General features: G+C 47.8%; 11 protein-coding genes across 11 annotated transcripts; 6 read left to right on the top strand and 5 right to left on the bottom strand.

Annotated features, from left to right (window-relative positions):
• Positions 1-929: 929 nt before the first annotated feature.
• On the bottom strand, positions 930-1,411 carry N7446_005030 (uncharacterized protein; the record flags this gene model as incomplete). Its single annotated transcript, XM_058513778.1, has 2 exons — positions 930-1,191; positions 1,251-1,411. 2 exons carry the CDS (start codon positions 1,409-1,411, stop codon positions 930-932), a joined length of 423 nt encoding a protein of 140 aa, XP_058375107.1.
• Positions 1,412-2,563: 1,152 nt separating this feature from the next.
• On the top strand, positions 2,564-4,064 carry N7446_005029 (putative protein kinase; the record flags this gene model as incomplete). The annotated part of the gene is made up of 4 exons (XM_058513777.1): positions 2,564-2,748; positions 2,809-3,146; positions 3,206-3,525; positions 3,576-4,064. The coding sequence occupies 4 exons, from the start codon at positions 2,564-2,566 to the stop codon at positions 4,062-4,064; spliced, it is 1,332 nt and encodes a 443-aa protein (XP_058375106.1).
• Positions 4,065-4,790: 726 nt separating this feature from the next.
• N7446_005028 (uncharacterized protein) lies at positions 4,791-5,704 on the top strand (the record flags this gene model as incomplete). Its single annotated transcript, XM_058513776.1, has 3 exons — positions 4,791-5,162; positions 5,223-5,386; positions 5,446-5,704. The coding sequence occupies 3 exons, from the start codon at positions 4,791-4,793 to the stop codon at positions 5,702-5,704; spliced, it is 795 nt and encodes a 264-aa protein (XP_058375105.1).
• An 11,366-nt stretch (positions 5,705-17,070) lies between these two features.
• On the bottom strand, positions 17,071-18,306 carry N7446_005027 (uncharacterized protein; the record flags this gene model as incomplete). The annotated part of the gene is made up of 2 exons (XM_058513775.1): positions 17,759-18,306; positions 17,071-17,652 (listed from the first exon to the last, which is right to left on the bottom strand). The coding sequence occupies exons 1-2, from the start codon at positions 18,158-18,160 to the stop codon at positions 17,071-17,073; spliced, it is 984 nt and encodes a 327-aa protein (XP_058375104.1). The 5' UTR covers positions 18,161-18,306.
• Positions 18,307-25,861: 7,555 nt separating this feature from the next.
• N7446_005026 (uncharacterized protein) lies at positions 25,862-29,196 on the bottom strand (the record flags this gene model as incomplete). Its single annotated transcript, XM_058513774.1, has 5 exons — positions 25,862-26,081; positions 26,191-27,863; positions 27,932-28,457; positions 28,539-28,999; positions 29,074-29,196. 5 exons carry the CDS (start codon positions 29,194-29,196, stop codon positions 25,862-25,864), a joined length of 3,003 nt encoding a protein of 1,000 aa, XP_058375103.1.
• Positions 29,197-30,018: 822 nt separating this feature from the next.
• Positions 30,019-30,860, top strand: N7446_005025 (ankyrin repeat domain-containing protein; the record flags this gene model as incomplete). The annotated part of the gene is made up of 3 exons (XM_058513773.1): positions 30,019-30,326; positions 30,378-30,393; positions 30,444-30,860. The coding sequence occupies 3 exons, from the start codon at positions 30,019-30,021 to the stop codon at positions 30,858-30,860; spliced, it is 741 nt and encodes a 246-aa protein (XP_058375102.1).
• Positions 30,861-31,882: 1,022 nt separating this feature from the next.
• Positions 31,883-32,863, top strand: N7446_005024 (uncharacterized protein; the record flags this gene model as incomplete). Its single annotated transcript, XM_058513772.1, has 3 exons — positions 31,883-31,946; positions 32,011-32,109; positions 32,214-32,863. 3 exons carry the CDS (start codon positions 31,883-31,885, stop codon positions 32,861-32,863), a joined length of 813 nt encoding a protein of 270 aa, XP_058375101.1.
• A 10,024-nt stretch (positions 32,864-42,887) lies between these two features.
• Positions 42,888-44,605, bottom strand: N7446_005023 (uncharacterized protein; the record flags this gene model as incomplete). Its single annotated transcript, XM_058513771.1, has 3 exons — positions 42,888-43,078; positions 43,151-44,446; positions 44,506-44,605. The coding sequence occupies 3 exons, from the start codon at positions 44,603-44,605 to the stop codon at positions 42,888-42,890; spliced, it is 1,587 nt and encodes a 528-aa protein (XP_058375100.1).
• Positions 44,606-47,284: 2,679 nt separating this feature from the next.
• N7446_005022 (ribonuclease III domain-containing protein) lies at positions 47,285-47,804 on the bottom strand (the record flags this gene model as incomplete). Its single annotated transcript, XM_058513770.1, has 2 exons — positions 47,285-47,523; positions 47,594-47,804. 2 exons carry the CDS (start codon positions 47,802-47,804, stop codon positions 47,285-47,287), a joined length of 450 nt encoding a protein of 149 aa, XP_058375099.1.
• Positions 47,805-48,269: 465 nt separating this feature from the next.
• On the top strand, positions 48,270-49,487 carry N7446_005021 (uncharacterized protein; the record flags this gene model as incomplete). Its single annotated transcript, XM_058513769.1, has 2 exons — positions 48,270-48,678; positions 48,736-49,487. The coding sequence occupies 2 exons, from the start codon at positions 48,270-48,272 to the stop codon at positions 49,485-49,487; spliced, it is 1,161 nt and encodes a 386-aa protein (XP_058375098.1).
• A 20,742-nt stretch (positions 49,488-70,229) lies between these two features.
• On the top strand, positions 70,230-70,774 carry N7446_005020 (uncharacterized protein; the record flags this gene model as incomplete). Its single annotated transcript, XM_058513768.1, has 2 exons — positions 70,230-70,401; positions 70,455-70,774. 2 exons carry the CDS (start codon positions 70,230-70,232, stop codon positions 70,772-70,774), a joined length of 492 nt encoding a protein of 163 aa, XP_058375097.1.
• Between the last annotated feature and the right edge of the window lie 169 nt (positions 70,775-70,943).

Raw genomic sequence — 70,943 nt, 5'->3', positions numbered from 1 at the left:
GCTACGTGAGAAAGCCCTCCGCAATCATTGCAACGCAAGACCACACGACCACACAATCGTTTGCATAATTTTCATCTTCGGTCAAGCAGAATAAACAGTGCATGTTGTTGTCCTCTTCACTTAAGTGAGACTCTGGAGCGTCAAGTCTTGGACACCAGCCTAGGTATTAGTTGCTGATGACAGAATGGCCGGCCGAGCCGGCGGAACATGCCATGGGACACTGCTTTTCCGCAACATTGCGGCTGGGATATATTGATTGGCTACACTGGCTGCATTGGCTTAGGACTGGTTGACAGGAGCACCCGGCGAGACTTGTCTGATCCTACGATGAGATGGTGACCGGTGAGTGTTATCTGATCTCTCATGGCGTCGCCGGGAGGCTGACGACATCTGACACTGGCTTGATCGTATACAACTGATGGAGAGCCAATTCTATAGTCGAAAGACTGTTAAGGTCGACACTATTTCTAGCAAGTGCTATAATGACGACAACATCTAACTTCTCTATCTAGTTTATACCGCAGTTTGTGCAGTGGTACGAGTACTGCAAGTTCCCTTGTAAAAAGATTTTCAAGTCTATCCGGCTAGCGAGCTGGACAAAGAGCTGGGCGATCTTGAGGCTGGGAAGTTAAGGCGGAAAAGACTCTTACCTGGGTTGCGGGGCCCGCTAACGATTGATACAGGTCAACCAAGCCCGTTCTGACGTGGGATGATTGTACTTATGGTTAGGATGATCTTACATATCTTTCGTCGCCATGGTGAGTATATGGATCGATCTAATATACGCATATTTCATAAACGATTCCAAACAAAACTTACATAAACTAAAAAATAGAGAAGCCTACCAAACATGTACTAATGACAACAGAAATCAACCATATATCTGCCTACAGATCACAAATTCAGCGCAACGACCCAATGCTGATCTATCATTTCCTGCCCTTCTCTGAGGTCGACTGATTAGATAGAGACGTCGGATCAGACTTCTTAGTCGCGACTCCCTCTGGCGGGACGACCGGTGCCCCAGGCATTGGGGGAAGCTTCACAGGCTTAAATGTCGCCTCCTTAGAAAACTTGACATATCCGTTGAGATAGGCATGCGCGGATGTAACCCGTTTACCGTCCTTATCCAGAAGAACCACGGATCCATGATACGGGTCGTCGCGGTTGGGCGTGGGGTGAGGGTTTCCGCTATTTACGTTAGCTGAAGTCGTCGTACTTCTATCCAAAGGGAAATTCAAGTGTCTTACATCACCTGTGCGCTGACAACCCGACCCTTCAGCCCGGGAACTTCATCGATGGAGCGTTCGATTTGCTGGATCAACCAGCCGACGTCGATGCTTGTTCCATGGAGGGTCCAGTTAAGCTGCTTGAACTGTTTGGCGGTGCTTGAGAATGCTCGCGAGGCCATGATCGTTGATTTTCGTATCTGTAGATGTAGATAACGCAGAAAGTAACTCGATTGTGAGGATTGTTCTGGAGCATGAAAGTGGTCTGATGAGTCTGTGTTGATACTGATGAGCTTTGGTATACGCCTCTCTTTTATACCTTCATCAAGCGGGATATCAATTAGTGCACAGTTCGCCACGGCTGTCTTTCGTCGTGATTGCACAGAGCACTTCCGAATCTATTGCCAGAGGGGCTGCGAATGGCACAAAGCTATCGTGCTCTCGCAACATCTTTGGGGCTAAATATAAATGCACCCACTTACGGCTGTTCTTACGTATTTACTAAGAACCACTTGACCTACCACATCGGCTGCATTGCCGCCTTCCCCACCCATCCATCTCCAAGATTTTCAGGTCTCGGCTGTCTGGTAAAACTCGGAAAGGATAGGGTATAATCCACGCTCTGCATGGTTATGACCGAGGCTCAGCTAAACTGAAACAGTCCGCATTGCAAGCAGGCGCTTACTCCTTCTTGCTAGATCATTTTCCACGGCGCCAAAATCAGGGCGCTACCTCATTTATCAGCGGCATCCACCGGCAGCAATGCACCAAAAAAAAAAAAAAAAAAAAAAAAAGGGGGAATGAAAAGATTATTTGGTCACCTACGCGCCGTTGGACTGTACAGAAGCAAGGGGGACTTTCGTGGGGGTGGCCAATATGTTCTCTCGGCCAACTGAAGTGTGAAGTGTGACCTGAGCCAGGTAGCCCGAGTACTATAATTGTTCCGCATCAAAGTCGTACTGTACGGGGATGAAACTGGTACTCCGACTGGCTTACTGTGACATCTGTCAGCTTAACTCATCTCTCCCAAAGGCATTGCTCTTCCCTGTGTCCGCAGGATAGTCGTGGCCTTTGGCAAGGTATGGTTGTCTACTTCACTGTCCTTGATCGGAAGCATCCGACAATCTCATTGGCTGACAGCTTGTTTCGTCACCTCCGAGTATCGTGCCACGTGATCAAGTTCACCAGCCGTGCCCGGGCTCCTTGATCATTCTTCTTCAACAGCCACTGATATTACATTCTGCCGTCGGCTTACGGTGAATAAGCCTGTAATGAACACTATAAGGCCATTCATTCCTCGTTTTTCTGCCTCGCTTCGCAAGAAACCGTTTCCCATGCCTCCTTCCGGGCCACCTTTACCGCCCGGCATACTGGTTGATGAAGAGATCTCGCCAGTATACGATTCCAAGGACTTTTACCCAGCGCAGCCTGGAGAGGTACTCGCCGATCGCTACCAAACCCTGGTCAAGGTTGGCTGGGGCGTGTCTTCAACAGTATGGCTCGCGCGTGATTTGCAAGGGTAGCCTTCAATAATTTCTGTCCAGTCCGAAGATTCCGTATGTCTCTAACAATTATACAGGCCTGTTGAAGAGCCAGAGAGCGTTGTGGCATTGAAAATCGCCAATAACAATGCGAGTTCCGCTGGTCATGAGCGCGAAATTGAAAAACATATTTCCACGGCAGACCCATCACATCGCGGTCGCTCACTTATCCGAACACTACTAGACTCTTTTGAAGTTAAAGGCCCGAAAGGTCCTCATTCGTGTCTTGTTTATCCGCCTATGAGGGAGCCATTGTCGATGTATCAGCGGCGCTTTGAGGACAGAAAGATGCCACTGCCCCTCATCAAAACATACATTGGTGCTCTTCTTACGGGGCTTGATTATCTGCACAAAGAATGCAGGATAGTTCATACAGGTAGGTTCATCTTCGGCTTTGCTTTCCGTCGGCAATACTGAGCCGAAGTGGTTGTCTAGATCTAAAGCTTGAGAACATCATGGTCTCATTCGAGGATCCAACCGTGCTTGCTGATTTTATGGATTCTCAGCTCGAAAAGCCGATGGCTTTCAAGGTTGATCCGGCGGGACGACCAGTGTATCAGTCCCGTAACGACGTCGGGCCACTCAAAAGCCTGAGAAGTATACCACAGCTTGTCGACTTTGGCTTGGCAACCAGACTCGAGGAAGACGACGACTGGGGCGTTTGGCCTATCCAGCCAGACCACTATCGGGCGCCAGAGGTGATACTGGGTAATGGATGGCAAATGCCTGCGGATATTTGGAACCTTGGTGTTCTGGTGCGTCCCGTTCTTCTCCCGAGTTGTTGCATCAACTAATGCCAGACCAGTTGTGGGATATGATCGAAGGCAGGGAGCTATTTCGGCATATTCATGATCAAGAAGGTCGCTATGATACTAGACTGCACATTGCCGAAATGATAGCCTTACTCGGTCCACCCCCTCCCGAGGTCATACAAAGGTATCAATATATGCGAGAGTACTCGTGGCCGAAACCTGTCAGACGAGAAGACGGCAGAGTATGCGAGACCGCGGAGGAGTACTTCTGTGGACCATTCTTTGACAAAAATGGTATTACTAGGCTTCCTATCTCGAATTTATTATTCTCAGACTCACGAAACATCTTAGGTCGCTTTCTCTACGAAGAGCTGATCCCCGACCGCAAAATAGGCGACACAGCTTCATTCCTTAGGGGAGAGGAGAAGGAAGCGTTTTTGGATCTCGCCAAGGGAATGCTTGTCTGGCATCCAGATGCGAGAAAAACGGCAGGCGAACTGGCGAGGCATCCTTTTCTTCAACCAAAGCAAAGAAGCATCTGATTTCTGCGAGCGTTTGCTAGCGAAATGACTCGACCTCGTGGTTGATCCCAGCTCGGCGGTGCCATCAAACGACCGGTTGGAGCGTCAACTGAGTTGTCTTTTTGAATATAATAATAGAAACTTTGGTGGCCATTGATAATTGCTTCCATTCTTGTTCCTGGTTTCATAATGTTCAACTGTAGAACGCGTAGATTCCTTTCTAGCATCGGCTGTGATTAGAGGTCGCGGCTTGGAACACGGACTCGAAGAGAGTCCCTTCTAGTGTCGGGACCTTACTTGAATTGCTCAGTGGTCTCGAAGATCGATGTTTTGACTATAGTATATGTGAGTTTCATTAGTTTCCCGGGTCGCCTCCCCTCCTTGCTTCTCTCCCATTCCTCCCACCATCTATCCCACCTGCTTCACTCCAATTTTCTCGGGTCTCGCTTTCTTGATACGATCAAGTCCAGAATAGTATCAGACGTCGAATTTCCCATGGAGAACTACCAGAAAATAGAGAAAGTCGGCGAAGGTACGGGCATTTGACGCGGTTTTTGGTCTTGTTGATACGCTCTTGTCGGAACTCAGCTCACGCGTCTTTTTGTCTGTAGGCACGTACGGTGTCGTCTACAAGGCCCGCGAGCTGAACCATCCTTGCCGTATTGTCGCTCTGAAAAAATCAGACTGGAGACAGAAGATGAGGGTGTTCCTAGCACAGCCATCCGCGAGATCTCACTACTCAAGGAAATGCAGGACCCCAACATTGTCCAATTGCTCAACATCGTCAATGCTGACGGCCACAGTCTCTACCTCGTCTTTGAGTTCCTCGATCTCGATCTGAAGAAATACATGGAAGCTCTACCGGTTAGCGAGGGTGGTCGTGGTAAGCCTCTTCCCCATGAGTCTACGTCGATGGCAACCCTAGGACTAGGCGATGCTATGGTTAAGAAGTTTATGGCCCAGCTGGTTGAGGGTATCCGCTACTGCCATATTCGCCGCATCCTGCACCGTGATCTGAAGCCCCAGAACTTGCTCATTGACCGTGATGGTAACCTGAAGCTGGCCGATTTTGGTCTGGCAAGAGCCTTCGGTGTCCCGCTACGGACTTACACCCATGAGGTAAGCACCGGTATTCTTGAAACGGACTGCATCTCAGCTCACCGGCACATTCTATCTCAGGTCGTTACGCTGTGGTATCGCTGCCCCGAAATTCTGCTTGGGGGCCGCCAGTATTCTACTGGTGTCGATATGTGGTCCGTCGGCGCTATTTTCGCCGAGATGTACACCCGCAAGCCATTATTCCCTGGTGACTCGGAGATCGACGAAATCTTCAAAATCTTCCGGTAGACACTTCTTTCACTTGGTGATTGACCAATCACTAAACGTGTTTTTCGTTCTACAGTGTCCTCGGCACCCCCGACGAAGAGCTCTGGCCCGGTGTCACTTCATTCCCCGATTACAAGGGCACTTTCCCCAAGTGGAAACGCCCCGATGCGTCGATTGTCCCCGGCATGGAGCCTGCTGGTCTCGAGCTGCTGGAGGCCCTACTCCAGTACGACCCCGCCCACCGGCTTTCGGCGAAGCAGGCCTGCATGCACCCCTACTTCCGAAACGGAAGCTCACACTACTCCGGCCGTCTCAAGCGCAAAGGTTATCAATAAAACCAGCGCGTAACTTTTCCGGTTAAATTTCATTCAAATCATGTCACAGGATTGCACACAATGTCAGTATCCTGAGGGCATGCTCTTTTGTTCCTTTTTCGTTTTCACGCAGGCGTTTGGGGATGTGGGGGTGATTATGAGAGGTCGGGATTGGTACAAGTTGTGCTTAAAACTAATCCAAGTAGTCCTAGGACCAACCAATATGGATCATTATCTGAGGTGTCAATTCAACGCCTTCAATTATACCTCGCATAATCAGTTGGAAAAGAAATGATGCGTACATAGTGTGGGACTCACATATGCGTAATTTTTAGCATGGAGTGCCATGAGGAGGTAACCGCGATGTCTTGAATATGTGTATCCAATTTCAATAACTCACTGGTGGAGAAATATATATTGAAATCCTACCCATCTTCCGCATTCGAAGAAGGCCTCTGAACTCTAACAGACGAAAGGGGTAAAAGTTAGAATAACAAAAAAAGAAAAGAAAGAAAATCTAACCAGAATACCTAAATGATGTTTACAAATTCAAATATTGAGTCGATGTAGGGCCAAGCTTCAACGAGGTTCGCGGATCGGTGCAAGCGACCGCGACCCACACCTCAACACAACCAACACTAAAGCGAGTCATCAGTCCTAGGGATGAGATTGTAGGCACTCTTGGGTGATTCAATGTTGCCCGCTTATAGATGAGGTGGTCAAAACACGAAACATGAGCCTGTCATTGCTGATTGAATATCTCCAATGCACTACAAAAGCTCAATTTAAGAGGGACGTGAACGATTCGACAGTCAGCCAACGTTTCTTGATCGACTCAGCATCCCTTTTTCTCAACCCGACTCTTGCTCGACTCTCTCGCTGAGCATCTCAGGGCATCAAAACATCTCAGGGCATCAAATGTCGATCCGAATAGTTGCGTTAAAAAGAAGACATGGGTTTCAACAGGCCTCAATTAGGATAGGTGCCCTTCAACGCTTGCTAGCTAGCAGAGCACGTATGCGACAGGATGAGCCGAGAAATCTATAAATACCTGCTCTACAATTCGATCACTTGACTGCGCAAAGCCGAGCAGGCCTTGCGTTTGAGGCACCTGATAAGTTCTTCCCTTTGACCTACTGGAATTTCACTGTATTGACATCTATAGTTACATCGTGGACCGACAAGCTAGAAAGTGCTTGTGAGACGCGACGACCACCAGGTCCACTATGTCACTCATGCCAGCCGATCAAAGAAGCAGATTTGGGTTAGCTAGTCAAAGTACCTATGCGAACATCTGTCCACCATAGCAGCGGACCACTGTTCCGCCCCTGAATATCGATGCAAAAGAGCGATTTCCATACAGGTATGTAGATTTCAGCGCGACCCTTTCCGAAACTGGACTGACTTCAAAGACAATGCGAAACAAAGATCCATCCGTCCAATGCACGCGCAAAGCCACGGAACCCTTTCCGGTGTCTTCTTTCAGAACATGTAAGTCACTTATTGTCTCGCCGACCGAAAAGCTAATCATGGACAGGAAACCGTTGACAGCGCGCCAAAGTGAGCCCGAACCAGCATTCCGTCAGTGCTCCACGCAGTCATGGCTTACACACCATTTCTGGCCCTGTCACTTCAAATCATGCAGCATGTCCTGAAATTCCGCAAACCAGGGCTGTGGGTCAACGACAGGACGCATAAGCCCCAGACGTCCGTTGTGCACGATGAGGTGAGTGGCATATCGCGCATCCTGCTGCGCTGGTTTTGATTTTGCGCCAAGTCTGTGCCCCAGACACGAACCCCACTGACATCTTCATGCTGTTGTAGGAGCAGCCCATCACCAACCTCGAAAACTGCTGTGGCGAGTAACCTATTCCCGCCGAGTCAGATAAGACCAAGGGGCCGACGCGCTCCATCGCGTCTTACGCCCTCCACCTCACCGCCTTCACATCCTCAACAACAGAGTGCCTCTACACGGAGCAGTCTCCCAATACTGTACAATTTCTTGTCACAAGTGGGCTCGTCACGCGCCTTTGCCGTACTGTGAACTTGCCCGGTGCATCCAGCGCAACTTCTCGAAGTGACAGCCGGAGAGCGCGACGAACCTGGATACAACATGGCATATTGGTGACTGCATCGCAGAACAGAATTGGCCGTGATCTAGTTGGTAAGCTGGTATGATCTCAACAGTACACTCGGGGGATTCTTCATGAACAACGTAAAGCACGACGCCTCGTCCAACTGGATCAACACTTGCTGACTCGGGTCTCACCACAGGAAGACACCCTCATATTCTCACACTCGAATGCGAAGCGATCAACTGTCTTGTCTGCTCAACCTCTCCTGCACCAACACCATCGCATGCTCTGTTTCTTCCTCATGACTACCGGTGGCATCGACGAGTCTCCCCCTCGACGTTCTAGTCGATTTGGTTCATCAGATCACGCGTTGGTATGCTTACCTGTTGCAAGACCCCACAGAGCGCATAGCAGTGTCTGTCTCTCGACATTTGAACACCTACATGGGATAGCCTACTTGCGGCTTGAATCCCTGGCGTCTTTCGAGCCTGAAAATCCGAAGACACCGGGAGAAGCCGATGTTTCGTCTTGCTAAAGCGTATTTTCGTACACAGGTCGAGTCTGCTTGCAAAGAGAATGTAAGGCGAGTCCCGTCATCTCTAGCCGAATCAACTAACAATAACCATCTCAGCTTCAAATCAAGTGGACAAGACCGAGGACAGCCGAACCAAAGATAGGGCCCATGACCCAAGAACTACATCTGATACAGTCCCTTGATCCCTCTTCCTCTCAGTGTTGCTGAGCTCGTCGACATGTGTGAGCGAGCGGGAACAAGTCATTCGCACATACACAGAGCTGCACGCTATCAGGAGTGTTTGTCTCCTTCCTGTTGGACCAAAGGCTGGCTGATTTGATTCCTAAGCCTGAGTTTTTCGATCCAAGCCCGAGCACAAATGCAAGGCCAATCCACGTTGGAGGTCACAGCCGCTGGAGGTCAGTCAAGCTATGCAATATCCTTTGTCCATTGAGACCGTCTTCCAACATCTCGCAATTAGCGGCGCAAGCAGGTCTTGCCAGGAATCACCACTTCTCTACCTCCCGGGCTCACTGCCCTTTGAGCATCGATGCTATTTCCTCACTCATCGCGCCGGAAGATATCTGGCGTATCACTGTTCGAGCAACTTACAGTGAAGGTGGGTCTGATGTCTGTAGTAGCAACACAAGAGCCATCAGCTTGTAGGACCTCTTGGACTCTCCCGTTCAGCCAATACTTTATTTTCTACCCGTAATAAACCCTTATGCCATATTTGCTTGAGAACGAAGTTCAGCAGACGCACTAGGGCCGGATGTGGATTAGAGCACCCTTGTGCGAATACCACCCGGTCCTGAGCGGCGATCGTGGAGAGTGTCTTTACCAGTTCTGGGTCTAGATGGCTAGTTGGACTCCGATCGCACTTAAACTATATCAGCAGCAGAGCATGCTGTATCGCATGACTCAGGAATAAGTCCACAAATAGTAATGCCCGTCGCTTTAATCGCCGGACTGGACTTCTTCGAGAGATTGGTTGGACTATGAATCGTAGTTACTGACGGGATATTATTCACAAAGATGCGACGGCTCTTACATGTAGAAGGAGCGGATCACATATTCCCGAGCGAAAGCTCCCAATGACATGTTGACCTCGAGCGAAAGCAACTCTCACTCTAGAATGTAGGCGTTTTATCATAAGGTACGTTCGAGCGACACGCAATATTCATGTGGAGAAACAGCCCTGACTACACAAGGAATAGAGCCTATCGTACCATAATGTTTGCCCGCGATTCGTGTTTTCGAGCGAGACCTCATCACATGGCTCTACACTCCGTAGTTCTGTTGAGCGTACAGTATATTGCGTGATCATAGTAGAGCAACTTGTAGCTTAAATCATCTCAACTGAGTTGGAGGCTGTACGTCAAGCGTGATCAACAGGGATGGAAACTGCCTTGCGGAATCAGAAAAAGCAATTGAAGTTTCTATGATGTGGGTGACATGGCAAGAAACCGCGCTGCCTCCATGAGACGTTGACCACTCCCTTCACCGCCCGACCGTTCACTACAACAGTGATGTTTCGGCACACACGTTTCACCACATCGACATCAACACTGAGAAACAACACACCAAGACATCAACACATCAACACATCAACACATCAACACATCAACACATCAACACATCAGTACATCAACGCGCATCAACACATCAACTCTCAACTCTCAACACATCAAAACACCAACACATCAACACTCTCACCAATTCTCACCATCATGTTTGCCCTACGCCTGAATGAAGGGTGTCAATTTCACTACGCGAAAGGACTATCGGACCGCAAACCATCAGTGCAGAACATTTGGGAACCTCCCCTTTGATAAAAATGACACTTTCGTTGTTATATAATGTTGGCCATTGAATTTGGGACGATCTATCTAGGGCTCATTCTATCTGTCCAATGATGATCCTTCGGAAAAAGAAACAGACTATGAGGAGGTTGGGCAGGTCTTTGCTTCTTCGAATACTGTTGAATATCGAGTACTGGTCTCTAACACCACGAAGAGGTGCCTGCACATTGCTAGAGGGCTTGTTAACGCAACAATCCCCTGCAGAGGACATTTGTTGACGCAGAGCTCGTCCTGCGAAGCACCTTCTTACACTCGCGGGGCTCAGGGCAGCGAGGGAGCACATTTTTACAGTCACAGGGCTCATTGGTTGTGAGGGAGCACATTTTTACATACACAGGGCTCATTGGCTGTGAGGGAGCACATTTTTACATACACAGGGCTCATTGGCTGTGAGGGAGCACATTTTTACAGTCACAGGGCTCATTGGCTGTGAGGGAGCACATTTTTACAGTCACAGGGCTCATTGGCTGTGAGGGAGCACATTTTTACATACACAGGGCTCATTGGCTGTGAGGGAGCACATTTTTACAGTCACAGGGCTCATTGGCTGTGAGGGAGCACATTTTTACAGTCACAGGGCTCATTGGCTGTGAGGGAGCGCAAATCTTACATCGCTGGGCTCGTGGCAGCGACAGCCGTGGTCACGGATGGTCTGGAGTACTTGGTTTCGCAGAGCCCATCCTGCGAAGCACACTTGTTGACGCAGAGCCCATCCTGCGAGGCACACTTGATCACGCAGAGCCCATCCTGCGGAGACTCTTGGTGTCGCAGATGTCCCTGCGAGGCGCTTTGTTGACGCAGGACCTAGGCTGCGGAGAACTTGGTAATGCAGCGGTCTCCTGCAGAGAACTTGTTAACGCAGCGGTCTCCTGCGGGTCTCACTTGTCATCATAGCGCCCCCCTGCGAGGTAGTCTTGTTGACGCAGCACCTCCCTGCGAGGATTATTGTTGACGCAGACCTATCCTGCGGGGTACTCTTGTTTTCGCAGCATCTCCCTGCGAGGATTATTGTTGACGCAGACCTATCCTGCGAGGTAGTCTTGTTTTCGCAGCACCCCCCTGCGAGGTAGTCTTGTTGACGCAGCACCTCCCTGCGAGGTAGTCTTGTTTTCACAGCACCTCCCTGCGAGGGTTATTGTTGACGCAGACCTATCCTGCGAAGCACCTTTTTACACTCGCGGGGCTCGTGGCAGCGAGGGAGCACAGTCTTACATCGCTGGGCTCGTGGCAGCGACAGCCGTGGTCACGGAAGCTCTCAAGCCCGCAGGCAAGAGAGGGACACTATGATGCATCAAAGTGTGAGGACCAAAGTGTGAGGACCGAAGTCCTGAGTTTTTTTGGCTGGGAATCCGGCCCCTTTTTTTAATTTTTCGGTCAAGTCTCTACCATGGAACCATTGCGCCGAGGGTAGCGAGAATCACTGTCCTTTGGTTGGCGTTGAAGCAAGTCGAACGACGTTGAAACGGTGTCTGGACACCTCGTGGCCTGCAGAGTCATATTTCGACCTGGGATCATTTCTCTCAAATCTTGCGTTGAGTATGGTGAACCGCTTTCATCAACTGTTGAGAGAAAGCAACGCCGTAAAAATGAGATTCCTACAGATTGTTGAATTTGCAATTAAATCGCTCAACGCGGTGGCACTCTACACCTAATCGTCCTGGTTTTGGGTCACTGTCTCGTTGAAGAGAATTGAAACGTTTCGACAACGCTGAAATAATGTTCTGGCCTTTGTGGCCGACAGTCACGCTCGATTGTACTCGTGGTTGGCCCGTCTCGCCAAGAAGTAACACCCTTGGTCCCACTGGTGGCAAATATGTCGAATTTCTACACCTTCTGTGGTGAAACGCTTTCCGCAATTGTTGGGCACGAAGTGGCACAAAGATAACGTTTCCTTGGCTTAGCAAAGCTTCGCAATCAAATTTTCAACCCGCTTGGAGTATAAATAAGACTTGATTTTTTCTGTGGAAGTTCTACCACTCGTGAGAAATTCTGTTACTCTTCCTAACTTCGTTGAAATCCCGAGAACCATGGACTTGCCGCTTCCGGATCACCGAAGTTCGGAGCATCGACCTCGCAAATATACTGCCCAACTTGTGAAAATGTTGGAAGAACGAAATCTTCGCAATCGGACCGGGAATGAACGCCAATCTGAATCCACTGCCTCAATACAGATGGAACGTGATGGAGCACTAGCTGGCACAGAAAATCAACATGGGAGCAGGCGCCGCAGCGGGGATTCAATCAAACATAGTCAAGAATCAGTGACAGTCGATGATCCATCGTCCAGGCTGCACAGGCGCGCATATTCGACCAAGCAGTAAGCAAACACCTTTACTATCATGTGCCACCTTGACTTCCAATCTTCTAACAAAGTAATTTCAGATCTGCCAGGCGAATGAAGTCAGTACACACTCCTTGCATGCTGTCTGTCTATCCTGCCTCATTTATGTTTATTTGAATTTTTACAATCTGATTTCATATACAAGAGATGGGCTGACCGATGGATACAGGGCGAGAAAGAGCAAGGACATCAGACGCTCAATAACTCTGAAAAGTCTTGCTGCTGACTTCGAAGTTCTCAAGCGTGAGGTGCAAGATCTCAAGAAGATGCTTGTCTCTTCCCAATCCCTACCGAATGAACGGTACCAGAAAAAACGCGTCTCTTTCCAAGATAATGTCAGCTAAATAACTTACAACTGACGAGAGAGGCCTCAAAGCGCTTTTTCTTCCTATTGCGTCTAAGCATCGCGGTGGGCGGTCGATATGAGCTTCAATGTCCAAGGATCAAAACCAGGCATGATACATAGAGCGGCCACTATCCAAGCATTATCACAACCAAGTATGCAACGAGATCAGGTTGTTGGAATGGCCAGACTTTATTGCTTCTACACCATTGTCTAGTACCCGCGCTTCTCGCATGCCAATCAATTGCTGGTTTCCTGTGTGTTTTCCTGTGCTTGCCTGCAGCCTACTAATGCTGCCTTCATTATGATTTCTGCAATGCGGCGGCACAGACACTAGGAATATACTCTCAACCACAGCTGAAGATTGTTTTTCTTTTTGGGACAATAATCAAAAGTCTTGGTCCTATTGAAAAGTATACAATAGGAAACTGAGCGTAGTCTCCAGGACAAGCCATGTGGACTGTTGCAGCTACCAAGGCTCGCGAGCTAGGTCTCGTGATCGCCACCCGCCTCGCGAGATTGCAACGCTACTATCACATTGAGGAAACACTGGATACAAATAGCATCCAACGGACCAATCAAACACCATGCGCGAATTTAGACAGACGCTGGTACGGTTCTGCGATGCAGATCCCAGCGACGACCCACGGGACAGTAGATCAAGGAGGTTCTATTTATGGCCAGGAGAAGAAATGAAGGATTTGCAAAGGTCCAGACACGGTCCACAAGCCCAAATCTGATGGCCGTCAGTGTCCGATGGAACAAGTCTTTGTTGCTTAGGAGGTATGGTCGAGGTACGGTCGAGCAGGTGAGGTATTTGGAATACCACGCGGAGTTCGGCAACAGAATGGTAGGCTAAATCCCGATCCGTGGTTATGCTTTCCTGGTTCCTGTCACAGGAGAGTAATTCTCCTGTCAAATGGCAACCTTCTCCTTGTCTATCAGGTCTGTAGAACGTTCTAGAAGCTATGTCTTCTGTCTTGCATAGACCTTCCCTGTAGAGAGTATACTCTTTTTGAGCCCGACAAATCCTCTCCATCTGCCCAATTCGATCGCCAGTTTAATGTCTCTAGCAGACAGCTTGCAGAAACTATGCCAATTAATTTACGGACGGACCACATGAGCTTACGTAAAGATGTCTCCGGTTTTTGTTCTAAAACCGAGAAACCGATTGGCTCCCGGACATGAGTCGACATTGTGGGCCGGCCCTCCTGCGGCCCCTAAACTGTATTTCAAGCACCCTGCGCACCTTGATCGTGACGCTGATTATAGCGGATCTTCCTAGTAAAGTATTGCCCTTTCCCGATATCCTATATATGAACGGACCGAGATGTTGGTGATTCTGCCCTAGTTCTCTTTTCTTTTGGGCTGCAGGGCTTAATTACGAACAATCTAGAAAGCAAGTGGAGCAGAAATTTGTAGATAAGCTTTTCGCGTCGATCATTCATGACAGCCGCATTCTCTCACCGTGTGACCGTTTCCATGGTTCATCGAAATTCTATTTCAGGGTTCAGCGATTGATCGACGACCCCGGTAATGTTCCACCGTGTTTGGGGTAACCTTTGTCAAACCATGACCTTGTAACTTCCTCGGTATTGTTGTGACGCTTGTTTATATTTTGAAAGTAGCTGAATTCATACATACAACCACTGAGATATTCATCATGCTGCGTCTTGATTGCTCAGCTGCCGCATCCTCCGTTTGTAGCAACATTCAACAACACTAATTCATGGAGATAGTTACTATGGTTGCTTGGCGATCACAATGTAACGCGCATGCCAGCAAACTGCTGATAGCATGGACGTTCCGCGCATCGGTATCTCATCTTCCTGGCTGCAGAGACACGATGTACGTAGTCCCAAATCTGCGATGACGATCGTGTTTCTGCATGCCGTGACTGACGGAGTAATGACATCGTGCGGCCTATAATTAATGATCAGCTTGTAACAAACGGTGGAAGAAGGTCAGCTCATACCTCGTCTCCAACGTTTCGTCTTGGTTGATTCAATGCTGTCGATATGGCTAGGCTCGGCCGTTAAGATTGTTTGAAACCACTTATCAATGTTGCTTTGCGCAGGCCTTTTATTTGGGAGAGTTGCCAATGAAGCCCTACGGCCGACCGAACGACGAACAGTTCCTGCTCGGTTTCGATGGCCTGAATGCTTAGGCGATCTGGCACCAGTGCGACGTTGCTTGCGCAAGATATGGTACATTTTCCCTCGTAGAGATTCAACGCTTCGGTCCACCTGATATTGTTCATAATATGCGTCGGAGCGGGCTTTCCACGACAGCGCCCGATGGGCGACCAGCCAGGAGAGAAGGTTCTTCTCCTCCCATTCCGACCAGCCTACCTCACTCCGAGTAGACATAGCGCTCGCAAGAACTAACAGGAACCAGAGAGACCTTTTCAGGCAATGGCACGACTTGAACTCCGCATGGATGGGAAAGTGAGCCTAAATCCCCTCCAGGTCCCAGTAAAAGCTGAGATAGTATCCTTGGTTCATCTGAAATTTTCTGACGGCTTGTGGCATGACCCATGGACCACTCTGGACAGTCGATTTGGTCAGTCTATGAGTTGTGAGCTATCGTCTCCGTATTTCAGAATCCCCCGAATTCCCAGCGTCCGAAGATACTCATAGCTACAGGAACGACAACCTTCAGTTTCGTACTTCTAAAAATCTTGAATATAATGACTGTATGTGGAAAAGAACATAGTAATGAGTTCGCAAACCGTGCCCCACTGGGTACTGAGTGAGGTAACATGAAACAGACTTTAAAAGCAAAGATTTGCCTTGGACGAAGTTTTTTTCACAAAAGTCGAATGACTTTCGTGCGTGATTGGCTAAAATGAATTCCAAATCAAGCAAATGTGCTAAGTACGGAAGATAGTGGGCCTTGGAAACATAGATCACAAGCTCCGGTTTGGAGAACAAACTCTGCATAAAAGCCTGAGCGACTTCTTCTCTACCGTCTGACCTGCAAACTCATTATCTCAGCGTGACGCATATTGAACAATGGGTGGAATTCGAAAATTTCCCTTGACTGATCAACGACAAAGCTTTCGGAGACGACTAAAACGTGCACTGTCCCTGTCATCCTCCGGGTCTGAGGATAACTGGAGTCCGCCAAGATCCGCGGCAGGTGATACCACGGAGGATGAGTGTTCTCAGGAGGACGACTCTTTTGGCAACCACCGCCACGAAGTCACAACGGATGACGGCCAGGAAAGTCCTCCACGCACCGGGAGTATGGGCCCGAGACCAGAAGAACTGGAAGAACCCGGACAGGATCTCTCCGAAAACTGTAAAATGATCATTTTCCAATGTCTCGCAGAGTGAGTCAATCCGCTCCCCTGGATGTTTGTGGTAAGTCTGCTTACAACATTTAGACTAGATGTCCGAACGAAGTCAGTCGTGCGACCCACCAGGGAAAGAGCAAACACTGATTATTTTCCAGGTCCATGCAGACTTCATTGAATAACCAGAACAGCTGGATTGGAAATATTCGCAGTGATCTGGAGGACATCCGCAGTCGGTTGGCGGTTGTGGAGACGGCTATGGAAATGAGGGCTAAAGAGGGGGGGAACAATGCTATTGAGGGTGATACATCTAGACGATCGCTTCGGTCGCGGAAGTGAGTCAGATCGAAATGGATATAATGAAATTATATCTTTAGCCTAGACCCAGATGCCAGCCCTTGTTAGCTAAGTTATCATTATGCCGTTGTGCTTTGCGAACAATTATATTTCACCTTGGCAGACTCTCGCTTAAGTTGTATATAACTGCAGCGCTGCGGGGCAGGGGAGAAAGCGTCGATGGAAATCCGGTGAGATGAACTTCCTGTCCTGACCGGCTCGAAGTCGCAACCTGATACGATAAAACATCCGATTAAAATTTTTGGGAGTTCAACGGCCTGGCAATCATTTCAAGTCACACTGCATCGCCCACCCGGGCTGTGGGCCCCTATTTCTAACCACATTTAGCGGCCCTGGAGCAATCTCTCTTCCGTCCAACTGGCAGAGCGATAGTCTGATAATCTAACTATGATCTTATGTGGAAAGTTGTTCTACTATAGCGGATGATATTCCAATAGATACATTTGTTTTCAATTCTGCTGTTATCCTGGGATGGCGATGGTGTTGCTAAAGATTAATCCTTGAGCTATATACCTGCGAGGTGGTTATATGAAATTGACTATGAAGTTCCGCCACTGCCAAAGCCGTACTGTGCCAAACTCTTAGGTCTGTCGTGGTTCACACCAGTGATTCATAGTGGTTGGTTGGAGCTGGCACCTGCTGAGTAACAAGTGGGTAATTACTCGATGCGGAGAATCCGGGTAGGGCATTGTGACACAAATTCCCCAGCGGGCCGTCCTGGTCGGGCCAAGTTCCGTGAATTACTTCAGATCCAGGCAGGCACGACGCTGGTCTACGATTCTGAAGGGCATCGATCGTGTTCCAGAGCCGAGTGGTCGCAGATACCAGCTCACAGTGCGTCTGACGCAAGACCGGCTGAATATCGTTCCACGAGACCTGATTCTGCATGGTGGCGTCAAATGAGTCCTGCTGCTGCTTGATTTGGCAGAGTTCTCTTTCAAGCCTCCGGTTCTCCTCCAAGGCTTTGTCTTTTGCTTCGATAGCCTGCTGTAGGTTCGAAGTTTCCTGGGCCTTTTCAACGTGCAGACGCTGCACCAACTGGGAACCATGGGCTCGCTCGTCGTCCATTTTCCCAAGAGCTAGTTCAAACTCTTCTTGAATCTGGTCCATCACATCCAAACATTGTCGATGTGTCGCCTCATAATCTTTCTTCCGGGCGGTTTTCGTTATAGAATGTCCCTGGAAACGCTCGTCAGCCAAGAGTACATTATCGAAGGAAGATCGCATCATGTCTTTCGGTGCAGAAAGGTACGAATAACTGTAGACAAGATAGGGAATGACATACCAGGTCTTTGCGTAGCTTCGCCACTGGATTCAGAGTATTACGGTCCGCCTTGGACGTAGAGACTGTCGACCGAACAGAACAAGGCGAACCAGCACGCGATCTGCTAGTATGAGACTTTGCTTTGGTAGCACCGCGTCCTGCACTCCGAGAGGGCTTGGAGTCATTTGCCATACTGAATCCTTCCGTTCGAGGGATTATTGTTGGTTGTTGGTTCAAGCAAATTGCGGTCAAACTGTAGAACACGAATGATCGCAGTACATGTAGCCTCCTGGGGAACAACGATTTTAAAGGTTTAGGTGGAGACCAAAGCAAGAGATCTGAAACGAAATGAAAACGCTGTGCCCTTGCCAAGACTTTGTTTGCTGGCATCTGGACCTTGATCAGAGAAGATTGAGTAACCATCTGCACACCGGACTGGACCCTATGGGGTGCTAGCGCGAAGTGTAAACAAGAAAAGGATAAAAAAAGGTAAAAAGGAGAAAAAGAAATCCTGCCGGTCCATTGTGGAGGAAGTGATCGGCCGGCCCGCACAGAGAACTACATCCATGCAACCAGTTGTGTCTCAATACAGGCTACATTTGAAGAATGCGTGTCGCTCTTACACCCGAGAAAGACTCTTTGCCCTTAGGTATAATCCAATTGATGTCTCTTGCACAATTCTGCATAAATGGCGCCATCCTGTTAATAGCAGCGACCTTCCCCCGTCACGGCCCTCATTGATGAACGCTGTTATAGCAGAGGCAAGATCTAAATTCTACAGTTCCACTGTCGACAGAACCAAAGCCTGGTTTCCAGAACAACCATATGAGCCATTTCAGCTACCAAGGCTCACGATTTGGTCCCTTGTCAATCGCCACCTCGTTTGCGAGATTGTAACGCTATTATCACAATCCTGATGAGACGTTGGAAACAAGGGACTCCCGTCGGACCAATCGAGTAATGCGCATGAATATGGACGGACGCTGGTACAGTTCTACAATGAAACACCAGCGATGACCCATGGGACAGTAGATCAAGGAGGTTCTATTTGTGGCACTCAGAAAAAATTTGAAGGACTTGCAAAGGTCCGGACACGATCCACAAGCCCAGACTGGCTGTTGTCGTGCGGGTAGGATGGCTTTGTTGCTGAGGAGTTACGTTTTGGGCAGGTGAGGTATTTGGAATATCACGCAGTCTTTCCAGAATAGAATGATACACAAACAAGATGTGTGGTCATGGTTTCCTAGAGCCCTTCGGTCATCCGTCCCTTCTGTTTCTTCGTCTATCTAATTTACAGAACGTTCTAGAAGCTATGTATTTCATTCTGCATCAGCCATCCCCAAATAAGCGTATTCCCTACCTTTCCGATATTTACTTCCCTACCCTTGCTTCAATTTCCGCGCTACTCCGGTATCACTGACAGAGCTTATACGTGTTTATGCCAATATTGGATGGAACAGAAAAACCCTTGTAAACATATTGTCCGGTGTTTGTACTAAAAGCCGAGAAACCGACTGGCTTTTGGAAATGAAAGGAGTCGGCGTTGTGGGACCGAACTTCTATGGGCCCGGAATCTTACATTCTTAGCACTCTTCCAACGTTGCTAATACTCAGGATCGCGCGACCAATAATGTTCATAAACACCATCGTAGCCATTTAATCACATACTCTATGTCAAAGGCCGAAATCGTGATGAGTGCGGTCCATTTGCTCCAGTAAATCAGTTACACTGTAGCAGCAGCCGTAAGCATGATAGATCTGAAAAGTAAGTGGAGAAGCAGACGGGAGATCTAGATCGGAGCTTAAACCTAATTGCCATGAATCATCGCAGTATTCCGAACACGCGGTTCCGTGACATAAAAAAATAATTTGTCACGATAGTTTGACACTTGGTCACCGACCGTGGATCCTGCTCTGCGTTCCACGGTTGTTATGATAGAAACTTTTAATATGATTTGGATGGAAAGGAACCTTTGTTCCAGTTGAGTGATAGCATGCCGTTATTAGACTGGCTGGGAAAAAACCCCTCCCACCAACATGACTGGGCTGGGATTGAGGTTCAATCATATGCTTCGTAGCTCTACGGTATAGATAACTCTGTTGTCGACCCACCCAACCCATTCAAGGCTAGAATCCTAGTTGATAAGTGTTCTAAGAACTTTGGAGCTTAGGAGATCACTAGCTATTGTGTCATGATTTCATTGTGAGGACGCTCACATCCTGGTTCAATGAAACAACCCTTAAAAACCGCTACTGATCCCATCCATCAACTCAAATAAAAGAGACATCTTTGTGCTCGTGCCAACTCCTATCAGACCATGGATACAGTCATCACCAGCCTGCCCCCCAAAGTGGGCGCCATTCTTATGGATAATATATCCATCATTCAAATTGTATCCATGTTCTCGATCGGCGCGTACAATGCCGTTGAAACAGGGATCGTCACATTTGACAAGTTCAAACACTACCGCAGCCTATATTTCTGGAGCATGCAATTCGCATCCTGGGGCATTCTTGTGCACGCCATTCCTGCCATGGCACGATTCTTGTCTCAGTCATCCAATCTCGCGACGTCCATCCCCTTCATAGTCGGATGGCACGCTATGGTTACTGGCCAAGCCCTCGTCCTCTACTCGCGCCTGCATCTCGTTTTCGCCGATGCGAGAAAGGTGCGTTGGGTCTTGTGGATGATACTCACGAACTTTTGCATCCTACATATTCCAATGACCGTCTTATTCTTTGGCCTCAACAACGGCAACGCACGCTTTGCTCAACCTGCCGCGATATTCGACCGAATCCAATTGACGGGCTTCTGCATCCAAGATTTCGTTATCTGCGGCATTTACATATACGAAGCAGTTCATGCTTTCAGACTTATCAGTGCGTTCCGAGGTCGCGAGAGCCGCAATGCCATCATCCATCTAATTTGCATCAATATCATCGTGGTATTCGTGAATATTCTCCTCCTGGTGGCGGAATACAAACTGCACTACATTCAAGTGAGCTTCAAGACTGTGGTGTACAGCGTCAAGCTGAAGTTGGAGTTTTCTGTGCTCAACCGTCTCTGCTCGGTGGCCGTCCCCTGCACCTGCCAGAGTGGATCCGGGGAGCAGCGCCGATCATGTGATCTGAATCACTTTGATCGAAACCTTCCACGGTCATCTGCGGAACCAGAGAGGACAATGCAATCTGCGTCGACTTATGAAAAGATACAGCGCCGTTTCAAATTGCCAAACTTGGTCCATAGGTACCACGGGGCGAAGAGCTATTTGTCCGGGAAGAAGATCATTCCCTCCAAAGACAGTTCGTACTCAGAAACATTCCCCGAGAGCCATTCAAGCACCGGTCCGACTGGATCATCGGAATCTCTGCCGTCACTGGAACTGAGTCTATCTGAATTCTCGCCCAAATTCGATGTCTAAGCATCCTGCCAAGAATGCAGGCTGGGTCTCGTTGAACTTGCTAAGGACTGAGCAGCTTGCTGCGGGCTGGTGGTGGACATGGATGATCAGACATAACCGTGCTAGCTAGCTAGCGACAGCTCGGCCGTGACGCTTGATTTGAAGTCTTTCCAGACGATGTAACTGGTGAATATTTTGGAGGCAATGCGACTCTGCGCTTGATAGGTGAAATGTGGTCGATATCCATACGTCGGAGCGATAGGTCAGTGAGAGACATGGAGAACGGGGTGAAATAAAAAAGTAATATACAAGACTGTGAAAAAGTGGAGACAGGAAATTTGAAACAATAATTGTTCTCTTCACACCCAGTTTTGGCGTCAAACGATATTTGGCATTATCCTTCCGGTTCATCCGACCGGATGTAGTCTGGCCTAGCTGCCCGGCTATGGCCCTGTAATGCTATTCTGTCTACTAGTGCATGGGCACTAGATCCAATGAACAGCATTCTTATATGGTAGGAGAGAGCAAATGCGAAATACTAAAGAGTACTGATTGTCACAGCTTTTATTATGTGAGACGGGGAACTTATTGCACGTCCTTTCGTCAACCTGTACTTTCATATCACGCAATCCATGGACCAACTCTATCGTACATTGCTATACCACATCTACATGGAACTTCAAAATCTGGCCAAAGCAGCAATAACGCGGTTGCTTGGAGAAACCTGTGCTTATTTGGGATGTACCCCAGACAGTCCCTTTTTCGAAGTGAAGCCATAGTGCAAGAGAAATCCGTGGGAGATCAACCGTTTCTCATAGCAAATAGAAAGAATCAAACAAAAGAAACATTTCGGGAATAATCATAGTTGCAAGATGGTCGACTGAGAATTCGCGAGGTATCCTGACGAAGAACATTCAAATTGAAGGTGAAATTTATTGATAACATGACAAAGTCTCACGATTTGGACTCTGGGCCATCTAGAACCTTCAGGATTGGTGTAGGGTGATACGATATCTTAAGATCGAGTTAATATCTTCATAGCGACAACATCGATGATAAAGAGGAACTTACTAACTGGTTGTCAGAGAGAGGCCAATTTGTTGAGTTTGACGTCAGAACATATATCTTCCCAGATTTCTTCATGCGAAGAATGAGATGAATGTCGGCATCGCATTCCGTGGTGTACTCAGAGACTTTTTTGAAAAGCGTGTTTCTTCGCCTGCGCGCTTTTTGATTAACCGCGTCTGTTGGGTTTGATTTCGGTTTTGGTTGAGTGGCCATAATTGGGGTTATCTTTTTTACCGAGAGCAGTGTTGAGTCGAGGAAAAATCAGACCGACATCCGATTTTCGAGTTTTGTAGTAGTGACTTAAAGATCAATGGGGTCGCATAGCAGCTCTGCATTCTTAAGGGAACGTAGGGCAAGAACAGTAGATTAGTAGCTTTGTTCTTGTCGCAGAAAGCCATTTCTATCCGCTTCGTCGTTGATCTCATGCCACACCATGCAAGGAACGGTGAATCATCGCAACCATGTTGATCGAGGTCTTCCACTTCGTTTCCGTCAACTTCAAGGTTTTTATCGCTCATTTAAACAATGCAATCAAACAGGCCCGTGGCAAATAACGCATCGTGAACTTCCGCAGCACTATTTTGAGCAGGAGGAACAACGGAATTAAGCTGGCCGGTACTTTTGTGATGACAAAAATCCTAAGCGGTCTCAACAGTTCAAGTAACCTCGATTTCAAATGCACATTGGCGATAAGAAAAGAAGTTCCACTCCATTGGCCGTTAGCTGTCCGAACCTCAGCCCGGAATTGCGCCTTGGTCTGGGCTTGATTTAACCGTGTCGGCAATTGTGAGATGTACGTAAAATGCGCGCCCTTCACAGGTGAATGAGTCGCCATCAAAGTCGTCCGAGAACACGCCCATAGAGTTGCTTGCATTTTCTGCTGTGTTACTCGCCAGAGTAGATGGTAGCACTGCCAGAGAATATGTAGACATTCGCCTTCTTATCCCGTAAGTATTGATAAGTTACCGGCGACAGCAGAAATTGACCGTAAAAGGACAAACCCGTATGGACTGCGAATTGTACAAATGGCCACTCTCGAGTCAATGACCAGGACGCCATATGTAGATATGATACCACTGTATCGCTACAGTGCCACATCCTAGCTGCTGTGTTTGTCATGACACTTAGCCCTGTAAATGAGCTTGGTGAGCGGTGAGCTTTTACCGCCATGCAGTAAACAGATTATAGCGGGTCGATTGTGTTCGAAATTAAATCAAGCGAATAGACTGCACGTGCTACATCAATCTGATTCTAGTGAACGAAGCATGACAGGGATTAGGCATACAAACTAAATACCTGATGAGGAACAGAAAACAAAACAATTATTGAGTGGGAATCTGTGAAACAATTCCAAAAGTCAGTATGCCGGAACAGGCCATCTCCTGCTATAACGTGTGCTACCTTTTTCTTTGGTATCTTTCATCAACCAGCCAGCAGGAAACACAGAATCGCGTCCTTTTCTCGAAATGTGATGCCTCCACGCAAAGAGCCAGCCCCGATTCAGTGCGTTGTAGCTCAACAACGAGCATAGTAAGTTTTGATACCGTGATATGCAGTCTTGTTCGCTATACTGACCAACAACTTCAACTCCCCTTCGCTGGACGTTCGGGTGAACGTCTCATTCTGTCACATTAGCTGATGTCATGATGTGCATCGGGATGAACCTACTTGCAATAGTTCCTCAATGGAGACACTTTCCAGCTGCCGAGGTAAATTTCGGATCTCCTGTTCCCACTCGTAGGTCCGATTCTTTAACATCAACTTGGTGACGATATCGGCTAGAGCGCATAATTTCATCGTAGCGGAATTCATTTCCGATTGACTGATTTGACAGCTACTCTCAGCGCCCCCTAGTGAGCGTCAGTCTCCTATCGAACGATATCCACTAGGCCAGGGGGTATCTCACTAATCTTGACATCACCAGACTGTGTAAGCAGGATCGTATCCGGGCCCAGGGTAGCGAGTGCTCTTCCGAGCTCGCGTAGATATTGAATGCCTTCTAATACCTTTTCTGGATTAGTGGGGAATGATCCCAAAGCATTGTTTGACATACCGGTCTGACAACGCTAACAATCTCATCAGCGGTGATCGAGCAGCTGGAGGCTAGAATGTGATCGACTGACACTTCAGTTGGCTCCCACACCAACATAGATGATGTGTCATGGTGGTAATATTGAAGCAGTTTTGGAAAGCTGGGATGGCAAATATGTCCCATCAGTTCTAGTAAGGCTGCAGCGGGAGCCATCTGTTGTTCCAGTTGCTGAATATGAACCAACGTTCCTCTATTTGCCCTATGTCGGGCAAATACTAGAGACCGATCTTGCAATGCAGCAACGGGTTCGAAAGCATCCCATGGGTCCTGGTTGAGGTGTGGAATCCTTGTATCCGGGGGATTTGGCCGTGGCAGTTGATTTTGAAGTGAGTTGGGTTTGGTGGAAAGTCGATTCATCAATCCAAACGGTGGGAGGTCGGCTGTGTTTGTCCCGATTGCGTTTCATCATTGTGTGTGATTTTGGCGAATTATGGAAAGTACAGTGGAAAAACGAGGGGGCGAATGGGTTTTATAGCTCAAACCTTTGTTTCTGCATACCTCTTTAGACCTTGTCATGAAGTCTCTGGTCGCAACATCATATTATTACGTCACTGCGACTGAAAAGTGATATCCCTCAAATTAGTAGGCCATGGTGCTCTCAATTGATGATTCAACAATTTTGCTGGGTTGCTTGCTTTGCATCAGAAAATAGCTCTTGAATAGTCTTTGCCCCGAACGAATCAACCATTAGTCTTTTATGACGCTCAAACCTTGGCCTTCTTTGCTTTCAGATGAAAGATTATGCTTTGTCCAAGTTTGTTTAAGTGAAGGCAAGGCCAGGATTTCTGCGCATACCTAATATAAGCCGTGAATAAGGCCAAACATGTTTACTCTCAAGAAAGAGAAAAGAAGCCCAAAACCTCAATTACAAAATGCCAAATAAAGTCACGTGTATATCGAATTGTCTTAAGAAGTGAAATCACCAACCTACGAATTGCCATGTATATCCTAGGAGCTACGTGGCATAGGGTCTCCTGGCTTGCTAACAACACTCTCCTTTTCATCGGCATGATTGTGGGGAAGAACAGCATCACTCCATCAGATACTACAGTATGCAGGCTTCAGTTGGCCACTTATGTCACAAGCATTCACTTTGACGGCGAATACATCGCGGAAGGTAAGAATCAGGGACCAATCCATTTAATCCCAGTTTCTGGCGTCGAAATAGACGAGCACATTGCGTCCATCCCGGGGACAACAGTTCCATTTAGTAAGCTTGGACACAGGAGATACGCAGTGGTAACACGAATGCTTTTGTTGCTCTCCTTTTAGCACAACTTTCGAACCTAAGATGTCTTTATCTTGGCCCTTTTTTCAGTCAACAGAGCACACTTATTGACATGGTTCTCCACTTGGCCATATGTGAATCTAGTGATTATGGGCTGCCAAAATTTCCGCACCTCTGAGAGCTATCAATGTTTCTCCGCATCTTTTCGGACAGAGCCCCTGGTGAAATGCGAAATGTACTAATCTGATTTAATATAATTTTTTTACAATGCCCCTTAGAGCAAGATGTCCAACCCAGACCCAAGGCCAGAGTCCCCTTCAGTCCGTCACCTTAGCCTAGTCATGGTTGTTACATTGGTAGACATAGTCAATAGTAACCAAACAGCCATTCCCCCTGTGGTACGTGCCACATTTGTTGCATCCACCAATTTTGCGGATGTTTTGGTAGTCATTCCACATATCATTGCCACTGATACTGCAGTTTGTACCCTGGACAAAGACACCGCAGCCTCGGGTCTGATCACCCCAGCAGTTTCTAGTTTGACTGGCCGCACCACTAGAGAGTTAAAATTAGTAATGAGATCAAGCAAAAGAGCGTGAAAGAAATATTCGCATGCCAATGGGGCAAGATGCGGAATACAAAGAGACTGGTTTAGTCAACTTACTTGGTATTGTAAAAGGGGTCGTCGTCTCGGTGAAGGTAATTAACGGCATGGTCGCACCATTTCAACATATCCGGGGTCGAGCACATAGTCGAGCCCTCGCAATCATAGTCGCTAGCATCCGGCTCGACAAAGTTTCCCTGGACATTGTAGCCTTGTGTCTGAATCACGAATTTGCTCGTGTCGGTAGTCAAAGTTCCCAGGGGTAATGTCCACGTGTAAGTGTAGTCCGTGATATCAAGTGTGATTGTCGACATCGACGTCCAAGCCCAAGGTGGAGCGGTGGAGCCTTTAGGAAGTGTGCCACTATATTTGTATATCGTCGTTCCCTCGACCATGTAGTGGGTACAGACGTATTTGTCGACTTCAAAATTGACACTCCATCCCGGATCGGTGTCGAAGTCACATCCCACCGAGTCCCAGAGATAGAGGCGGACGAAAGCGTAAGGAACAAGAATGTCAGCCTTGATGATAGTCGAGCCTTCTTGAGGAGTGGAGTGCCAGTTGGTGACAGTCTTCCCGTTTGGTAAAGAGTCGGTGACAACGGTTACTGTACTGGAGGAGGATCCCAAATCACCACCTCCTCCCACGGCACTTACGTGGAAGTCATGGCTAGCTCCTGGTGTGAGACTGCCAAGTGTGATCTGAGTCATTGTGTTTGGAACGCTTGCGACAACAGTATTTCCTGAATACACGTGATATCCAAGAGCACCTGAGGCCGGGTACCAAGACAACTGAGCAGAAGTATATTCTGAGGTCACAACTGTCAGTCCAGAAACCGCCCCGGCCGAAATTCCAGATTGCCAGGATGACGCATCTTCGTTCAAGAGAGCGCCGCCATCGACTGCATCCAAAATCTTCTTTATATAGGAATCGGCAGGCAAATTGTCGTATGGATTGGGCAAAAGATCATCTGTGAGTTGAATAAAGCCAGCTCCGCGCTTCTTAGATAGTGTAATTACCTCATCAATCGCGGAGTCTGGCACGTTGTAAATGATATGCCATAGTTTCCGTGGATCCTTTGGTATCCAATCGTTAGGTGTGTAGGAGTTGACGTACGCGTCATAGCTCAGTTCGAAAGTTAGCAGTGTGTCCATGCTATCCTCGAAACAAGAAGCCATAGGAGACCCGGGATTCAGGATTGTGTAAGCACCAGGGTGGGTACGCTTCGTATAGTCGTTTATGTACTTATATAGATCGACATATTTATCGTTGTCACCGCATTCAGGCCAACCCTCGTCGAAAAAGATGCCGCCAATGTCGCTACCATAAAGCGTGTACCACATATCGATATCTTGCTCGATCTGGGCCGTCCAATCCGCCAAGTCGCCGGAACCTAGCCGGGTTAAGAATTTCTGATCGCTCACGCCAAGGTATCCCGTTCGCACATAGCCAAGGACTGTTTTACCGGAAGCTGAAGCTCGCTTAATAACATTAGTCCAGTCATCGTTAACAGTAGAATCTGGACCATTGACGACATTGGCAATTAAGATGGGCATCTTGTCAGAAGGATAATCATCGATCAGGTGCTCCCAGGCGGACGGGTCTCCGAGCGGATTGATGTATGACGCCACCGCAACCTGCTGCCCGTTTCCATCCGAAGAATCGGTCGGTACAGAGTCTTCGGCCGTCTGGGTATACGTCGCAGTCGTTGAGTAAGTGTTCTTGCGTTGCAGCTTGTGACCGTCGAGCAGTCTGTAGTGCACATGAAGCGGGGCCCGAACGGGAATACAGTACACCCTACACCGCATTCTGTGGCCGTCTGTTGCGTGCAGGAGGTGATGCTGGGATCGCCTTGTAACGATGCCGAGGGAATTATGTTGTCTGGCTTGATGGCACCGTTGTTGAAATAGACCCAAGACAGGGCGAAGGCTCCGACAGCCAAGCCGTTGAGCTGAGTTTGGGTGATAGTTGGGTTCAGAAAGGTAGCCTGGGTGAGTGCCCATTGCGCCACGGTGTTCACAGCTGCTACCACCTCGGCGCTGGTCCATGGCAGCCCTGTCGGCTTCATGAGGAGCCAGTCGGGGAATCCGCCCCGGTCGATTCCGTCGGCTAGAATGTTCTGGGCGCCACATATCACGTTGCTCAAGTCGAGCGCACGAGATTGGAGTTTTTTGAAAAAGTCGTCGCCGACATCGCAGTTGCTGTTATCCGAGCTGGATAGCAACTTTTGAAGATGCGCTGCCACTGCTGCATCTAGTTTAATATTGACGTCCCCTTTACTCCCGCCATTACCGGCACTTGCAAAGGTCGTAATTGTGGCTGGGGAGCTTAACCAAGAAAATATCAGCTCAGTCGCGCGGGGCAGAACGGGATAGTGAGTAAAGGAAGAGGTGGAATTGTTAGCTTACCCAGTCGCCTTATTCTGTTCTGGAGGTGCTGTTACTGTCATTGACTGTGTGCTATCATCAGTCACAATGATAATGGCAGTAGCGGTTTCGAGTTCAAAGGACTCTTCGAGTTGCTCTGCGGGGATTTTTATGGGCACTGGGACCACATGGTCTCCCTCATATATGAGGGGAAACAACAATCCAGCAATTAACATAGCGCCAGCTCCCAGAAGCCCCCCGTTCCGCTCTTGTAATTCACGTTTGTTCGCATTGTGGGATTCAATGACATTGTTGGCGTCTTCGAGGAAGTTCATCACAGCTGTGTAGCACCGGGAATCAATTTGTGTGTCGCAGCTGCTATCCATGGTAGACTTCAGGCTAGACTGCATGTCTGGAGACAGGTACAACAAGATGCCATCCTCTGTTGGACTACCCAATGCAGAAACTTCAATCACAGATCCTGACAGAGTCGGGGTAGGGACCTAGATAACAGCGTTAGCCGCTTTGTCTGGACGGGGTTTGCAGGCATTAAAAGACAATGATAAGTGTTACATACTCCATTTGTGGTATACTGGCCCAGGTCGCCCACCACAAAGTAATCACCACTCCCATTCGCAGAGTGCAGCTGAGCAAGTACAGAGAAGAGGATGAGAGAAGGGGGAAAGAACATTCGAGGCATCATTGCGTCTAATGGAGAGGGTTGTGGCTTTCGCTTCCTTCGAGAAACTCACCAGGCTTGGCCATGCTCGATAGACTGGAAATAGTACATTAATTATATAGTATTGCAGCTGCGTACTCTCTATTATCCCGTTTCCGTAAACAGTTAAGTTCGCCCGGACCCTTGCCACGATGCTTAGTTCCGGTGGCAATCCGCCCTAAATATCAACAACCAGCTGACCGGGAGCCAGAGAGAGATTCAAGCACGGGATATCGGCAAATTCCAGTCAAGCAAATATTGAAGGATCGCGGAATTTGAGTATCCACCCTACCGCAGTCAAGTCCGTTTGGCGCAAACACTAGAAAGGAAACGTACCATAATCCGAGGAAGGCGATTTACTTTAGTGCCTCGCGTAGAAATTTAAGACACTTAGGGTCCGAATGGATCTAGTAATAGCCGTGGAAGAGATTTATGGCCCCCAAGCTAGTGTCACTGGTCGAAAGTAGGTGCTGACCATGCAAACCGCCCCATCCGAGTCACTGAACTTTTCGGATGTTCCCGATTTCAGACTGCTGTAATTCTGACCCGAATATTTTAATTAAACCAAGCAGAGATCCCAGAAATCGCTCAGACATCGAGTACAGCCGAAGATCTTGGCGCTCTATATTATACTTGCGTAAATTACCGTAAATTACCGTAAATTACCGCACATGTATCGTCACGTGGTTGAATTACTAGTTCTGGATGTGGCGACCTTGGAACGCTCACTTCCTCTCTTATACAGGTCTTGACTTTTGTCCTCAAAACTATATTTCAGCTACAATCCTTTTGATCCCCTGTATCATGGAACCTGACGAGGCATTTATTAGGGCGTTCCTCAACGCATGCGCCTCCGGAGATCTTTCAAGCACACAAGAAGCCATCTCCAGCGGGCGATTAAGTACTGAGAACCTCGACGAGGGACTGGAACGCGCCGCGCGGGAAGCACACCCTGATGTTGTGTCCATTCTGTTTGACGCCGGCGCTCGTGCAATTTCTGCGAAGGACTGGCTCACTGGGACACAACCTCAGATGCCAGGCATCATTCGCCAGTTCTTTGACCATGGCCTTGACCCTAATTCGTCCCTATCCAACGGCGAACCTTTTCTATGGTAAAGTGCCCACTTGAGAGCCAAATATTCAGAGCTGACTTCTAGTTACAGCATTCTACGAAACCCTGCATCCGCCCGCGAATTTCTCTTGCGAGGCGCTGACCCAAACTGTTGCAGCCCCAGGGCCAGGTTCCCCTTCGCGACTGGAGAGTCCCCCTCGCCCGTGCCCTTAAGAGCGTCAGTGGAGAAGATCTATCTATGGTTGAGCTACTTCTTGCCTATGGAGCCAAGCTAGAATCACATCTCCTCTTTAGAGTTATAGATCGGCGCGTGAGGGAAATGGAATTCACGACCAAGTTTCTTTTAGCTAATGGCCTCGATCCCAATACAACACATGAGATATTGGGCACTCCTCTACACCGCGCTATTGCTCTTGGCCTGACGGATATCATCAAAGTGCTGCTAGACGCAGGCGCGGACCGCACTGCTCGACCAGCGGGCACGCCACACCATGACGAGTCCCCCTTGCAACTTGCTGAGAGGTCAGAAAGTCCTGCGAAGCAGGCTATGCTTGATATCCTGGGGTCTGAATAGATATACGGGTAGGCCACATGGCGGGTGCAAACTATTGATAACAATATGATGCTGCTTGGTGTGCTTTGACTTTCACAAGGAGCCAGGGGTCCTATATTTATCCTGGAACTAGGCTACTTCATGCTGGATGACTTTTCTACAAATTGGAAGTCACATAGACTATGCATTAATTCACGTCCACTATGGTATTTCTGGTCCTGGGCTACATAAACCAACTACCCCTCAATATCCGCGCAGTAAAACACCTTTACTACGAGTTTTATGGCACCATTTAACTGGTGTACTCCGCCTTCTCTCGTTGGCTTCATCTTGATATAGCTTACTCACTCTGTATATACTTTGTAGTCCTTGAGAGAATCTGTGTATTTTATATATGATTTCACAGGTAAATGTAATAGTGAGATGATTGCTAGATGATATTTATACGCTTCATTTGTCACTTGCGAAGGAAAAATATAGGTTAATGCGGCTGACTGACTTTTTACCCGCGAAAAATACCCCTGTTGGCGCGATGGTTTCTAGGATTTTCCAGTCTTTTCAGACATCACGTATAGCGTAAAAGCCCCATCATAAATATTATCGACTCCAAGAATACAGAGTTTATCGGAAGGTTGTAGTTCCATACGGTACTGTATATGATAACTGGTTACAAGAAATATTAGCGACCTTAGTCTCGTTCCGAAAGTTGCCTAGGTGGAGAGCGCCCGGTGCCGGACTATGCCGACGCCTGATAATACTCATCCTTCGGTAGCATATCCAAGAACGCTAGTACTAGTCACTCATTATCCTAGTTATTATTATCTTTTTCCGCCATACTGGGCCCTAAACAGAGACAAGCCCAAGGAAGTCTCTGCTCATTGCAGAAGTATATCCGGCCTGTGTAATTTACAGTCACTATAAGTTGAACCATTTTGGCAACCGAATTTTGAAAACCACTTTTGTCACCATCCCAACGAACACATCGTCTTACGTGCCCACCCAGGACCTTCTGCCAGTGACCCGATTACATATTTTTATCTATGATGAGGCTGCTATCTCTCCTAGTATGGCTGGCCTTTGCAATCTCTGCAACTGCACTCATCACCGGTATACCAACTCCCCTTTAAACGCAAGAATGCTGTAGTTCGTGACAATGCTGACATTATATCAGATGGGTCAGATGGCCAGGTATTGGAGACGAACACCTCAAGTATTGTTAAGCGATCTGGTCGACCTGTGTGCGGGCCTAACCTGGCTCCTGAGAATACCAGTAAGCGCAGTGTAGGGTTCATCTACTTTGATCGCAATGTCACGGCCCTGAGTAAAAGGATGGTGCTACCCGGGGACAGTATGGCTGCCTTCTATGTATCACAGCTTCCGCTTGTGACAAAAAGCTTATCCCACGCGATAAAGCGAGTGTTTCACAGTATCTGAGCAATGCATGGCCCGCGCAATGGAGCAGGTTACGTGCAGGATTACAGTGGAGCACGGGAACGGACGGCCTGTCCGGCTGCACGACGCTGTATATCATCAGCCGAACAGGGGTGTATGCTGCCCATTATTTTGAAAATGTTTCTTTCGAACCTGACCCCTTCTGGCGGACGGGCGATCACACCACAAATGACCAACTGTTCCAATACACCGTCATTGACGTTTTGAGAAACGGAGGAAGATATCACCCCAGACTAAATGCGGCCCGCATTGAAGACGACACGATCCGGGCTTACCTCATATACCCAGCCCAGACCTCGAAAGAATCTGCGGATGATGTCGGCTACTCTGTGCGGAATGAGCAAATCCGGACTACCGTCGGCGAAATTGTACCAACGCTGCAAGATGGGTCACGCTGGACAAACATCCCGTACCAGGCGACAGATAGTCAGGCCCTTCTCTTTGATCCAGAAAAGACCCTTGGAAAGAATCTCTTCAAATACGACCCAGCTCATGATTTTGGCGGGGGCCAGAAGAAGCATCTAGCGGCTCTATGGGTTGAAGACGAACGAGTCCATTGGGACTATTGGTGAGCTTTTAGCGCATCATGTATATAACCTGGGGTACGGCTGCATTTATTTAACTCTGACCTGGATCTCGCTTAACTTCTACTCTTGCCTTACTTCTAATCTAGAGGCCAGTTTAAAGACTTTCAATCCTAACATTATGTATATAATAGAGTAAGAAGCTATATTATAAGATCAAGACAGCGAAGAAGGAAGACGGAGTACCCCTATTGGCGCAATGGTTTCTAAATGCTGCCATACTCAGGAGTATTTTGGACCGTGAAATACCTAGTAATATATCAGAGTGTCTAGGCACGCAGGGGCATAGTGCGTACCTGGGTATATTGAGATTCCCCTTTGTACTTTTTTGGGTTATTTTTTTTTTTTTTAAAAAAAAAAAAAGCCACAAGAGGTAGGTTTACTATTTGCTAGAGATTGCAACATTGGACGTGTATAGGGGCCGGTGCGGTACGTATCTACGGATATATATAGCTGAATCATATTGCTGAAATACGGTATTACGTATTACGGGAGTTTAGGAAAAATCGAACTTCACTTCATTTTTTTAATTAGGAAATCTAGATATCTGTCATTGCTATCAACTTTCGATCGCAGTTCGGTATTTACGGAGAGGCCTGTATTACGACTTATGCCGCATACGGTACCCTGTTTTCTGATGCATACGTAAGCTAAAGCGAAGCAAAGTAAATACAGAGCACTATCAGGGTCGGGAAGGGCGGGACCGGCTTTGGCCCCCGATTTCTGGGTTCTAACCGGGACCCTAGATCCCCGCTAAAAGCCCACTAAAAGAAGAGGCTAACAGATTTTTTAGAAAATTGGTAAATTTCAGCAAGCTAGCGGATTTACTCTCTAGATTATGATCCAATCATAGAGAAACTCAATGTCGAGCAAAATCCCAAATTAAGTCTCAGCTCATGGCACAAGACAAGGAATGTATGAAAAGTGGTAGTTCAATTACAGTATATGGACCCCGCAACCAAAGCTTACTTCAATGCGATGCAGGGACAATGGAACCGCCTGTCTCGGTGATCATTCGGCTGGCATTCTCCACTTCCACAAACATCGCTTACGCCACTTCGTTTAAATCACTAGACCATTTTATTGTCGGGTTTCCAAGACAGCCAATTGGTTACTCACTAATTGCAAATATTTTATTCCACGTGCTTATTGCCGTTGAAATTTTCATTTCCTGGGAATCTATTTCAGATCCTTCCTCACCTAAAGCGCAGGTCCGTGCATTTCATAATACTCTCGTACCTCCAGGTCTCTGACAAGAAATTATTTCAGCCTGCTCGCAAGGACCACCTCCGCTCCATTCAGAGCCCTCGGGCGAAACCGGAGAACTAGAACTTACTATCCTCCTTCTCTCCTTGCTTCACCGGACTCTTTCCTCCATTACGGACAGATTCTGGGAACATCATCAAGCTTGGTTTGATACATGAACGCAACCTTCGGCTTCAAATCAGTCAAAGAAGTTGTGGTATCCGGTCATGGTACGGTAGAGGACAAGGCAGACATAGGATGACTAACAGTGCTGGGCGGGTGCAGAATAGTGCTGTTAAGGGGCAGTGGGCGGTCAAAGGGCGGCTGGACATCCAAAGTTACGGGTGGAAAGGCAGCAGTTTCTGGCGTGAAAAGTGGCCATTTTTGGCGTCAATTTCACAGGTCCTCATATTCTAATATAAAGCATTGCTAATTATGAAGGCGGAGGAGGGGGGAAATTGACCAACTTGGATAGGTGGAATGGAAGCAGAATAATTCCTAGTGAGTGTAGAGGCTGAGGTTTGTGACTGATTTCAATCTACGCGCTAGCAGAGTTCGGCATGTAGCAAAATTTTATCGGCACGTTAAAGTTGCTGGAAATCAGGTCTTCCCACAGGCCTTGTTTCAGGTCCACGATGTATGATAGATGTTAGTACAGTGGAAGTAGAGGCCAGAACTTATCAAGTGACTGCTTGACTTTGCAGAGTAAAGTGAATTGATCGTAGAGGAAATTGCCGAGGGCAGAGGACATATTTATAGGCTTCTCGGCTTCTGTCACTTGCAAGCTGGATAGGAAATGTTGAAGGAAACCTATTCCTGTTGAGGGCTGTTGAAAGCCATGTTCTTTTCCCGCAACTAATTACAGCAACGCTTTTGATGCTTTTGGAGCTTCAGTGAGAAACTAGCAAGAGCCATGTTGAAGAGAAGGGATGCTGAGTCGGTCAAGAAATGTTAGCTGACTGTTGAATCCTTCATGGCCCTCTTAAATTGAGGCTTTGTGGGATATATTCAATCCGCAATGACAAGCTCATTTTTTTTCTGATCGGCTCATCTGTGAGCGACTCAATGTTAGATCACCCGCCAGTTGTGCCTACAATTTCCATTTAAAAAGCCAAAATATTCTGCGAGTTAACCCATTATCAATGAAAGTACCGCCTGCCACGCCACCCTAACCTTAACCTATCACCGCCTGTGCAATAACCCTGATTTACCGATAGCGTAATTCAAGGAGAAGATTGACCCAACTCCGCACATTGGAGGGTGGTTATAGGTACAAGCGAGCTACTATTGTAGAAGTAAGAGAACGAAGAGATGGAAATAGTGTCGGGCGCGTTGATAATCATATTTGGGGGAGATGTGCGTGAATTACATGATTTGTTGGAGCCCAGATTCTGAAAGATGAATCCAACAAAGTAATCACAGCCTACCTTTAGTTCAAGGCCAGGTGCGAAAGTTGCCCTCCTCATCCAAGTGACCTTCAAGGTAGAGCGCAATTCTACAGTTGGAAGCTGCTTCAATGGCCCTTTTCACATTACTAGCACATTTTGCACGAGTGTCCCTGTAGAGACGCTTGACAACCTGTTCGTGTCCATTCCGAGCTGCTTTGCATAACGCCGTGTCCCCGAATCTGTCAGTAGCGGTAACATCCAGCCCATTTTCCTCCAGCAAGAGATTTATAATAGCCAAATTACCATCGTAAGCGGCCAAGGAAAGTGCAGTGTCTCCCATATAAGTTTTGAGATTGATGTCTGGGGGTGTTGTGTGTTCAAGGAGTAACCTTATAACTTCCGGGTGGCCCATCTCGGAGGCAACACAGAGAGGCGAGCTGTTCCAAAATTGCTGATTGACGTCGATGGTATCAAATTCAAGTAATCGGCGTACAACTTCCACATGACCCTTTTTGGCGGCATGGAACAGTGGCGGGGCCTGTTGCACGTTCACATGTATGTCTCCCCTTGCAAGGAAGAGTTCCACCATGCGTAGGTCACCATTGAAAGCAGCATAGGTCAGGGGGGCCATCCCTGGTCGTCGCGAACGTTAGGATCTAGATCCTCCTTGGCGAGAAGGACACATGCCATCGGTATGTTTCCCGTGCTCGCCGCATTGTGAAGAGCTGTCCTGCCAGTTTGACCGGCCACGTTGACGTCTACATGATCTTCTGCGAGGATCTGTAGGGCTATAGCTGTGTGTTTTGCATCTGCAGCTAAGCAGAGTGCTGTTGCCCCATTAACATCTCGGGCGTTGATATCCACAGCACCATATGCTAAAAGAAGCCCTGTGATCGACTTATTGCCATACTCTGCTGCGATGTGGAATGCGGTGCGACCGTAACTGTCTCTTGCGTTGGAACCTATACCGCATTTGGCTAGCAGACACTTGGCTACCGACGTGCATCCATACTCTGCTGCGACGTGGAGAGCAGTGCAGGACTGTCTGTCCGTTGCATTGATGGAAACCTCTTCATAGGCGAGCAATTGTTGGACTACCTCCCTGTCACCTTTTTTCGTTGCTTGATGCAACAATCTCTGACCATCTCTATTTCTAGAATTGGGATCTGCGCCATGGGCAAGGAGTAGGGCGATGACATCATGAAGGCTTGCCTGTACAGCCTGACGGAGCAGACGGTTTCTGATAGTGACATCCTCCAGTAGGGTCTTTCTTGAATTGGAATCTGAATGAAGGAGTAACAGCCGGGCAATTCTCGGGGTCTTCCGGGCAATGGCAAGGCTGAATGGTGAAAATTGTTTGTAATCTGGCGTTCGTATATCGCTGCCCCGTTCAAGAAGGACTTGTACCAGATTCTCATCGCAGGACGCGACAGCGTACCAAATAGCAGACCGGTTCTTGACGTCCGTTATATTCAGACATGGATTAAAATCCAGTAAAAGTGATGCAGTAGACAGAAGATTCCTTTCAATGGCATATACGAGTGGGGTCTGCCTGCGCTGATCTTGCCAATCGATATCCGCTCTCTTGTCGACAAGAAGCGTGCGAATAATTGTCTCGTTCTTAGTGCGCATTGCATGAAAAATTGGTGTGCGAGATCTATCGTCCGTGGTGTTGGCGTCCGCTCCGTAGTCGTCCAACATCATTTTTACAAATTTCGATTTGCCTCGGCGAACTCCCCAAAATAAGGCAGAGCTGCGTTGGTGTCGGACGTTGAACTTGTACAGATAGTCGAGGAAAAGGTCATTCGCTGCATGATTGAGACAAGCCAGCGCAAACAAATCTCTGGCTTGATCCAGGCTCTCCGCTATGCAAAGAAGCATTTCAACGGGAAGATTGAGGAGAAACATCTATCCGTTACGTTAGTATTAACTCACCAAGTCGTGTAGTAAATAGTGGAGGCGGGCATACTCACATTGAAATGTTCGGTTAAGAGGAGCTGATTAAGGCTTGGTGCGTGTGGAATTGGCCTGGTGGGTGACTTGAATAGAAAGCTGAGAGATGGAAGAGAATGCTTGACTGTCTTATATGTGTCATAAGATATATCTTGTGGCAATCTGTCTGAGCTCGGAATGCAGGATGACTTGGTGTAGGCTTTTACGGTAGGAAATTGATAGGTGGGAATCAGGAACGATTTAGGCTCCCGGGAGGCAGGACCTACCATATAAGTATTCTACTCACAATTCAAATGTGGTGAATCTCGGGTGGAAAGAAAGATTCTTAGTCGTCAATAGATGGCAATGCTCTAGACTTCCGGCGTACGGCCTGGTCATTAATGCGAGGAGCTGCTACCTCCTGGAGCAGCCGATCGGGCTCCCAGGAGGAATGGTCTTGTATGTGATGGTCTCACGGATACAGAGATTGATAGGGTCTCGGATCAGCAATGGACATCAAGGACAACTATAGCTGACGTTAGACAAGTCGTGGCTCAAGGAAGCAATAGAGAGAAGCTTCCTCGCGTTTAGGGAGACCCATATGTGGAACAGAACTGGGGGCGCACCGAGTCATAGACACGGTTAACAGCGATATGGGGTGCAGGACTATTCAGGTGTCCCACCAACATCGTATGCACCCATGTGGGTCCCGCGCAGACCACACCTCCGTCCGTATGCTTCGTAGGGCTAGGGGTATCCTTGAGAGCTGCTTCTTGGCTCCCACAAACGTTTCAGAGGCTCCCAGGAGCAAGAGAACTCCCAGGGCCCAGAGATTAGTTCCTAGTACGGATGGAACCGTCTGCAGAGCGTGAACAGTTCCTTAATAGTGATGATGAAGATGTGCATCTTTGTATCTGGATACTGCGATGAGTATCTATTTGCTATTCATACGGACAGCGACAGAAACTACGCGAATAAAACTGGTATCATTAATCAGGCCTAATAAGTATGGTTTCCCACTTACTTCTGGAGGCAGTAATGGGACTGCCTCTGTCTGGGCACGAATTGGAGGCGGGCGACCGAGATAAAAAACACTTCAATGAGTTGGACGAGAATATAGATCGTTGCATCCCCCTGGGGGTTGCGGCTCATACGGTGCCCCATTCAAACTTACCTGTATGGAATATGGTTACACGGTCATCGGTAAAGGCACCACGTCAGGATTATGGGAAGAAGTTTCCCGCGAAGCGCAGGTTTATCGAGTGCTGCGCAAGGCCCAAGGATCCGCTGTACCTGTATTCTTGGGTACGATTGACTTGGCAAAAATCTATTTTCTTCATGGCGCTGGAGAAATCTGCCACATGCTCATAATGGGCTGGGGAGGCGAATGCACAGCGACGATGGAGGTGACGCAGTGGCTTCGCCGCGAGATACACAAATCGAACAAGGAAATTAGAGCCCTTGGTATGACGACCTGCGGCGAGACAATGTCCTTTGGAGTGAAGAGCTTGGCCGTGCTTTGATCATTGACTTCCATCGCTCTACTTTGAAATGTCGACCGGTTTTACAACGGTCGGGGCAGCCAAACGACGACGACTATGTCAAACAGAGGCAGGAGATGCAAAACGTTTTCGTATCTCTTGACAACGGGATTTTCTTATGATCTGTTGAGTTAGCGATCTTATATATGATACCCAGATTTTCAATCTCATCCGGTCATTCTAAGTACACAATAGAGCGAATCACAAATCTTAAACCTCGGACTGAATTCTTTCAAATTAGAATAAGAGAAACAACGACACTGAAGTTCTCACTGAATTTGATTAGGCATCTTGCTATGGTCTTCCTCCTTTGATTTTACGTCAGCCTAAACATATGCGCCCTGAGTGCTCGATACGTATATTCTATAGTCCTAATTACGGCGAGGAGCACGACAAGAGGAAACCGAAGTTGGAATGCGGGCAAGAGCGGTAGACGTGGTAGATGAAACAGCCTTTCCAGGCACACCCTTGGTAAGATCAGGAATAGTTGACTTGATGGCTGCCAAGGCACTGAATGTAGGTGTTCCGGTGCATGGTGGCTCACCTTCGCGAAGAAGATGATCCAGTTCGCCATTGTGCTCCACAATGCTTCCTGGTTGAGGAAACCGAATGTCCACGTTCTCTTTGGTGACGCAGCCATTTATGTTGGCGATGAACATGGGTGGGAAATTAGGCGTTTGCTTTTGTATGCTCTTGTGGCACTGTTGCGACGAGGCACCAGACACGGTGACTGGGGCACAGTTCATATACATCTCACGATTCCCAATACGATTGAACCACGTCCAGGCCAACGTATATTTCCCGGGATTAATGCCTTCGGGGATTGCGAAATCGAGGTGAAGGGCATTGTCGGCAGTGGCGCCTCCGGCGAGTTTCTCTGCCTTCGTGGGACAGCCTCCTTCATAGGACTTGATGACCTTCCATTCGGAATCTTTGGTTGGCTCACGGTCTTCGGTCAGGCTCAATTGGCATGAGCCGCCACCGTGTGTTGCACTTCCTTTGAACTTGATTATGTTTTCAATGCCGATCTGGTAGACAGACTCTGTTGAAGGAGCCAAGAATGCATCTGTGCGTAGTTTACAGGGAAAATCGCTACCATGTTCAGCGAGAGGAGAGTTGTTGAGGGTTTCCTTGCTGTAGGGCTCAGGGGACATCATGATCAGATGTCCGCTGACCGCCTGTAAGACGATCGCCTCCAACAGTAGAATATATCTAATGAGCATCATAATTGTGGAAGGCTCGGTTGATCTTCGCTATATTGGAGCACCACTTGACGAATTGAATCCCTTGTAGAGGTCTAAGAATTTGGATGCCGGGGAGACAATTGATTTATAAAAGATATAGAGCAAATCACAAAACCAACACTGGTGGCTCATCAAAGTCACTGTGGAAAGAAAGCTGATGTGAGTCAATCAAGGATTTGCTCAGAATAAGTGACGCCACATATAAGCGCTTGTTCGAAGCTCATGAGTCCGAGATTAGTGGGTTGAAAGCAAACTCATCACATATCTGAAACTTTAGTAAATATTGGCAAGTGGATGTGTTAACCGGACGGTGCGGCTTTGTTCGTAGTCTGCCCCAGGTTCATATCACAACATGATTAAATGAGCACATTAGGAATGCAAATTCCAATTTGGCGCCGACATTTTTCGCTCCTATGAGTGGACCGACAGTGTACTGGTGAGTCAATCAAACGATATTGGAGCGCTCAATTGTAATTCACCGGAGTCAACGAAGCTAGAGGGAAACGTGAAATCAGACCACACAGTAGTATAATGATCACAGAGTTCGAATCTACTGCGTATGGGACTAGAAATCTTGGAACCAACGCTTGTTGTAGGAATATCTGAGATGCTGTTGACAGCGTTTGCGTTAGAGGCATCATAAAGGTAGTCTGTATTGACGCAGCTTTCTGCGTCTTACTTGCATCTTGATCATGCCAAGATCATGGCCAATGCCAAAGTACACATGCGCAATTGGCTTTATTTAGTAGTCCATGGTTAATTATGGTCTACTTTCAGTTCAAATTGAGCCTAGGAGATTCTGTCGTTCTCAATAAATTTCTACGCAGCGCCGGTTCTCTACCAGCTCCTTGAAAATACATCGACCATAACCAATCTCAGCCGGTAATATGTCTCGGAAACATAGAAAACCTCTTCCCCCATTGTTGCCGGCTCAGCCTTTTCCTGAGCTACATGTTCAGCATGATGATATAATATTCTCAACCGTCAAGCCGCCGACCGTAGCGACCGATCCTTTCTATTATCTGGACTCACAGGTCCTGCCAAACTGGTCCAACCTCGATGACAGCATATGGAAGGCTAACCGCACTGACGCTGCTTCGCTGCAATGTGACAATCGGGCAGAGCATGGAGTCATCCAGGTCTACTACTGTTCCCCGGGTTCTCATCATCATACGCCAATCTTGCTGGGGGACCATGGCATTCCCAGCGTCTATCTTCCTCAGGAAGCAGACCACTCCCTTGATCCGACCTCCATACTTTGCCCGCCGCCATTGAGGCTTTGTCATTTGCGACGGATTGACTCGATCCCAATGTCCAATATAGCTGACCGGCTGCCGGGGGCTGATTTCTCGACAATGCAGAATATCGACCCTGCGCTGGTTTTTCCAAGTACTTCGACAACTACTCCTGAGCCCTTGAGATTTACAGCAAATCTTGGCGCCGCTGCTGAAGTCTGTCCTATCCCCGCTGATACCGGTATCTCCCCTTGGTTTCTTGATCAACCACCAGGGAATTCCCAGATAGTTCATGACAAGAGCGCGTGCATAAACGATCTTTCACTGCCTGACTGTCATGATTATGACAAGCAGCCTGATCATAAGCCGGATGTTAAGGACCAGGAATTTGATATGCACAAGCGAAAATTCAAGTGCAACATCATCGGCTGCAGAATGGGGTTCAAGCGTCAGGACCACCTCGAGCGCCATACAAGGAGTCACTCGAAGGAAAAGCCCTATGTCTGCTGGGTGCCTGGATGCCACCGTGCCTTTTCACGCTGCGACAACCTCAACGTCCATTGTACGAAGACACATGCGAGACCGGGTGGTCGCAACCGTTATGTTGCACCCTCGACGAGACGAGCCCCGACTACGATCCAGATTTCCGTGGCCAGCTGTCGTTTGACGGGCGCCCACTCGGATTTCCAGCACCTACTAGCCCCCTATCTGAAGCTAAGCCTCAGCAACCATAACTTTGCGCAAGATTGAAAATCAATGCCTGATTCTTTCAGATAACAAACGAACGAAACTAAGTAGCCTTACAGTACGTCCCGAAACTGGTGCAACCGTCTACACTCTTAAGTGATTATTTAGCCCCACTGCCAAGAAACACTAGTCTATATTGGGAATCATTCCGATAGTTACTTGGGTATTTGATCGTACTCGGATGACATAATAACTGGAAGACGCGCGCGTTGCGCGCATCGGCCCTGAAACGAAGAACTGGAAAGGAGAGACAGAAAGGTGGAAAGAAATATTAAGATGTGTGGATTGACGTTCAAGTTGTTTAATTAAGAATGACCAATGAGACGAAAGATCAGATGACTAATAAACGCGATTGAGAAAAGCAACTAAGAATCTGTTAACCTTGCTAACAGTTTTTGTTTTACGATATCGCGAGTATATCAGCACATGAAGTTTTCCTTGGCCTTTGAGAGCATCTCTCTGGAGTGGGAGTGGTAGCACGAGGTAAGACCTGGACTTCGTCTGCTGTCTCTGGCCACGTTATTTGCGTGCTTTCGTCGTCCTCATCATCAGGTACATTTGTTCCGGTTGGCTCAGGATATTGCTGGTCGCTGAGAGAGGGTTCATTTTGAGGGGTTGTATTTGATTTGGAGGGAGTTGTGGGGCCGGCCCTCTGGGACCAACGATCGACTCGCTTCCGTTTACCCGTTGTTGAGGAAGCAGTTGAGGTAGTCGATGAGTTGGTGCTGGGAGAAAATGAGGATGGGGATTTCATTCTGTTCAACGTCGTCTGATTGAATATCTTTGCTCGGTATACAGTACTTCCGAAAATCGGTGTCGGCACCAACACTCTTCGATTGTTTCTGGAACCCAAATGCGAAGGTCCACTGGACTATATTTAGAATACCCTCGGATTAGCAATATTCCTGTATCGTCAACTATACAGTATTTTACTTTATGAGACCTTCGAGGGTCATAGCCACGGGGTCAACCCGGCCACCTTCGCGTCGTAGCGTCCTGGCAATGGCTGCTAGTAATGACTTTGAGCAAATGGAAGAGTGTACACTGTCTTCTCCGTCGGGGAAAATCTCATGGGCTGCTTCTCGAAGCAGAAAGTCCTTGGCTGACTGATGAACTAGAGAGATTGTGCGTCTTCGGAGTGTTAGGAAAGAGCCACAAATCCCTATAATCTCTGCTAGATCAGAATTGTCTGCGATTTCTTCCGGTAAGTCGATGTAGGATGCTAATTCGTCCAACGTGATAGGGCGGTGAACGGCCGTGATAACGCTGAGTAGAGACTTGCATATTTCAGCATCATCCGACTCGCTAATTTGACCTAACATTCGCTTATAAAGCTCATCAAGGCCAGAAGGGAATTCTTCTAACTTCTTCCGAACGTTTCTTTTCGGGACGTTGGTGAGTTTCTCGCAAACCAAGGCTACCCAGAGGAAGGTACCATGTGCGTTTGACAATAAGTGTTGGGAAACAGTATCACGGATTTCACTAGTATATTTCTTCTTTTCTGCCAATTCCTGAACCCTATAGTGGATAAAGGCGGCGACAGCCTCAGCGACAGACGTCTCGTTTAATTCAAGACAGAGCTTTGTTTTTTGGGTCGCAACGTCAAGAATCTCTTCGATAGCTGGCCAGTTACGGCTCGAGACGATCCATTTGACATGTGGATATGCTGATGATTTCTGGGAGAGGAGTTTAAGAAGTCGATCTAAACCCGTAGTACATTCGTCGAGAGCATCGATGACTAAATAGGTGGTCTGCAACAGCGGGTCCTCGAGGATGCTAGTGAAAATTTCCGACAAAGCTTCCCACGCGTTAACATCCTCAAAGACCTGCTTCCCAGTTTTGTCATACGGTCGCCGTACATGGGGGATAAGGGATGGCTGCTGGTCAACCAGCATAAAGATAAGGCCGCGAAGGACTGCAGTGGCGTGGTTTATCCGTACGTCAGTGGCCTGGCAGAAAAAGAAGGACACGGTGGCAGTATCAGGAGCGAATGTAGTCAGCTCATTGATGATTCCACATAAGAGCATCGTTTTACCCTTGCCAGGGTCCCCTTTGATCCAGAGCAGTTGACTCTGTTCCTGATAGCGCCATCGTTTGAAATAAGCATGATCGAGGATCCAGCTGTATGCGTCTTTGAGTAGTCTACCCTTCTCCTTCTCGATACGATACTTGTCATGACGAGGATTGGTCGTTTGCAAATCCCGTAGGCAGGCTCGGGTTGCTGATATTTCAAATTGTTCTGAGACAGGAAAAGGCAATTAGTGTGTATTCACCTAGCATGGCTTCATCAAACCCTACCAGTGGTGGGATGAAACTGTGCAGTGATATGGCCATGATTTCGCCCTATTTGAAGCCCAGAGTTCGTGCCGCTAATAGATGTCGTAGACACTATAGCCATAGTAAGATAGGCGAGATATGTAGCTTTGCACGGTGGACGTGGTGAAGCACACCACGAAGTGAAAGCCGACCACGTAGCCTCTCCATCAGGTGACCCTTCATGCTTAACAACCATATATCAGAGGAGAGTTCAAAATAACAGTCTTGCTGGCCGCTGGCCTCTTCAGTCTCGATGAGCGTAATGAAAATAAGCCTATGCTTTGAGAGGTTATATTATCTTCCGTACAAAGGGACGATGATTCTTGAGGCGGGGCAACGAGGTGCCCTGTGTATTGAAAAGATACGAGTGAATACGCCCCGCTGTCCCGGCTACTCTTTGTAAAACACAATACAGGGGTTTTGGGATGAATTCCCAATATGTACTAGTTTGTAGTTTGGTTTAGTAATTAGGTTTCGAGGAACAATCGAAGAGTGTAGGGTGACACCGATTCCGGAAACACTGTATTGAGTAAAACACGTAGTTGTATGGAAAGCCATCTACCAGGCCGTGTTGGATCTGGTTCAACATTCTCGATGAAATCGCAAATGTGAAGAATAGCGGGAAAGGATTTATTTGATGGCATGTCAAAAGTAGATATGTACAGAAAAGTGTGGCTTCTAAATATCTAGGGGGGTTGTTCTGGGAGGGCGCAAAAAGAAAAGTAGTGAAGGGAGAAAGCAGGCAATAGTTGTGGTGTAGTATATCAGGCGTAGATACGAGGGAGAATGTGATCAGTCTAAACTTCCTGACCGCTTCATCGATAGGATGATTACGATATATAGGACATTAGTCTACTTATACAAATGCATGTAAGACGTGGAAAGATATGATTGGATATATAGTCTTTCGTTTCAAGAATTTGTCTACCACGTAGCGAGAGTCTGCTGTTGAAGCGCTTGTAACCTTCGCATTTCCTTAAGCAATTGAGGGTCAGGTCTGTGGTTAAAGTCACTTATACTGATCGATTGAAGAAGATGAAGGCTATTTAGCGAACGAAGGCGTGACAGCTGCACGTATGTGGAGCAGTATTTTCGGTGGGAGTCTTGTCGCCGATTCTTGATATCGTCTTTTAGATCCAGAATGACAGAGTCCAGGGTTGCGCCTTGGATTTTATAGTTAGTGAGACAAAATGCCGGACAGATAGGGGTTTGTTTCTGTCAGACTGAATATCCTTTCACATTAATAGACATCTCGAGCGGAAAGATAGAAAACACCACTATTAAGCGATTGGAAGAGATTCGATTGGGTGCGGGCTGGTTTGAAAGGAAGACAGACCGGAGGCTTAGTGCAAAAGATGTATAGGTTACCGAGTTCTAAAAATTCCGCTAATTATGCGTAGTCCGGTTAAGAACGACAGCGGATGATATCTCGGTGGTTGAATGGAAGTAGATAGACGAACTTGGCGCCCACAGTCATAGCAAAGCCGATTAGATAACATTCGAAACGAGGACATGAAAGTGACAAGAGGGGCGAAAACAGGAGATACATACTGACTCGGAATCGTGGTGGTAATAGACAGCACAACGTTGCAATATAACTAAGGACAATAAGCAGATGACGAAGCAATCATAGCAACTTAACGTGCAGAAGTATGCAGACAAAACCCTACAACCCTAAGCCAAGACGATCTAATCCAAATAAAGCGACAATAATGCAGGTACCAGGAGGCAGGAAGAGCGAATGAGCGACGAGCGTGGCAAAACAGCCCGTACGTAGTTAAGCCACCTCTTTTTGCAACGTCTCGCGCACACGTACATCCCCGTGTTGACTATTCCCTTTCTCTCACTTCGTTCGTTTCAGGGCATTACAATGGATGTATTAGCGTGTAAGTTAAATACACGTCATTGTACTGTACCAAATTTCCTGCGCTTTCAGCCTCACTGACAAGGCCTGCTGTGGCCGATTTGACTGTAGTTTTGGAAATTGGTTTTACAGTACCTTCAATCTCTCTCTTTCTATCTCGCGGGGCCGCACCTAGAACACACTGGTCCAGCCTGGGATATCCCTCGCCTAGCGTCTGTCTATGTTTCCTCGATTAGCTGGCGTAGGTTACAGTAAAGTGATCTTGCCTCCTGGAATTCTTTACCGAATGGAATTTACCACAACCCAAGTCTCATTGTATTTATTCTTGTTTCTATCAATGATGGCTCTTCGTGCATTCGACCGTTCCAGGACTGAGAGAAATCCAGTGCGTGGAGAGGACCATAATTTGACAGTTTATTCAACTACCTAATGAGCGTCTGTGTCTTCAGTTGATGAAAGACTGGAACTTCGAGCTAGGAAATTGCCACGATCTCCAGTTGATGAAGATATAGCATTTAAAGTCACCTTTTAGGTAACTACAGCCTAGGGAGCGATCAGTGAACGAACATTGTTGTTGGTTCATTCCAAGCCAAAATGATGAAAAACGGCGTCGTAATTTGAAGCCTACTTCATCCCCGTGGGGGCCTATGGAAGCTGCTCTGTAAGGGCAAGTGGATGGCACCACAAAGAGCGACAATCCATTTCGAAGTGTGTGAGTAACACATCATAGAGCTTCGAAATGCGACTTCCTCGCCTTTGGACTCCCATCGACCAGCCCCAGCAGAGAAGCATCCGTAGGCCCCCACGAAAAGTAACTAGAGCCCTATTAACGGGAGCAATTGCTCCGAACTTTATTTTCATCAAAGAGGGGCGAAAACATTACCTGCGATGAGGAGATCACTCAGGCCAAGAAACACCTAAAGCCTCCATGACTCCTTTGACAACCAGCGTCTCCTCCTTACTATCAATGAAGACAGCCCCAACGATAGCTTCCATTGTAGACGCCATGGGGCCCGGGTAGATTGTGTTCCCCTGGGATCGATTGGCAAACACACATTCTGCTAGGCCCGTGGAAAAGCCTTGCTGCGCAAGATAGGCGTTAGACGATTTCTCCGATACAGCATTGTTTATCTGACCTGCGAGAAAGCACAGATATATCCATCAGTGTCATGTTACGTACCATGGTGGTGACAAGTCATCACTTACCACGGGTCGCATGTCGACGAAGGCCCTCCTTGACAAGAATCAACTTGATAACAGTATCACCAAGTAGAGCTAGGTCCTTGTTTCCATTTTGGTGGATACTATCAGCAAGCTGTAATGCTCGTTGAAGTCCAAGTCGGTCTTTGAATCGATAAGAAATGATTTCCTCAGCCTTCGCGAGATTTCCATCTCCAATAGGGGATGGATTAAACATGGTTGATTGCGGCTAAGGTTGTGGAAAGAAAGGACTTAGAAAATCGTGTTGAACAGTTGGCAAGAGGAAGGATTCTTTTCTTGTCACGTAAGTAAAAGCTAGATAGGATTGCTGGCGTGGGTGGCGTACTGAGTGTGAGTTGCACTATCTTGAAAGGGACAAACATGGTGATGTCATCGATTACGAAGTCGCCGAATCAGGCCCACCATGGTCGCGAGTAAGAGGGATGGGCAATTCGCCAGCTCCCACTATATTAAAGGATGAATCAGGTAGTCCCGGACGAAATACTGGCGAACTCTTATCTCGAAAGCCCTTCTGAGAAGTCTTTGGAATGGCGGAAGAAAAATCAGCAGTAGAAGCTAGAGAAATCTCGAACTCACATTCACGGTTCTTCAGCAATCACTTATCCATTATCAACTCCTACAGATGGTCTTAGTAGAAGACTAGGTTTCAAATATCCAAAAGATGGCGCAAAACGACCCAGATGAAAGGCTGGTCTATCTGGCTTGCCAGCATATTTTCCGTGGCTCCCACTCCCACGTCCGAAGATTAAAAGTGATCAGGAGCTTGATTCAAGAAAACAAGCCTTCACTCGCAGATATTTTGCGGGAATATAATATCGATCGGACTATAAATGTCGCGAAAAGGTTGCTTGAGGATCAAGTTTTTGACGATACTTTGAAAGCCAAGATACGATTCCCGGAATTGTTTGATGTATCACCAACTCAAAACGCCGAGAGAGAAGCTTCAGAGGCAGAGGCGGCGAGAAGTGAAGCAAGTGCGGTAAGGGAGATCTCCGAAAGGGAAGCCTCTAGAGACATCGATATCGTTTCTCAAGCAAAACCAGATAATGAGGGGGACAGGAAAACAGAGAGTAGGTATACCCGATTCATAAAAATCAAAACCCAATACAATTTATTAACTCCAACAGAATCACACTTGGGAGCAAATTCAGATATCAATAAAGGCATTCCGTCGCTATACCCAGTATACATACAGTATCGATGTCAACATCTTATCACAACCACGATACAAAACCTACTCGAAGAGAGTTGTTTTGAGTTCGCTCAGCAGCATTTCCCTCACATTTTGGCAATAAAAGGCTGGGATTGCCCCGAGGCAGTAGAACTGACAGAATGGACGAAGCTCATCGCTCGACATTCTCCACAGCCGGTGAAAGGCACAAATAAACCAATCGACGAATTATTTGGCCTTCTTCATGAGTTACGACACTCTGCAGTCCACAGACTTCGAAAGACCGCGAATGGTATCGAACGACTTGCCGAAAATGCACAGCTTTTTCTTGAAGCTTTGGATGATTCATTTCGTTCAGAAAAAGTTTCCGTGCTTCGAAGGGAGCTGAAAGGCGCAATTGAAGAGCTCAAGCGCAATAAGGATCTCTTAGAAGGGAAACTAAATACACAACTCAAGAATATACAAAGAAAGCGAGCCGAATTGGATATGTGTGAAAAAACTGCAATCGAATCTATGGGTCTCGATGATCAACAATGTCAGAACGATGTCGGTGAAGAGTTGAATGGCGCCGTTCGAAATTTGATGTCAAACGAAACACAAAATGCGAAAGGGAAGGGAAAGTTGTTTTCTATAGACCAAGGGTTGTCTCAATCGGAAGACGATTTCCCCGAGGCGGATTTAACAATATATAGCCGGGAACTCGACTAGGGCTCAGTGCAGAATTGCGTACGTTTGTGATTTGAAAATTGAATGAGGCAGAAAAAATTGATGTTATTCTACAAACCTAACACTATATATATAGCTACCATGGGCGATTCTCGTGGCCACGTTATGCAGTCGAATATGGACTACCTGATTGGCCAGCCATGGGGAGTAGTTGCATTGAAGGTGATCGTTTGAGGGGCATCAGGGTACGATAATGTGCGTATTAGGTGATTCATGTAAAATACTCTAGCTTGTGGTGTCCCATTTTTTATGTATATTACAATCTCTAATTCAGGAATGGATGGTCAAGGACTATATTCAATCAATACTAGTGCTCTTCGGATTAAAGTTTACGGATAAATTGGAAGAGTGTGAAGGTAAAACTGAACTCGAAAACTACTGTATGTAATAAGTTGACTTCGGGTTCCACCAAACTCACAGAATGAAATACAAATTGCAGTACCACAATAATGACCCATTTATCCGTATTAATATAGAGCAACCAGAATATTCCGCAATGAACTCCTACATTGTCGTGCAGCCAGTGCTATTATGGGGCGAGTGATTAACGAGGTACTCGGATTGAAAGTGACAACATGACAAGGGGCGAGATCACTTTCCTGTTATTTACGCCAGCTGATCGAGGGTAGGTCGGGTGCCGAGTAAGCCCCCCAGACCGACTTGGACATAGGAGCAGAAGGGAAGTGCCAGTTCACCAGATTCTTCTAAGCTCTGGTGTTTGACTTGTTTACATTTCCATGGAAAATTCTAGTTTCCTTGGATCGCCAGTACAGTCACAAGACGAGACTCCGTATTTTAATGGAAGTATTTGACGGTATCGAGACCAGTACAGGAATAGTATTATTCCGTTCATCTTTCCTGATATCGGCTAGTGCTTCTTGGCAGTGGGGCTAAATAATCACTTAAAGAGTGTAGACGGTTGCACCAGTTTCGGGAAGTACTGTAGTAGATCCTCTTCATCCCGGCTGGTCTCCTTCCGATGTAGCTAGGGCCAGTTCTACGGTACAACACCACGTCGCTGTCGACAGCTTCAAGAGTGAAGAGATGGCTGTTAGATGAAAGAGATCTCTCCCTACAGTGCATATAAGTGCCGGTGTTGTGGGACGGTAGACGGGTATATCTCACCGAGGATATCTCGACGTTGATGAATACCCGGTGAAGCGGCCATACGGCCGACGGTGACGTTTCGTTCATCCTGGTGAAAGATCAACGCTTCACGAAGACTTAGTAAATTAGCCATTTCTATTTTCTTTAAAGGTTGACATTTGATTTATTGGTCCTCTGTCTGCCGCATTGGAAAGAATGATTGGCCTCCGCCATTATATTAAACCTCCACCTCCAGCAACCCTTCACTGCCAGTTCAAACGCTGCTGCCACTTCCCCCGCGACGACTATACCAGGAAAGTTTTGAAACAGATGGACAAATCCGGTCAAGATGGTTCGTATAACTTTATTTCACCGCGTGCCTGTGCTCACAACAGACTATATATCGACTTCGATCTCGACCTTCACGCAATCTGGCGAGAATCCTCTTGTATACCGGCGCCGCCTCCTTGTCTTTGCGCAGATCACGGAGATATAGCGCTAGGCTTTCCGAATGGATTAAAGTCTGTAGCACACGAGGGACAAGGATCCCCCTTGGTCGAATGCTTCTTCCACCCCAACAACGATAACCAGTCGGGCTTCAAGTGGACGGGTCCAGATCCTCTGTCGTTCGCCACTCAAGCTGATGACCTTTTCCTTTACATGTCAGCTTTCTTTCTTTTTGAAGAAGTCTACTGGGTAGAGTTGAGGCTTGCAAGATTTGATCGCTTAACCGGCGAGACAGTGGGTGAGCATCTGTTCTTCCTGCCCCGTGTTGAAACGGCCATGGGGAATCTATGCCGGGTGCGTGGACAGATCCTGGAAATTATATCCCTAGCCACTGTAGGAGCGATACATCCTTCCTTCCGACTGTCTTTGTGGCCCCGCACAGAACCTCTACCGTATTCTGGTCACTCTACTCTGTCCCCGCTAGCGACACTACCCACGACGCCATCCCTGGATCCATCGTTCTTTGTACATAGTCTCCTGGAAAACTACAAATGAATGTGACGCACTCATGTGACTGTACCTGTGTTTCCGTTGTTTTCTGAACGATGTCCGCAAGATCGTCAATAGTCACGTAATGGCAATGTGCTTTGTACGACATTCTCTAAATAAAACAAAGCCTCGTCAAAGGATTGACACTACGTTTGAGTACGGGCTTCACTTGTTTTCTGTTTGGTTCATTACATGGCAGTAAAAAAATACATGGCACACTTTCCCACTGGCAACCCCTCACTCGGTTCTTTTGGCATCCACCAACATGCCCAGACAACTTTTCGAGCATTGGTTCCAGCCATTAAGCACGACAGTCAGTCGTTCCCGAGACATTTCCAAAGCCTGCTCAAAGGGAAGCAGTCGTAATCGCTGCTCATCATGAGGAAGCTGAGGTCCATTCCTCTCTTCGCCCAGGTGCCTAGGCACACATGATTCCCATAGACGTCGATAGAGCCCCACGGATCGAGCCGCTTGAAATGCGAGTTTCGGATCGTCGCGATCGAGATTTGCTAGTGTCGCCAAGATGGGTTGAAAGTGCTCGATCGTCAGGGTTTCTTTCTGGTTGGTTTCCAGCTACGGGAGGGAGAATTCCAGTAGTCAGCCAAAAGATCTGATACTGTATGGGATGCACCTAACTTACCTGTCGTGGTTTGGGATCAGAAGCGTCCTTTGGGTAGCCTTTATCAACTTGAATTGGCAGTCCAGTCGGCTGCTGATCTCCTTCACTATTTTGGTCCGGTGCGTTCCTTGGAGCATCCATTTCGTAATGGGCAAAGAAATGATTTCAGAGAAATTAGTCTGTACCGGATGGTAGCCTCTCTTATAGTCCACCTGGAGACACGTAGTCACCTTGTTAGTGTTACGACAGAGGTATGGGTCTCAACGCAGTCATTTATTTGATTTTGAAGGCTATTTGGTATTGCGGCCGTTGAGCAACTCTATTCCCATGCTGATGAATATGTCAGTAGCCAAACAAGTTATTCAAGCAGCGTTGAATCTTCTCTCGCAGCTTCAACGGCTACATAAATTCAAACGCTATATTTCTTAATTGAAAGCATTTGGCTGGCCAGGACCGGTGAGCAACAACTGATACAGCCTTGTCAGCGACTGGTGAAAAACTAGGAATTCTGTATCAAGCCGGGCACTCTGTCTGCTTGATTCCTAGTTGTCGGCAGCAAAAGCCCGGATTGAACGAGCCTCACAGGTGGTGTCTGGTCAACGTTGAATCAACGACCATCTCGCCTCACAAACAGGCGTCTTTATATGTTGTTCATGTATTTTGTCAACAATCCAGATTCACGTTGAAATCAAACCGTGCACAGCAAATGGCAAGACTTTGTTTTCGATAGGATTGTTGAAGGGAGGGTCAACTAGCAACTTGGGTGAACAAGCAGCGATGATTCAGGTATTCTAGGTTTCTGTGCGAGTTTTGCTGACTTTTTCTACCTTTTGTTTCGTCCGTGTTATTTCAATGGGCCACTCCTTCTAAAGACTGATCGATTTTCGTACTCAGTCATCGCGCTCTACAGTGGGGTTAGTGCCTCCTACTTTCGCCTCATTTTCGGCACAGAGATCCCGATCCATGCTTAGTGTGGGCGACATTTCACAAATAGTACAACAAGCTACGACAACATCCTCGCAAACAGAAGCATGTAAGACGGACATGATGTTCCCAAGCGACACACTACTCTTCTACGGTGACAGAAGCGAACAAAAAGACCTGATCGATCTCATACCCACCGAAGAGCCTGGCATGGAGTTCCACCAGCATGAAAAGTGCGACTCTATCTCTCATGGCTTGACACACCCATTGCACATCAGCCAAACCAGAGACCATGGTCATCTTTGTCAACAAATGAGTTGCTCAATTGATCCAGGTTCCAGCCATTGCGGATGGCGGCCTGTGGTCTGTTGGTTTCGATACCAGCCTATCTGGGAGCCATCGAACTCACCCTTGGAGGCTTCCCCTGGCCATTTTGACCTTGTGCCTAATTTGTTCGGAACCTGCCCCTTCCCAGCCCCACAGAATACCGATGATCCGTGGATAGAGCGGCTTCGAGGGCAGCACATTGGACAAGACACGCAGGTTGCAGAGGCCTGTCAAGTCTTCCGACAATCCCCGAATCCCCTCCGTACGCAAGATCCCTCCGATTTCGGTGTCGGAGATTCACAAGCCAGCACCCCACGGCAACAGTTCAATTGCAGGCTTTCGGGATGCAAGCGCCAATTCAAACGTCAAAAGACCTTGAACCGCCACCTGGCAAGCCATTCAGGAGCGAGACCTCATGTCTGCTGGGTCCCTGGGTGCCAACGCAGTTTCTCGCGGCGTGACAACCTCAATGCCCACTATAAAACGCACGGCAAACGTGGGGGCCGCAATCGGTATGTGGCTACCCTGGACAAGGCAGGCACCATGTATAACCCTGAGTTCTGTGGGCAGCTAACGCCTGAAGGCTGGCCACTTGACCATGCTCGCCATGACTGATCTGGTGCTTGAGATGTACAGTGGCACCGGATTTCCACTGTTCTTCGACTTTCTGTTACCAAAGTAATGGTATAGGCTTCACTGCAGTTGCATATTGTCTCTTTCCTCTTGGCCTTCTCGCTTTTGTGCTGTGAAACTATGTTTCACTCAACCACAGGCCTATTACCTTTCATTGGATTTTCTAAAACCCGATTCGATATATGTAACATTCAGATTAGCAAAACGCAATACGAGAAGTCCTTACTGAAATGAAAGTCGTATGATATTCGCTGCGGCCTTGAACCCTTGGCGGAGCTCGCTATTCTCTGACTGGAGTTGCTCGTTGTGCCAGTGAACAGCCTGGTGGTAGTGGGCGGGCTTTTGTGACTCGAGATCTCGGTGCTACTCGAGCGTTTTGATATGAGACTCGGTGCGCTCGCGCATTAAGGGCTGCTTCAGATGGTTCTTCACACGTTTCTTCGATGACCGACCGGGGAAGGTTAGCGTTCCTACGCGACATGCTCAGTCGTTATCCGTTCAGGGACATAGGGCCCCTATTGCCGATATTGTGGCTTATGATAAGTCCCCGAATTCGGCAAGGCTGGGCGCGACAGGGTCTGTGAATCTTTCGTGTTCGCGCTGGCGGGTGTCACGTGGCGCTAGCCAAGGACCTCAAAGGAGATAGCAACAGGAGAGCAGAGCCTCGGGAAGAGCTTCCGGCTGGACGGAGCCCAGAGATCGGTTTTAAGGTCAGCATCGGCATGTTATATGGTATGGTATGGTCCAGAATGAGGAGGCATGTAGAATGTGAGATGATTAGGGACAGAGCGTCGGGTCAATGCGCGACTTGGCCGGCGTGCATCCCTACGTTTGGTTGCTGCCTCATTCACCACCAACCAACAATCAAGCTTTTATTTTTATTTTTATTTTATTTTTTCCCCTTCGATTCGTCGTCATTCACGTCGAACTGTGAGTAGTGGTAAAATCTACAGCGAGAGTGGTATACTGTTATGGAAATTGGCGTTATTTCTCGATATATCTTACCCACAATATATCTTTGCGAGGGCCAACCAATGAATAAACCCCTCACATTTCATATACGAACAAGCGACAAGGGCCCCGGGACTAAATACGCAATATATGAACGATATCTGAGAAAAGCAAATTAATAATAGTGGTTATGAGTTCAAATTCCTCAAAGTAGATGTGGTACGGCCAATGTTGGTTCATGGTTGTCCACACGACGATCCCGATCCATGTTCAGATGGACCTACGGCTCAGCAACATCCTCCCCGTCACCGCCCGAGCCATTCACTTCAGCAACATTTCACCCCATATCAACGCGAATTGATTCACTTTCATGCCTGCTTGCTGTTATCTGCTCACTTAATCGGAGGTAATTTTTCAGAAAAGGACTCAGACTAAACCCCAGCCTGTTTTGGAAGCTTTAGAGTCTAGGCAGCTCCGGTCGCATCCCGTGTTGTCAATTCTAGCTTCACGCTGTGCTAGGCCAGAGCGATGTGACGAATTATCCAGGACAAATACATGCGCGGTCATAGAGATAAACGCAGTAGGCCTACGACTTGTCCAAATGGATGGATTATGCCGGGTAACTTATTGACACGTTTGGCTAACCTAGAAGCCGCCTTCGATGATTTTCTGCCGAACCCACTTTTTGTGATTGGCACTCTGCGCCCCAATCGCCGACACATCGCCCTGCCAGGATCGTCTATTATCGACCAATGTTTCTCCTGAGAGACGAATAGCCTGTTCAGGGACAGTATGTGCAACAGGCAAGGGGGCCGGCGTCCAACTGGGCTCCAACACTGTGCCAGTGTTGGAAGATTCTGCTCGCTCGGAGGCTGTAATCGTTTCGGAAGTTGCATGGGAGAAAGGGTCATCGTCCGTCAACCACGTGCAAGAGGGTTCAAGGTCCAGGTCAATCAATCGAAAATCGCCACTCGTTCTAGGATGAACGAAACGGCGTACTGCTGCGCGTAACGGGTTGCTTGCGCATACTAAGACCAGTTAGCGTTGGCATAATCCAAGAGGTAACCGAAGGAGCGCTCATACCCGAAACCGCGGTCGTTCCGCTTGTACCGTCCATAAGGCGTGCCAGCTCCTTGGCAATATTGATGGCATGAAAATGGTATTTCAAGCGCGTACGGTTGCGGTAACGAATCTGGTCCACGGGCTGAGTATCTAGGATATGTGTGGTAAATTGCAGGATCTGCCACCGAGTTAGCCCGACCTATTATTTTTTGCAGGAAGTGGATTCACTCACATCAAATCCCCGGTCATCTCGGTGTCTATGCTCAGGACAATCGTCTCGGTCAAACATACGGTCAAGTTCAAGGATTTGCGAGATTTCCTCCCCCACCCAGTGGGGATGGCCTGTTTCGGTAAGCGCATGACACCGCAAAGCATCTGAGAAGAGGAAGGACACCTACTGAAATTTTTCAGCCTAACTTGCCACAGGACCTCTAGCCGTCGCACCGTGTTCCTCCGGCTTCGGCTTTCTTGAACGAGATGTCGTATGAACGGCAACGCCCGGAAGATTCCAATATCTTCAAGTACAAAGACGACGGTCCCGTACTGGCCCAGGTGAAGTGGGTGACCGTAGGGACCCAGCACGCACACCGGAAAATGAATCGTCGAGTGCGCACGATCCGCAGCTTGTGCGATCCTTCGGGTCACACCCGGTCCAGGCCGGGCCACTATGCGTAACACATGAGTTGTCGGTGCTCTTGGGTTGCTTTGCCCTGTACCTACGGAAGCCACGTAGAATGCGGGAAGCTGCAAGCAGGACCTTACTCCAAGGCGTGGCATCCAGAGCTGTACATACTGCCCCGGTTGGGCCACCCACTCCACCGGAACCGCAATATCAAGCCATAAGAGCCTGTTGGAAGACCGCGCGAGGGCCCGTAGAGAGGTGATATGCCACGATCTGTGGAGCCACATGGTATGCAGACATGTCCCGGCGCTCCAAGCAAATCCGGCGCAAATACCGCCTAGTAAAACCCAGCGGTAGGACGATACCCGGTCGATCAAATGGTAGAAAAGGGCGCCAGTGGCGATCGAAGCAAGCACATGGTGGATCTTGAGGCCAAGTTGCGGCCACCGCCGAAGAATCGCAGCGAGCATCCAAGGAAAGATCGAGACGAAACTGCATCCGGCCTGTTCAATATTAGCCACTTCTAGTCAGATATCCTTTGGGGAAATGGGAAGGCTGCCGTTCTCTAGCCGCCTCACGTACCAGGAGTGGGATGACGAGGGGAGCTCCAAGGCTTGTATTTCGAGCAACTGTGCCTAAGACGGACCCATGAAGAAGGCAATGCAGCACGCAAAGGCGACCTAGCCACCGATGGGCCCACTGGAACGTGCCCCGTTCGACACGGTAGACGTGGGCCGGAAGGCTGAAGCTAAACCCGGAGCAGAGGGGAACAAGGTGTGTGACCGCCAAGCATCCGGCTCGCTTCTGCACATCTGCCCAGGTCTGAGCATGAAGACTGATTGCAATAATGTTGGCAATCACCAGGGCTGCAAGTACTCCCCCTTGCAAGTATGACGGGATATCCAGCCACTGGAGCACGCCTGGCGTTGGCGCCCGGAAGAAGTGTCTCCAAGATACTGCGTGTTGCAACCTCAAAGGCAAGTGGCTAAATCGGCGTGCGAGGCTATAAGATATCCAGCATACAAGAGCGAGGAGCCCACAAAGACCAAACTTGTCTTGGACGGGAGCCCTGGCAAGCCATTCGGCAAACTTTGACACAGGGCGGGACATGCTTTTAGGCGAGACAATACTGGACATCAGCAGGTTTATATCGTATTTTCTATACGTTGTCTGAACAACGCTGACCAGAGCTTTGTTTGAGCGGTCGAAAGCAGCTTGGGATGTTGATGCGCTGATCATTGCTGCTGGTGAAAAAGATGAGAAGGCCCTTTTTACGGCTCCTTGGGCTGAGACGACCGGATGATGATTGCAAATGATCATCATCGAGACCAGTGAAAAAATCACCCGCAGCATAAAAGAAACCATATCTCTATCGCAAAAGGTGCGTCTCGTGAAGTTTATGTTCAACGTTGAACCCCAATTCTGCGCTTATCGTGTGCCTGCAATATAACGCGGTTTTAAATTGTCCCATGTTTTCAACGGTTGAACCCAGTCAACGTGTTGGAATGCATTTTCAGATGTCGCATAGTCGCTTGTTTTATTAGGCAGCGACTGTCATTGTTAGGAGGATCAGGGAGGCAGCCGTGGCCAGCGACGGCGACCGTGGAAACTGTTGTGACCCTCCGCCCGTGGGGTCTTCACACCATAAGTTTTCAATGGACCAGGTCATTCAGGCTATCAATTCAATCATACCCGAGCTCATCGAAGACGCAAAGAGCGTTGTTTCTACGGAAGGCGGTCGTGTTGTAGCAAACATGCCTCCGAGCTGTATTCCGAATAGGATTCTAATCTAGTTCCGATATGACGAGGCTGGTCCGATCACCGCAGAATTTGTGTTATATAACCCCTTCTAGCTATGCAGTATTGCAGTTACATCAGACATGTTTTCGCTTAGTCTAAATCTTGGCATTTGGTGCCTGTTCCGGAAGTTCCCAGAAGTGTTGCGATCAATGTTTGACTGAAGACCATTTCAAGCAATTCTCTGACCCTAAGGTGAACGCGATTGTTAGATCAAACAGATATCAGTAAATGTAGTTCTTGTCAAAAGATTTGAAAAGCTCCTTTAATTCCTTATTGGGCGACTTGTACTTGATTCGAAAGGAACAAAAGAAACACAAAGGATAGACGACAGCAGCGGTTTTACCTACCTCCAACCCCTTGCAACATCCATGTCGGCCCTAAGAGTGAGTGATGGGCTTATGAGAAGAGGTGACATGTATATGAGACACTTCTAGGAGCTCGGCAAGAATACCCGCTTTCTCCCCGCTCGACCTTTCGAGTCTGAACATGAGCTTTGCCCTAACAAACCAGGATTTACCGTTCATTTGCTTCAGCATAGAAGAAATTGTTTGCTTGGCTGGACTGGAAGATTCGCCCGCGTCAATCTTAAAGTTTGTCGGGTCCACTGTGGAATGTATCCAGATGAATCCCTTGGAGTACTCGAAGGAAGCCGCACTCGCGTTCCATTTCGAAACCAGCGTGTTGAATAATGGCCCGAAGACTGTGACCGGAAGGCCAACACAGACATAGGTTGCCTCATCAGGGCTCTCTGGACGCACAGCCTTGGGTACCGATTTAGCCTCTTCAATGGATCTTGAATCAACAACGACCGAGTCGGATACCCAGAATTCGGTTGACCAGCGGTTGGAAGAAAGAGGGCCTCTATGCAACAGGGAATGCTGGAGGCCAAAGAGGCTTCCGCTGAAACGTTTTGTTTGCTTCTCTTGCTTCGCACCGAGAAGGATAATCTTCAAGTTTGCTGAATGCGCTATCTCCAGAATACCGATCTGATAGTCATGCGGCTCCAGATTCGTGAGCTGTGCTTGAGGGAAGACATGAGTGACGCCATTCTCGATGGATACGAATTTGCCTTGGCTATCAGCTTTGTTTGGTGAATGACCTTGTGGAATCATGGTGGAAGAGAGTGTGATGTTGATGCTCTGGCCACAGAGCTTTGACTGTTCCCATTTCCAAACAAGCTCCTCGGTCTTAGAATATATAAAAGGGGCTTTGGTGACTGGAACTTTCGAGGAGAGATCAGCAAGAGCAACATGCTTCCTGCTTTGTTCAGCATCTTTACAAATAGTCATTGGAAGTCAAAATACGTACCCATTCGTACCCCCCAATGCGACAGAAACGGACATTCCAGTACTTGTAACATCAAGTGCAGTATCACACAGTTCTTCCCAGCAAGATCTTGTCGTAGTAATCCGCAGATACTGGTCTCTGTCGACGTAAATGTGCAGAATCGAGTATTAAGTTGGCCGTCTTTGGGATGAGATTAGTGTATAAGACTGTATAGGAGCGCCTTACAGTGAGTGATATTCTGACGGTCTAGGATAAAAAAAGCGTACTTCACGGAGGACCAAGCGAGTTTAAGTGTTTTCCCATCACAACTTGAATGTGGCCACACTGATCTGGGCTTCCATAGTGGAAAGGTATATCCTGGTGAAGTATCAAGCCACAAATGTTGACCAAGCTGTTTGAGACTACATTGGCATCATGCCAAGAAACAGTTTTCACTCAACGTTGGCGAGCTGTTTAAACATAATTCTCTCGCACGACGAGAGACAACAAGGTCAAGGCAGACAAATTCAAGGTCTACATTGATGCTGCTGAAGGACGCACAGAGAGACTGTTTGATCTGTGAAAAGCTTAGGACAAGAAGAAAATATACGATGAGAATGCTCGTAGAACTTCCAGTCAACTTAACTGAATCTTTACTCTGGACATTAAGCATGTCAATTTGTGACTATGGCTGGGGCGTGGGGCCACAAGACCAGACTGCTTCAGTGAGATCCTTCCAAATCAACCTGAGTTGGCTTTGCTAGGATTTACAGGATGGATCGAAATCAGTTTCACCACTTGCACATGGAAATTCTTTCTCGAACCCTGTCCCGAAACACGCTATACCCATTACGGTTAGTTTTCCCCCTGAACCCCTTTCTTGGCATGGCAGTATTCCAGTACAGGCGTAAATAACACCTTAATCTGTATTAGACCCGTACCATCTCCAGGGGTTCTAGAACGTTGATCTAGCAAACAAGGTAAATAGACAGTAGGGAGCCATCTCAAAGCTGCGGACCTCAACAAGGGTGATTGTTAAGACCATGCATTAGTTTTACCATAATGGCAACAAAATGAGATCTCGCATCTCCAATAGCACACTTGAAACGGGGGAAAGGGATAAGATTAGGCTGCTCATCGCAATCTGGTTATCCAAGCTCGAACTCGGATCAATATAGTTCCCAGGAGAGCGCTAATCCCACCCATGCCACCCAGGATTCTGCCCTTTCTTTCCGCCATTTCTCCCCTCAGGACTCCTAGGAGTTTCAAATCAATCTATGCTGACTAAGCGGTCACAGTGACCAATCGATGTATCGGGAGGCGAAGCGCTTGGCTGAGCAAGGCGCAATATTCGCATCCTGATATTTAAACCCCACGACCACCCCTAGGGCAACTCGATCCATTACACACCATTATTCCAAAATCAAAATGCCTAAGAACACCTGTGCTCGTTCGTGCCATACTTTGGCCAGTATACACTCCAACCTTCCGCAATCGCCTCAGAGGGACACCAAGAAAACCGCAGATTCCATTGCTCATTCAACAATTGACGTCCATAAAAACAACGCCATACCTCCACTACTTGCTCTACCTCATGAACTGCTCTTACAAATCCTCGGAAATTTGCAAGATCTCGAAGACTTTTTCTCTTCAATACTTGCCTGCCGCCGGATTTTCGATATTTTCCAAGAGGCACAAAGACCACTAATCGAGTCAACTTTCGCCAAATATATTCATCTAAGGACTGACTGGGAAATCTACAAAGTGCTGATCCAGCTCAGTCAGATTATTCGACGCGATATCGTACACAGAGACATTGTACGACTCGTCTTTGAAACGGGATGGGAAATTTTCAGACAAAGACATCAAGAGGAGCTACTTATTCCATTTGGAAGAGCCCTCGCATGGTCCTATGTCTTGAATGAACGCCAAGCTGATGCAATCTGTCTTTTGCAACTGATACAGAAGGGGGAGCCACCCTTTGGATGGTCGACAAGAACATCGTCACAGCCGCCTATTCAACCAATCAGAGAGCTCTTGGGCCAGCTAGTCTCTGAGGAGAACGGTGTTGATAGAATGCACATCACCTCTGATTCGGACCATCCGCTGGTTGAGATTAACGGGAAATCCAAACCAAGTCTCAGTGCCAAGGAGCGGATCATTCTTTTGGAGCATGGAGTCTTATTCAGGGAAAACTCAATTGTGATGATGAGAAAGAGCAAACCTCGTCCGCCGAGGGCCTCGTCCAAGCCTATGTTTCCTTGCAGTCTTCGCTACACTTTTTATCGCAGATGAATCTCCAATGAGACCATGAACGGGGACGCTGTGGAAGCTCTAGCTCACCAGCTCCCAAGTTCATGTGCGGGTGATGGACAGCATGGGTCTTTACGCGGCCTATGAATGGCGGGTAAGTCGCTGGCAAAGCCTCTGTCAAGTAGGCTGCAATCTATGATTGCGAACTGCTGGTAAGGGCTGCATGATGCCACTTAAGGCGACTAGAATGCCGTTTCTCAGAAGCATAGCTAGATATTTCGTCTCCCGGTACTTGGAATTGATCCACAATATATTGGTAACCAACTTGTTATAGTTAGTAACTACCTTGCATTACTAAAGCCGCCTAACGTAAGAGCTATTAAGGTATGAGATAGATGTCTTATACATCCAATAAGGCAACGCGTTACCATGCTGTCATTTAAGTGGTGAAACTGATTCCGAACAATAGTGTACCAAAAGTAGGAACCTTGATGATTAAGGGTAAGAAGGGCGAAGGGCTTTTCTTGAGGGGTGATAAACTGCTTGTATAAATTACAATGTTCTTTCATATATTGAAATGTGGATGGCTCGATGGCAGTCTGATATAGCAGACGGGTCGATATCAATAGAAAGAAGACAACCAACCACTCCCATGCCCACCGTAGGCAGAGAGGAGTCTCAGGAAGCGACTAAAGTACTGATCTTGAAGCTATATCATGAATGAAGAATCTGGTGGAAAAACTGTAGTTATATTGATGATGCTAGGATGCTCTCTCTCGAAGGAGAAGACTGCAAGCAAGCTTCCTGAAGCATTTGTGATACCTCAGGCCACGAATACGCTACTGTCACGGGTTCCACCACTACAATGTGTATTTTCACGTGATCGTATGTTTCAGTACAATTCAGTCCTTTAAATATGGGCTAAGCTGAAAAGGCACTAGCGTGTTTCTAGATAGGGCTCGAGGCATAATGTCTCTGTGCATCTGGTGAAACTGATTTCGGTCCATCCTGTATCACTTTATTGCGGGTAGAAGTGTTGAGCGGACGGAAGATGTAGATGCTGGGCGCTGCCATACTCTGGCGAAATCAGATACGTGCAATGAACAAGAAGAGACTTGCGCAGATTGCACTTTGGAGATATGATGCAGAAAGCCTACCAATTGATGTACATATTCTCTCCAGCGTATGGAGACAGGGCCAACTGGTTGGGAAAAAATTAACATAACGAGCCTCTCGGTGAGAAGCGATCACATCGCTTAGCACGCGTCAATATAAAGACCGCGTACTGACAAACTGGGATAATGCACAGCTCCAATACCAAGTACAAATCAAGTCTCCTCAACAGCGCCACTTATATGTGGTTTTTCCTGCTCCCAGGACCGCCATATAACCAAATATTGTACAACCGAACTCTCATTCTGTTGAATAACACGTTTGCTCAGTATGCTTATTGGTACTTTCTCGCCATTCTGGAGATGTCAGCCCATTAACTCAAAATATTCTCCTCAGGCGACTTACGAAAACAGAAGAGTCATTGCAAAGCATGTGGCAATGCTGGCTGTACTGGGAAGACACAGAGGATCTGTTCGAGTAGGCGGATTGCCCTCCGTCGGATACCACGAATGCGCGGTCTTCACTTGTTTCCGAAATATCATCCTCGGAGTGCTCAGAGACTGACTCTGAAGCACAAGAGTCATTGAGCTCACTGTGAGAGGACATGACTTCGACAAGTTCACTTTCTCCTTTCGTGGCCATCTTGGGCAGGGACACTAGGTGTCAGAAGACTCAACAGAGTATGAACGAAATGATGCGTTTGACTTTTCCAGTCTGGTGCGCCGCCCGCTTATATAGCCAAAATGTCTATTTGATGACTCTATGGTCCTGACCATCTCTAGGCGGTGTCCCAACGGGCGCAGTAATTCTTGGAGGGCGGATGGAAGCCTCAGAGACGTGCGGGAGTAATTCAGCCTAGCTTATGGTGCAAACCCAGTAGACAGTTGATTCACTAGATTCCTAGTGAGGTAGACCCGGTGAGAGGCAGACTTGTTGACCAGATTAGGCGTTGAGAATCGTTGATCGATTGACTTCCCTGCGTATCATGTATGCTTCGTTTATAGCCCTGGCCATATCGATGCCAGTGAAACCGTCAGCAATCCGATAAACCCATCATCAACAGGGTTGCAGTAAACATTTTGCAACGTGTACCGCGTTGAATCAACAATGGCGAAGCAGAGCCCGGACCACCACCGACATTTCAATTTGCGGGCCGCCTAAATTGAGAATTTTGGATCAACATTGCTGTTTCTTCAATGTGTCACGGAATTCAACTTCAACACCCAAGGCAAAAGAACGGACGGATTAGTCAGGAGAGCAAGATACATAATGTCTGACGCATTGACTGATTCCTGGGACCCAGCGGTCGCTCTACCATAAAACCCTAACATCCGTCTCGCTTGGTTTGCCTATGATCCTATCTATACCGACGGGTCTCCTCGCCAGTAAAACACCTCTTCAGCGCGATGTTTTCAATTGGGACAGACTCAGACCCGTCATCTGTTCCAGTATCGCGGTCTTCGGTATGTCTTCCCCGGATGCAGTCAATTGATTCTCACCTAAGAAACGACTTACAGTCTTTCGCTGGCCACTCAAGGATCGTTGCTTTGGAAGCTGGACCGAGAAGTCCCTCGGCCAACCTCACGCGGTTTGCACCCGACCGCCGACATTGGGTGCTCTACGAGACCGCCCAGGAGCACGAATTCTTATCGTGGTGGCTGGAGACCGAATATGGACAACAACTGACCAAAAATGGACAATACAAATTCAGATGGTCGACTGAGTCGCGCTCCTCGGAGGTGTGGAGGCACTTTGACCAGGTGGCAGAGCTCAGGTCTGGTCGACCCAAGGTAGTGTGTCGGTCTTGCCTCACGCCGCTGAATCACCCACATCACCCACATCACAAATCTCATGGAACGAGCGCAATGGGTAAGCACCTGAAATCCAACTCTTGTCGGAGAAGCAAGCAGAAGGTGTCCGTTTCTGCTGTCACCCCAGGCGCAATCCAGGAGGCCCGTGCGGGCTTTCCCCCGAGAGGAGCAGATTCACCAAGGCGCAGCTCAAAGAACAGCTTCTGCGGACAATTACATCCGCAAATCTTCCATTTGGGCTCACGGAAGAACCCACATTCAGGGAATTGTTGAACCTGGTCTATGCCGGACCTCAAGTTTTGGAGCTTCCCTCGTCAAAACAACTCCGCCAGCATATGCACGATGTGGCAACTACCTACCAAGAGTCACAACTGCAGGATCTGCCCGGGGACTCCAAAGTTTCGATTGCCTTGTGCTGTTGGAAGAGTCCACTCGGATGGGACTTCATGGCTATTACTGCGTATTACTTTGATAAAGAGTGGAGTTACCGAGAGGTGCTGCTTGGATTCGAGCTACTTTGCAGGCCCGAGACAGGGACTGACCCGGGTGATCAAATACTTGCACTGATCGGGAACAAAGGGCTGCTTGGTCGGATATTCAGCGTGACAATTGACTATAGGGTCGACGAGAATCTGGTGCTGTCATTACAAGAGAAGTTGATTTCCTCTGGTGGTATCAGCCGTCTGCAGTGCTTTGTTGGGCTTCCTGGCACAGTGCAGGCCATCCAGCTCTGTCTTCGGCGGTATATCGAAAACATCACAAGCTCCCCAGAGAGGGAAAGGGTTGAGAATGTGCGAGCAATATCACACGCCAATGGTTGGACTGAACCTTCAGATGGCGAAGAAATAATGTGTGTTTTGGAAAAGGTGAATGTCCTCCGTCCTCCTGACGAGAAACAGCTCTGACCCTTGTGTCTTGCAGATTCGATCGTTTGCAAAGTTTGTCAACGAGACCCCCGGGAAGCGCGATGAATTCTTGTGTCTTCAGCCCCCAGGGATTCGACTCTTGCCGTTGGACGATGCAAACGCCCGCTGGAATTCGGTGTTTTTGATGTTGAAGCGAGCCAGCAGATTGTGAAGATTTATCGACCAGTACTGCCAGGAAAGGGGGAATTTACGGTACAAATTGACGAATACGGACTGACGCAAGGTTGACTACGTCCTGCAGCTGACAATGCCATTCATCCAGTTCACTACAGCCCTCCTGGCCTCGAAAGAGGCGACAGTCCACAAAGTCTGTTTCGTGTTCAAGATACTAATGACGCATATCGACCAGTCAGCTGAAATATTGAGAAGAAAATCAGCTCCATGGAAGCGAACACTACTTGAGGCGTCGCTTGTCATGAAGATGGAACTTGGAGAAGTCTACGAAAAGACATTTCAAGACTTTGGGGTCATGTATGGCACTGGAACTTTTGTTGCGCCCCAATATAAAGTGTCCGCATTCGATGGCGCCTCGTCATGGCAAGGCTTGGGCCATCCCGAGCGCTACATCGAATATCTGAGGATCTTTCACCTACAGTATCGGCCGCAAATGCCCACGAGTTTGTCTTGTGTGAATGGATTGTCTTGCTCTCCACAGTTGTTGGGGCTCGACCGGCTTCTGCATCCACTAGCTGGTCTGGCGGGTAGTTCAAGGAGTGGGCAAGATGAAGTTGATCAATATCTTCGCGAAGGTCTGAACAACTGCTCACTGTATTTTCTGCTGACTACTGACACATAACAGGGGTTGTCAATACCTCGCCATGTGCTTACTGGAAAGACCGTCAACACGAGTGGCCTGTTCTCACTCGACTGGCTCGAGATCTACTCTCCATTCCGGCTACAGGTGCTGGCACAGAGCGACTTTTCACAGTTGCACAAAAAATCTGCTATGCGCATGGGGAATATTTAGATGAGTTGGCCATGCAAGACCTAGTGATGTATGCGTACTCGGAGGAATCTGAAAGAGGGAAGCAATTGATCAGCCGGCTAGAACGTAACAAGGCAAGTAACGAAGAATGGGAGGAGTTCGAAACAGAGGTAGAAAGGCCTGAACCGATCAGCGAGGATGAGTGGAGCCCAGCTGAAGCGAGTATTGACGAGCGCCCAGAGGACGACGAAAACAGCGAGGCAGACACAGTGATTCTGGAAAGCGCACCTACGGATGACCTGGGCCAGGATATGGCGGATGAAGGCGATGAGGACTCATTCCTGCCCCCGCCTGTCACGCGGCTCATCAATAGCGTTCGAAGAAGATTCTCAGGCAGAATGACAGTGATCTAGCAGGGTGTCTCATCATTCTTCTCCGGTGTTTGTTTGTTGGAATTTACCCTGCCTATCCTGCAAGAATGATACTCGCATTACAAATTCATTGTCGCTGATTTATAATAAGCCGCGCCCATGGAAAGGAGAAAACGTCATATCAACAGATCCTGTGGAAAGCGCGTATGCAAGACAGTCAACGTTACAATTGTCACTTTTAGCACTGCCAGTCTTGTTGCGTTTTCTGAGAGAGATGTGGTGGCGATTAGCTGACGCTTCTCCATCATGGGCTCATCAAAATACGTAGCAGTACCTTAATGCAAAAACGAGCAAGTGTTACAACTTTGAAAGTAGAATACATAATATCATGAGCTCTCAATTACATCTTACTTCTGACACGCGACAAAACGCGGCTATCTCAAACAGATCAGTGGACGCGTTTATATTATATTGTCAGTGCTAAAATACAGTGAAAGTGACAAATCAGTTTAAGGATAATCAGCGTTCCTTATTAATCTCCAAATAAATGATATAAGTGCCATTATATGTCTTGCTGCTGCGGTCGAATGTAGTCAGACTGTCGTCCGTTCAAAGTATGGAGCTTTTGGTCATCAAAATGATCATTGGCTGGACGAATTCTGGCTACCCATTTCAGGCTTTAGCTGAGCATCAATATTAGTACAGTACAGATGGATTAAGATGGATTAAGAGAGCAAGATAACCTGTTGAGGCCGCCAACAATCAAGCTGATGGAACTACCGGTAAAACGTGTTGACCATTGCTTGTGCAAGTATAAAAGACACTAGATGGGAGAATGGTAAGAGTTTCCAGAGTTGCCTAATCCATGTACGTCTCTGCCACTCCTACGTCATTCCTCCGTTTAATGGTGCGGCGGTTCAGTCAGCAGCAAGCCTCTTGCTTTAAAATCCTTTTGTTATTACCTTTGCTGGCAAATTAGCATCGTGGTAAGATTTTACAGCAACCCAAGTATGGCATTACGAGATGAGGTTGTTAGCGTACGCGAGGCCCAGTGATCCTCTATCGTCTGCACTCGGGCAAGAGTGTACAACGAACGAATAGTGCATTATTACCATCCCAACGTTCAAACAAGCTGGGATGAATCTTACTTCTATTCCGATATTAACAGAGGTTTTGACTAGTACAGGAACATGGGTTATAGGTGGCTGCCGCTGACAAACGTTTGTCTTGGGGACGTAACTCTGTGTAAGAAAAAGGGATAAGCATGCATAGACTCCTTTAGTAACGAAGAATCACAGCCTTCAGAAACACAACAGGCAAACTATGGACGAAACCTAAGTTGGGAAGGTGCTGGAAGATTCCCCCGTAGACACGACACTCAGAGAAGCCCAAGCTTTTGCAAAATCCAGGCCCGTTTGGCCCCTTTCATGGTTGCCCCATTCTTTTTGAGATATGCTTTGGTAACTGGGAGGCCTTTGCAATCAGGATGCCCGGCGTGTTCCAGCCACGACAATGGTGTCCCGTACATATCGTCGAGAGCATTGACTTGGGCTCCGTTTTCCACCAGAATTCTCGTTGCGTTGTAAGAGCCATACTCAGCAGCCCAGGAGAGAGGGGTACGTTTGTTTTGATCGCGATCGTCAATTGGCGCACCAATATCCAGAAGTCGTAAAAGAAGCTCAGTACAGTCCCCCATAGCGGCGTAATGAATCAGAGACCTCTTGAAAGGGCCCCTTGGGTTGCATATGCCCCGGGATTGGACCGACTTCTGAGTTGCTTCGAGGAAAGCCATGATGTTCTCGTCCAGCGCATTCATCTGGATATTTTTGAGGCGCTTGAATTCACCATCCATGGTTGTGGTGGATTGAGAGGACATGGTCTTTAGACACTTCGAAAAAGCCAAAGGTCAGGGTCGCGAGAGCCCGTGACCAAGCTGGGGGATCATAGGCTATATAGTAATGGTGGGAGAGGATGTCCCATGTCTCCCAAAGTATAAAATATGAATATGCTTTCTGCTATCCAAGTGCTTTTTGGCGGGTCATATTTCATTTTAGTGATGCAGGATGCTACTTGGAAGCACAGGAGTAAAGTTCAAGGGCATTCTGTTGTATCAGTATGTGTTTCATGGCCTCGACAAAGTGCGGCTGCCGGCCGCAACATACAGTATGCAGCGGACTGTTGGGTTGAAGAGACGAAAAGGCTAACAAAAAGCCAGAGGCAACTCACCCGCACCGTGTTGTAGTGCCTCAGAAACATGAATTGGATCGTTCAACACAGCGTGTTGTGGGAACCAAGGCTGGGCCAACTTCCGGAACAAGACCGCCGACCACACACGCGGCCTGATACGCCTCGTAATTGGATACATAGGTCCTCGGTTATGAATAGCATAGCTCTATCAGAATGGACAAAGACCAAGGTCGAAATCTATGGTTGTGCATTTCGCGCCCCGCGTTATCGTAGACGTGGCACATCACTTCGAAAATGACCTGCTACGCCACAAGTGTCCAAGTGCATATCCAGTCCTCACTTCTTCAGTCACGACGACACGCCATAAAGCTGTAACAGGCCATTTTCCTTCGGCCGGGTTGTGAGGTGTAATCTGGTGAGATGTTGAAAGGAAGTACCTCAGAACTCTGGAGCTCATCAGTTCTGAAAAGGTTGCCCGCATGTTCTAGCCCTAGATACGTCAAGGGTTATTGGGCAAGCATCAAGTTGTCTTAGCTGGCCTAAACCGATCTAACCGATTCCTGGCCGCATAGTGAGCCTCAATAACCGACCATACTTGCCAAAGTGTTAATCTCCCATGCACCTCAACTTTGGTCAGCCGACTGACATTTTTTATTCAATATGTGCCCCCTACAGGCGATCTGAAGGCTCTCAGAAATCTCGGTAATTCTATAAAAGCCTCTGTCATCCTTCCTCGTTTTGCTCGACTACACACGACGCCAAATCAATCGGTTAAGAAATACAGGACACGAGACGCAACACACAATATATTTTCGAATTTTAAGCTCCTGTAATTCGTCTAAGACAAGGAAAATGCGTTTCTCCATCGTTATGATCCTCGCTAGTGCCTATGCAAGCGGATCTCTCGGCGGCACCCTTGAGATCATTGATATTGATGGTCAATGCGCGATATGGTCCTATGACAACCATGGCTGCACGGGATCTTCAGCATTCTTTGGCCAGCTTGAGGGAGAAAAATGCTCAAGTAAGTGGATTTCTGGCATGAGGGTCAGCAAAAAAGTACTAACAATCTAGCAGCGGTGAACGAAGTCGGAGACCGCACCCATCGCTACCCTGTGCACGGGGTGGAGGCTTGTGGCACGGAAGACAATTCGTCAGCTGCATGGCTTCAGGTGACGGATACGGGGGTGGTCACCTTCTCCAATCACCAAGGAGAAACGTCGTCATGTACATTAGACAACGGACTCAAGCATGGCAGCCGATGTATTGCTTCTGATTCGGGATCTTCCACCAAGGTGTCCTCCGCTTTGACGACGCCGAGGTCTTCGTCATCAGTGTCGGAGTCATCCTTGACTACCTCCCAGACCGCACCTTCTTCTGATTGTTCCGCGGACTGAGGAAATATGAAGAACAAGTGCAACTCTCGGGATGTACCAAACATACCCTTCACTACTTTGCAGGTGCATGGAATTTTTGGCTTTCTATTATTTATGTTTTTCAATGTCTGGTTTCATTTCCTTTTTGAACATTATATGTATTGAGGGCAAATTAGACGGAGACGTGGAC

This window comes from Penicillium canescens (genome assembly GCF_028828765.1).
Source record: "Penicillium canescens strain IBT 15451 chromosome Unknown utg000003l_segment0_segment0, whole genome shotgun sequence".
In the NCBI taxonomy this organism is placed as follows: Eukaryota; Fungi; Ascomycota; class Eurotiomycetes; order Eurotiales; family Aspergillaceae; genus Penicillium; species Penicillium canescens.
Note: the sequence above shows the minus strand (reverse complement) of the source record. Positions and strands in the feature narration are given on the sequence as shown.